Raw genomic sequence first — 62300 nt, forward strand, 5'->3', positions numbered from 1 at the left:
CCTTGGAACCCTAGAGTTCTTGGCCAAAACTACAAGAGAAGAAGAGGGAAGGAGTTTCGGCTAGGTATGGGAGAAGGGAAAATGAAGAGATTTAGATTTTGATCTCATCCCTCACCTTTTATACTAAGTGGAAGTTGAAGAATCTCTTCTCCAAAAATCTACTTATAAGGAATTGTTTCCTATTACTAGTGTGATGCTTTACCACCACCCTAATGGAAACTCTAGCCAATCTTATATAAGAGGTCTTGGGTTCAATCCTGCCCAAGACCATTTTTAAATCTATTTTTTTTTTATTTCTTTTTCTTTTCTTCTAGTTCTTTTTGCCTTTTTGAATAGAGAAAATTTACGGGTGTTACAAATAGTACCCGAGGTACCCTAATGGAGCTTGGAGGCGCCTCGGGTGAAAAGGAGAAGAAGCATGCACGGCAAGGCTGGAGGCGCCTTGGATAGCCTTGGAGGCGCCTTCTTCAAGGCTTATGGAGGGGCCTTCAAAAGGATCAGCGGAGACTTCTGTTGGTGCGGTTAGCACTAACGGTCTGATCCCGATTTTGATGAATGATAAAATAGGTTAAGTTTGTTTTGTTGTTGATCTAACACTCTGACCGAGTGTGCAGGAGAAGTCCAGACAGGTCGACGGGCTGACCGGATGTCTGGCACGAAGGCCAGCTCGGTCGACGGGCCGACCGGGTAGCTGGCACGAAGTCTAAACGAGTCGACGGGTTGACCGGACATTTGGCACGAAGTCCAGCTAGGTCGACAGGCTGACCGGATAGCTGGCACGAAGTCTAGACGGGTCGAAGGGCTGACCGGACGTCTGGCAGGTAAGTGGAGGTAAGTCACTGGAGGGGAGTGACTGTGAGGACGCGTTCCCAGGAAGGGAACTTAGGCGCCGATCTGACTTAGAACCATCTCAGAACTCTAAGTCGAGATCTTGACTAGATTCTGGTCTCGGAGAGTCAGAATCTAATTACTATTTTTCTTATCTATAAAACTGTGCTAACAATCTGTGTTGCAGGGTATAAAACTGTGCTAACAATCTATGTTGCAGGGTATAATTGCCTTGGACTAAAGTTTTTTCTTGCAGGAAGGAGTCTACTGGAAAACTGGGTCCGGGCGCCCGAGAGGTACCCAGGCGCCCGGAGGTCCGGGCACCCGGGAGGTACCCGGGCGCCCGGAGGCAAAATCTCATCCCAACGTCGTTGTGCCACGTGGAGTTTGCTGGTTGGCTCGGCTACGTCACCTCAAGGCGCCCCGAAGGGCTGAGGGCGCCCCGAACCTCCTTTATAAGGAGGGTCAATGCTGAAGCTCCAACAACTACTCAGAATTCAAGATCCACTTCTCTGTGCTCCTGTGACACTGTGAAAAGATCTCTGACTTAGTGTTGTCTTTTATTTTTTATTCTATAGTCGGTATTTTCTTTCTATCAGTTCTTGTACTTTAATCTTGTAATTCTATTTTTGAATTGATAGTGATTGCCCATCGAAAGTACCCTTGTGTGCGGGCCTTAGAGTAGGAGTCACCAAAGACTTCGAACCAAGTAAATCGTTGTGTCTTCTTTGGCTTATCTTTGGTCTTTCCACTGTACTTACTCTCTTCGAAATTTTTAAATCGCTATTCACCCCCCCCCCCCTCTAGCGAAACTTCACGATCCAACAAGTGGTATCAAAACAGGTACCGCTCTGATTTGGTGCAACCACCAATCAAGCAAAAGAGGTGTTTTTTTTAAGAAAAATTAGATATCGTTGATCTTTAAAATAAAACCTTACGCGTTTCATTTTTTTCCCCTCCAAAACTGTTTTTGAAAAATACATTGTCATCTTTTCACCATTGTTTAGTATTGACAAAATATTACATTTTCGAAAATTTGAAATAATATTTTTATTAATATTTTTATTAATATTTTATTATTTTTCTCAAATTTAGTGCAATACTATATTTTTTTCCAGCACTGCTAATCCAAGACCAAGTCTTGGCACCACTTTTTAGTTTTTCATCTCCAGCATTCAATGATTCTTCAAGAAGGACGGAACCCCCACAAACCACCACTATACAATCAAGATTTCAACTACTAGAGGCGATTAATGGAATGCTTCTTAGGAAACTTAGATTTCGATTATGTGCTAATATTGAGAAAACATTCTCAGGACTCGGAACTGAACAAAAATGTAAGTAAAATTATTTGTGATGTTTTACTTAACAATGTTTTATGTAGACTAGAAAAGTACAAGAATGCATATAAGCTGTGGACACAGCTGATCAATTTCACGAGGAGTCGTTGGAGTTGGACGATCAAGTTGAAATCGAATCCAAACTTGAGTCAGATCCAACAGAAAAACCTACTGAATTAGGGGTTGCGCTCAAAGTTAGTAATATTTACCAAAATACCCCTGCTAATAGTAGTTTAAAGAATATACATGTTAATTTGGACATTTCTGAAAATATCTGTGAAAATAGTGTAGCTGACAATAGCCCAGAAGTTTATACAAAGAATGTCTATTTGTTGGATCCAAAGTTAAACCTGAATCTAACACAAAGTTAAATCAAATCCTAAAAATTGAATCTAATTCATCTCAAAAAATTATAGGTTTCCCTATTTGAAAATTTAGATCGGGTGAGATAACTAAGGACTAAATTAAATTAAATTAAATTAAATTAAATTAAACTAAATTAAATTAAATTAACTTTAAATTAAATTAAATTAAATTAAATTAAATTAAAATCAAAATCAAAATTAAAATTAAAATTAAATTAAATTCAAATTAAATTAAATTAAAAGTATTTTAACTTTAAATTACTTTCAAATTAAAAACTAATTTTTTTTTAAAATTAAGTGCTTTTTTTTAAAAAAAATTAACTTAAGATTTTAGAATCCGTTTAACATAAAATTTTAGAATACTTTTAACTTAAAATCTTATCAACTTAAAATTTTATTAACTAAAAATTTCATTTTAAAAGTTAACTTAGAATTTTATTTTAAAATTAATTCATTTATAAAAAAAAAATAAAAATTTATTTTAAAAATTCTTTAAAAATTTATTTTCGAATTTATTTCAAAAAATTCTTTAAAAGTTTATTTTAAAAATTCGTTAAAAATTCATTTTAAAAATTCTTTAAAAATTTATTCTTTAGAAAATTATTCTTTAAAAATTCATTTTAAAAAACTTTGAAAAATTATTTAAAAATTCATTTTAAAAATTCTTTTAAAAATTATTTAAAAATTATTTTAAAAACTATTTAAAAATTATTTAAAATTATTTTCAAAATTATTTTAAAATTATTTTAAAATCTTTTTAAAAATTATTTTAAAAACACTTTTAACAACTTTAGAAACTCTTTTAAATAATTTAAAAATCCTTTTAAAATTTATTTTAAAAACTTTAAAATCCTTTTAAAAACTCTTTTAAAAATCATTTTAAAAATTCTTCTAAACAAATTATTTTAAAATTATTTAAAAAATTATTTAAAAACTCTTTTAAAAATTATTCTTTTAAAAATTATTTAAATTTTATTTTAAAAAATATTTAAAAATTATTTTAAAACCCTTTTAAAAACCATTTTAAATATTCTTTTAAAAATTATTTAAAAATTCTTTTAAAAATATTAAAAAATAAACTCTTTTAAAAATCATTTTAAAAAATTCTTTTAAATATTATTTTTCACTTTAATAAAATTTTGTTAACTTAAAAAAAATAATAATAAATCATTTTTATAGATTATTTTAACTTTAAAAATTATTATTTAGACTTTAAACTTATTTTTAACCTTAAACATTATTTTAACATTAAAATTATTTTTAAACTTAATTTAACTTAACTGAAAATTAAAACTTAATTTTGAAATTACAATTAAATTTTAAAAAGTTTAACTTAAACTTAAAATTAAACTTAAACTTAAATTAACCATTAATATTAATTTAAATCTAAAATCAAAACTGAATTAAAGTATGTTAATTGTCATTAAACATATTATAAAAATTATTTTAAAATCCTTTTAAACACTGTTTTAGAAATCCCTTAAATAATAATAATAATAATAAATTCTTTTAAATTCATTTAAAACTTAGACACCTAACTTAAAAACTTAAATTCCATTAACTTAAACTTTAAACTTAATTATGTAATTAATAAGTAGAACTTAATTGTTTAAGTGTAGCTTTATTTGAGAACTAAAATTGACTCGAATTATACCTTACTTAACTGTGTTTAATAACTTTAATTTCATGCTAACTTCAAACTAAATTAATCCTACTTAAAAGGAAGTAAATAAAAAAAATTAATTATAACTAACACTTTCATTGACCAACTCAATCAATTAATACGAAATTTAAATTATTTTACTAAGTATTAAATTATTAAATCAAGTAAAAATTAATCAATAAACTATTGATAATGGTTAACTGTTATTGAATTAATAAAATCTTATCTTATTTAACCTTAAACTGAAGTTAAGTACCTAAATCTAAAATTAATTATTGATTAATCAAACTCAAATAAATAATTATACCAATGATACAGAGATAATTATGTTTGAAAAGTATGTTTCAAAACTTAACTATTTTACAAAATTAGCTATTTTTTCATAACTTAGTTATTTTGAAAAGGTTCAGAGATATTTTTAAAGTAAAATCTTTAATTATTTAAACTCCCCCAAGTTAATCTAACTTATGCTTGTATTTTTTTATGATTACTTGATCCATGCTTGTATTTGATGAAAGGGGGAGGGTTAGGTGGTTAAGTTAGCTAAAATAATTCGAAAATACAAACTAATTTAAAACCCTATAAATGCTTGTTTTAACTTGCATTTTACACTAACTTAACCAAGTTGTCATTCCATCAAAAAGGGGGAAATTGTTGGTGCGGCTAACACTAACGGTCTAACCCAGGTTTTGATGAATGACAAAATAGGTGAAGTTAGTTTTGCTGTTGATCTAACACTCTGACCGAGTGTGCAGGAGAAGTTCAGATAGGTCGACGGGCTGACCGGATGTCTGGCACGAAGCCCAGCTAGGTCGACGAGTCAACCGGATAGCTGGCACGAAGTCCAAATGGGTCGACGGGTTGATCGAACGTTTGGCACAAAGTCTAGCTAGGTCGACGGACTGACCGGATAGATGGCACGAAGTCTAAACGGGTCGAAGGGCTGACAGGACGTCTGGCAGGAAAGTGGAGGTAAGTCACTAGAGGGGAGTGACTGTGAGGACGCGTTCCCGGGAAGGGAACTTAGGTGCCGATCTGACTTAGAACAATCTCGGAACTCTAAGTCAAGATCTTGACTAGATTCCGGTCTCGGAGAGACGGAATTTAATTACTATTTCTCTTATCTATAAACCTGTGCTAACAATCTGTGTTGCAGGGTATAAAACTGTGCTAACAATCTATGTTGCAGGGTATAATTGCCTCGGACTAAAGTTTTTTCTTGCAGGAAGGAGTCTGCTGGAAAACTGGATCCGGGCGCCCGGGAGGTACCCGGCCGCCCGGAGGCAAAATCTCATCCCAACGTCGCTGTGTCACGTGGAGTTTGCTGGTTGGCTCGGCTACGTCACTTCAGGGTGCCGCGAAGGTCTTAGGGTGCCCCGAACCTCCTTTATAAGGAGGGTCAAGGCTGAAGCTCCAACAACTACTCAGAATTCAAGATCCACTTCTCTGTGCTCCTGCGACGCTGCGAAAAGATCTCCGACTTAGTTCTGTCTTTTATTTTTTATTCTATAATCGGTATTTTCTTTCTATCAGTTCTTGTACTTTAATCTTGTAATTCTATTTTTGAATTGATAGTGATTGCTCATCGAAAGCACCCTTGTGTGCGGGCCTTGGAGTAGAAGTCGCTAAAGGCTCCGAACCATGTAAATTGTTGTGTCTTCTTTGGCTTGTCTTTGGTCTTTCCGCTGTGCTTACTCTCTTCGAAATTTTTAAATCGCTATTCACCCCCCTCTAGCAAAACTTCAAGATCCAACAACTTCTTCTGCGCTTATCCGCGCGGCTGACTCGGCTGCGATGGAGGCACCCTCAAGGGCTTTGAGGTGCCTCCAACAGCTTTTATAAGGGGTATTCAACCAGCAACTTGATTCATCAGATTCCAAGTGATTCATCCTTCGTGTGCTGCTCAAGATACGACCCAGCTAAGCTACGACAAGTCCCCGACAACCCGAAGCTTCGTGATCTTCAATTCTTGTTGTCGGTATAGATATTTTTTAATGTTAAATTGTAATACTCTTATAACATTTTGCGCATAATAGTTGTTGCCCAAAGTAAACGCTCAACGAGCATAGACCATGGAGTAGGAGTCGTCCTAGACTCCGAACCAAGTAAATCTTGGAGTCTTCTGTGTGTTTTGTGTGTTTGATTTAATTTTCACTGTGCATTTATTCGTTACGTTTTCGATTACATCAAGTGAAAGCCACGAGTGCTATTCAACCCCCCACCACCCAACCACCTCTAGCGCTTCTCGATCCAACACACAATAGTACAGTTAATCAGATTCTCACCTCCTTCCACTAGACTTGAAGAAATGACTGGTGATATGGGGAGTAATTAGGGGGTTCCACATGGGTAGGAAAATGTCAATAGTCGCATAGAGGTGATAGTCAAAGTCAACAAGAGGTCACCTAGACTCCGTGCAACCCCGACTCCATGCAACCCTCGAGTTTGATCTAAGTCCCACTCCACGCAACCTCATCTCCATGCCAAGTCCGACTCAGGTCCGACTCTGTGCTGAGTTTGACTCTGCGTTAATCTTGATTCCGGATCACCCCGACTAACTAGAGCGGGGCCTCTGATGGCTGGAAACCAAGGCGCTAGGCTATTGCTTGCTGAAGATACGGTCAATGTTGCCATTATTCCCCGAAGAATGTGGGAAATGTTGTCATTTAATCCAGAAGAGGTGGGCAATGTAGATATTTAATTCAAGAAACATGGATAACGCCAACGTGAATCTTAGAGTAGGTGGAGCATAGCCGTAACTATATAAAAGGTAGCATGATCCTATAGGCGTAGGTACGCACACACATGCATTCACAAACCCTAGACTACTGTTCTTTCCTCCTTTACCGAAGACTTGAGCATCGGAGTTGTTGCACTAGGAGTCATTTTAATAGTCTCCTTCTCATTTTCTCCCTTTCAGGCTCCTGCGAGTCTATTCATAAGTCTTTAATATTACTAGGCGATTGATGACCAAGTCAATACCAATGCACACTCACTGGTGGCTCATTCATCGGTGTTCTCAGACGAGATCACTAGCCTTTAAAGTAACTTCCTTAATTTACCATCGAGGAAAGAAACAAGAGGGAAAAGGAAGAGCAGAAGAAAAATAGAAGAGAGAGAGAATGCAATAAAAATTTACCCTCAGTGTTCCTTGTCAACCCACCCAGGATCCTTTGGATCACAACCCCTGGTCCGCCCTAGGCCAAGGGTCATTCATAGGTGGGATTTCATGGATCTCACCTGTATAATAGGTGGGGTTCATCAAATTATATCAATGAGTGATGTTGTCCATCTTCTGGATTGCACTTTGCGGTCCAGAGGACCCGTGCCCTTGTCAACCTTGCTTCAATCCACACCTATTGTTGATCTGGCCTCGCTCACCCACACTATAGTTCTTAACCTTCCCTTGCTCTTGTTCGATGTTGACCTCAAGACAAAAACCTTATTTCCCCTTTACTTGCTTAGCAATTGCTCGCCTTCATAGAAAGTGGACATCATCATCAAAAATGTTTCGTGTTAATCGAGTTAAGGTCCATCCGTTCATGTTCGAAATATATGGTCTCTCGCCCGAAGATACACCATCCCAAGAAGTCATGACCGAACCATGGATGATCAAATCTAAGCATCACCTAGTGCCCAAATCTAATGGGAACTCATATTGTCATGCTTTTCTCAAGGTTGCCATGGACAACATCTACAAATAGATAATGAAGCTATGGCTATTGACAAAGATGTAGATATTACTAATCCATGTTTTTTAATATACAAGATATCATTTTATATTTCTCATTTTGCATCTAACAATGCCTTCAAATGATTGATTTAACTTCCACTGTCAATAATCTCTTTTTTCCAAAACAAAGAAAAATCGACAAAGTGTAAAATGAACAATCACAGAGCAATAAGTCAGTAATCAGAATGGAGATTTCAATGACAAAGTTTGCAGAAAAATATTGAGATTTTCTTGGGTTTACTATATTTAGCTAGCTACCTCTCATCGGGGAGCTTGTAGGAGTCGCTGGTGATCTCAGACAGCCGCGAGCCGGGGAACAAGGTCTGCGGCAAGAAAGGAAGAAACATTTTAATGGAAAAGCATCAAAGATTGATGAAGAGCTGCCAAGATTGCTTTTTGTATGTTTTCAAATCGCTTGAGATTGAAAGAAAGAAGAAGGAAAGGAAGAAACAACCCACATCGATCTGTTTTTGGACCGCCGTCGGCCTTTTTCTTGGCCGGCGGCGAGCTCTGCACCCCGTCATGGAGTAGAGGTCCTCCTCGATCTCGTCCCTCGTGAGGGAGAAAGAGAACTTGGGCCACTTTTGTCGTTCCGTTCGGAAATGCACCGCCCGCTTCTCCGCCGTCGACGGCGGAAACCTGCTCACGCTCCCCTGTTCCTCGTGAGCCCTCAAGATCATGCGCCTCGTCCTCATCTTCGAAAGCGGCGCCGCCGATTCGTCGGATATTGAGGTGTTCCCGCACGCCACCGGATCCGGCGCTGTCGCCTTGGGAAGAAACGGAACTGTCAGATTCAGACGGTCCGCCGCCTCTTGTAGGTGGAGCATCAGTTTCTCCCTGAGCCCCTGGATCTCGTAGTCGTCATCGTCATCCAGGACGGGGACTCGACGCTCCGCCGGCTCCTCGGTGGGAACCACCGAATCACTCCTGGTCGCCGCTCCCTCCTCCATTCCTCGCGGCGTGATCGCCGCCCTCATAGCCGGTGGGGATTTCGACGGTGTGGGTGGCATTTCTTCGGTGGTGATCACGGGGCTGCTGCCCGATCGACCCGAAAGGCAGGCGGCGTCCTCGTCGGCGCGGCAGGAAGCGGGCACGGCGGATAAAGATACGGCCGGTGAGCGTAAGTGGGAAGGTTTTCAAATGCGAGAGTGAGAATAGAGAGCAAAGTGGATACATTAAAAATGAATCATATATTTCATTATATCATATAAATTTGCTAAAAACAACCCTAGATTCCTATTTTTTAAGAAAAAAATCTCATGATGAAAGTCTAACTTTTCACACATAGCCATTTTAAAAAAAAACAATTGTTATAAAAATCATACTAGAACAAGTTTCACGTCATTGATTAACTAGAATCAATTGTATAGCAATCCAATTACCTGATTCATTGATTGGATAGACCCGTAAGAAGATTGATGATTTGCACCAAATTAGTAAGTCGTAAAATTGTGGGTGATAGAAGATTGTAAAATTGTGATAAATAATTGACAAATTAGCACGTGAACAATTATGGACCAAAGTAGAAAACACATGTTATTGAGTTAGGGCTGTTATTAATTAAGTTGAACTAAATTTTGTATTTTTTTTCAAATTTATTTAATAAAATAATTGAGTTAAATTAATCTGAGTCTAAAGTATATCAAATTATTAAAATGATTATAAAATATTTAATTTGATTTTTTTTAAAAAAATTTAAACTTAATTCATTTAGATAAATGTTATGAAACTCTTAATTTAAACATATTTTATTATTTAAAAATTTTAATTTTACTTGGTTATTGAGTTTAATGCTTCAAGCTTATTTTTTTATTTATTTATAAATTTAATAAATCATTTATTAATAGATATAATTTATAAATATTATTTATAAATATTATTTAATATTATTTATAAATAATCACCATAACATGCTGAGCCATACCGCATCCCCTCCGTGATGGTGATTAAGCTGACAATCTGAAAAAAAAAAAAAAAACCAAAGCACGGCATCAGGTCGGCACGGCGGGCAGCGGGAACAACGGATACAGAAATCGACGGTGAGCGACAGGGGAAAGGTTTTCAAACGTGAAATGCTTGGCAATTAAAACTAATGATATCTTTCATTTACATAACATAAAAACATGGTAAAAAGAACCAACCCTAAATGGATTCTTTTTTTTAAAGAAAAGTCCAATCAGGGTCTATGCTATTGAATAATTAGTCTAAGCAATTTCTTAATTAAAATCCAAAAGATAATAGATTAACACTCAACAACCGTATTGTAAAATGGTTTTGAGTTCACTTTGAAATCCAATAAAGCTCTTCTCTGCTATCAACATAAATTACCTTGCTTTGATAAACCATCCTGAGATGTCAAGGGGTTCATGTTCATCTTTTGCTTGAAGGGAGCGAAGGCTCATGTAGGCAATTTGCAGAATTGAGGGAGAAGAATTCCAGGCCACTTGTAAACAAGATCTTATCAAGCAAGAGGAAGCCATAATTGTTCCAAAGAGCTGTGATCTTAAAAACATAGGTATCTTTAGAAAGCAAGGAAAAAATGAAATAACTCAAGAAACAATACAGAAGCAAGAGGCTGCTGACCTCCAAACCATCTCGAATAATTGGCAAAACACAAATACACAATGACATCAACTTGCAGATTTTTGAAAGGGTAGGGCAGTTCAGGAATCAAAAACACTTCCGTTGAGAATTATAGGATATTTAACTATTTCAAGATGGCTAGAAGCCTCTTTCATTGTCAAAGAGTGGTTTCATTTCAACAAAGCGTGTTTCAGGTGATAGTTCTAATGCAGTTCAACACTTCTACTATGACGATCTCCTGCTTTCTTCAAGAAAAAGGTTCACAAACTAAATTCATACATGCCCTTCTTGTGTGATGACTTGTGTTTTTTGTTCTCAAATAACTAGCAACTTCATCCATGCAATGCAGTTACCAATCTCATGGTTTATTTTCTCCTCTAACTGAAAATATTGGACCAGACTGAAATATCCTGCGATGAGTTTAACAAAATTTGGCTGGAATTCGAGACAGCCTCCATCCATGCATTGAACTTATTTCTCATGACTGGCACTCAAGTTCTGAAACTGACAAAACAAGAAGGGGCTCTCCAAAAGATAGCCAGACTAACATTAATAGTTATCATTGCTCAGAAGTTCTATCCTATTTCAAACTAGGTTTCTGAAACACTTCTAAGATGAGAAGAAGCCTTGTTGTCGTCCTAACAAACAATAGCAAGAAAGTAGTTTAGTACTGGAAGTTTCTCGCTGCACTACTCAAGTTTATCATGCTACATCTACATGATTTGATTTGGCAATTATACAGATATGTGAAGGAAAAAACAAGATCTAGGAGATGCTTCAAAAGAAAAAGCTTCTCCAAACCAAAAAAAACATTTACCACATTACAAATGTTTTTGAATCTTGAAAGCAAAAGTTCATTAACTTACAAGAATAATATTACTAACAAAGGACACCTATTAGCATGTGCAGGTTCAAAGTTTGTATTCTGTTATTGTCTTACACATATTGAACCATTTACTCATAGCAGATCAGTAAAGACCAATCCAGTAGCTACATGAAGGAAACATAAATAGAAGATCATGAATAATACAATCACACAAGCCTCATGCATTCTTAGATGGCAATCCTAGTAACACTGGCAAATTGCATTTTTAAACTCAATGAAACTCCCTAGACAAGTAACCCAAAAGACTTTGAAGAAACCAGAAACAACAAAAAATCTTGTAGAATAAAATCACTGTTTTCTGTTGATAGGATTGGAGAATCAGTGTAAGGCTATGTTAATTCATGTCATACAAAATATGAAGAAAGACACAAAAGCCGCAGCAAAACACAGAAAGGTAGAACCCAAGTGTTGATTTGCATTTTAGAATGTTTGATATTTTATGTATGACTCTCTTTCTGGTTAATTTTTTTCTCTGGAAACTAACGAGTCTACCTAATTCAGAAATATTGCCAGCTTGGTGAAAATTTAAAGCTGGCCATGCCCATTGCAGTTGTTAAAGGAGGATTCATAGCATGTGTTTCTTCAATATTGTTCTCCTCAGTGTGAAGCAGAAAGAACAATCAACTACAGATTTCAGGAGAAAAGTATTTGCAATAAGTTGAGTTGGCAGCAAGAACGAACTAGCAGGAATGAGTCAGAAAGACTGTTAATTTCAACTTTGATTGCAAAAGTTGTAATGAAATGATGCAATGGGGTAAAGGGCATAGGGGCTATGCTTAATATCAACAAAGACAATGACAGTAAGATTGACTATACAGAAGTGTGGAAAATAAACACAAGTGAAAAGGGTAGAGGAAGATGTTGCGAAAGGTAAGGAAAGACTCCGAAATGCTGATGTGAAGGGAAAGAATATTGTGGTCCTGTGATGCATCTGGAATGCTGATATTTGTTGTTGGTGCAGCTGTCGATACTCTAGAGACAAGCAGAAATGTATAGGCTGTGGTTGGTTTTGGAAAAAAGAAAAAAGACTAAGCTGCTGAATGAAACATGGGCTTGAAGAATCATCAATAACTACCGTGCTCTCTAATTTATAAGAACCTAATAAATGATGTACTACACTGCTACTGTGCTTAGCAGGCGTGTTTCAATTATTTCATGAAATTTCAGTAGGACAGGAAATGAAGTAGCTGACAAGTTGGCTAAATTTGCTGTAAGGAATCCCTTGACTGTTACCATAGTGACTCTGTATTAATTTGTTGAATCAAATAGTTAATGATCTAGATGTTCACAGAAAAACAAGATTGTTAAAAGTGTCTTATTGACTTATCTTGATGTTTTATGAGCATGCAGAAACTTATACTGCAGTTGCCACACAATTGCACTAAAAATGCAATATATAAATATACACTTCTACTCTAACATGCATTTGCCGTGAAGTAGAATGCATGTATTGTAGTGTTCGAAACCACTTATTTAATTAAGGAGAGTTACTGCATTAAATTGCAATTTAATTAGAATCCGGATTTATTTAATTAAGGGCAATTTATTAGATTAATTATAATTTAATTAGATTTTAAATTTATTTAATTAAGGATATTTATTGGATTAATTGTAATTGTTCATTTGATTTAATTAAGAATTTATTTACATAAATAGACCTAATTAATTAAGTTAGCCTACAATTAGGAAATTTAGATTAGTGAATTATATTAAGAAAATAGTAGGATACAAATATATAAAGACTTAGTATTTATGTGTAACTTATCCATCTAATCAATATAGAAGAAAATATAAATTTATATGGTGCATACCAAATTAAATAAAAGATTAATAAAAATAATTAAACACTATAACCTACGGATTTTATGCAGATATATACGGAATTTGGGATTTAATATCAACATGATGACTTGGTATGCATATGAAATTATATAACCATGGATATAGGTTTAGTATTAAGTTTTCATAAAAATAATATAAATGACTTAGCATTTATAAATATATAACTTACGAATTTTATATATGTGGATATATATGGAATTATATAACCATGGATATAGGTTTCTATTTAGACTTAGTATTAAGTTTTATAAAAATTATATATAGGACTTTAGCATTTATAAAATCTATCTAGAATGAAAATTTACATGATTTAGTAGATAAGATTTAGAACAAGTCCTAATATCCCCACCTTATATAAAACCTAACATGAAACTCCACCTTGCTCGTTTGATTCCCGCCGGCCCTAAGCCCCCACCCTCATCAAGTTACACCGGTTCCATAGCTCCATGGGAAGACAAGAAGAGAGGGGTAATAGCTAAAGGATCAAAGGCATGTTCCCTACCTTGTTAATGTTTTAGTTGGCTTCTATAGTTTGTGTATTTCGGATAACATGGTTGATGTTATTGTTTGTTGTTTTAACATTCATAAAGTTTCTTCATCTTTTTTTTATGCATATAATGATCTTAAAAATTAGAGATCTCATAGTTACTGTATGGAGAATATTTAGATGAATTAAATCCGAAATTAAAGTCATTTAATTGATGGTGAAAATGTTAGGTTTCCTCATGCTTCATAAAATCAGAACATTTGATTGTTGTTTTAATATTCATGAAGTTTCTTCATTCTTTTGATGCGTATAATGATCTTAAAAATTAGAGAACTCATGGTTACTGGATGGAGAATATTTAGATGAATTAAATATGAAATTGAAGTCATTTAATTGATGGTAAAAATGTTAGGTTCCCTCATGCTTCATAAAATCGGAACATTTGGTTGTTGCTATAACATTCATGAAGTTTCCTCATTCTTTTGATGCGTATAATGACCTTAAAAATTAGATAACTTATGGTTACTGTATAGAGAATATTTAGATGAATTAAATCCGAATTTAGAGTCAATTAATTGCTGGTGAAAATGTTAGGTTCCCTCATATTTCATAAAATCGGAACATTGGTTGTTATATTAACATTCATGAAGTTTCTTCATACTTTTGAAGCGTATAATGACCTTAAAAATTAGAGAACTCATGATTACTATATGGAGAACATTTAGGTGAATTAAATCCGAATTTAATGTATGTAATTGCTGGTGAACACGTTAGGTTCCTTCATACTTCATGAAATTGGAACATTGGTTGTTGTTTTAATATTTCATATAGTTTCTTGATTCTTTTTGTGCATATAATGACTCCTAAAATTATAGAACTCATGGTTACTATATGGAGAACATTTACGTGAATTAAATCTTAATTTAATGTCATTTAATCACTGGTGAACATGTTAGGATTCTTTCCGCTTCATTAAATTGGATCCTTATTTGTAGTTTTAACTTTTTATGTAGTTTCTTCATTTTATTGATGCATACAATGACCCTTAGAATTATGAAACTCATGGTTACTATATAGAGAACATTTTAGGCTATTTTATCAAAATTTAAGGTCCCTTAAATACTATAAAAACATGTGGGGATCTTCATATTCCATGTATTAAGGTCATTGAATGATCTTGTTGGCATGCTAATTGTTTAAGATCACATGTTATAGTTTAAATTTCATTATAAATGTTAGGAAAACACTAACCTTAACAACTCATCCTAGTGATAATGATAACGATAAAGCTTGAATAAGGATACCGTGAGAGAAAAGGTCCCAGAGGGACCCCGTTTACGAGACAAGGCCTATAGGGAGCCCAATATCGGATAAATTGACTGTGATGAAACGATTATGATAATGATTTATGGGAATACTGTGAGGGAGAAGGCCTCAGAGGGACCCTGTTTACGAGCTAAGGCCCCTTAGGGAGTCCAACACCAGATTTCCATAGGCCACGGCCCATTGACAACAGGATTGCTGGAGACCCCGCCAACAATAGGCCAAGACCCAGTAACAGAAAAGTGGTTGATGATGTCCCGCCGCTTGGTACTATGGTTTTACAGCTGAGATTGATCAATCAACCAAATGATAATAGCTAGTCAATGTCAACGATCCAAACTTGCCTTAAAAAGATTTTATGATATGTTTATGTTCATGTTATGCTATGTATATGTTGAGGTTCATTATATGCTATGTTTATGTTCATGTATGCTATAAATATGTTAGGTTCATGATATGCTACGTTTATGTTCATGTCATACTATGTATATGTTAAGGTTCATGATATATTACGTTTATATTCACGCTATGCCATGTACATGGTTGGGTTCATGTTTAGGTTCATGTTATGCCTATATTCATGATTACTCTTATGTTTATGTTTCTGTTTAGGATTATGTTTATGTTATGCTTATGCATATGCCTATGGACATGCTCGTGATCAAGTCTATCATTATGCCTTGTTCATTTACCATGCTTACATTTATGCTTCCATGCTTATGTTGTTGTCTATGTTTTCGTTCATAGTATGTTACTAGATAGGTCCCAAGTTATAGAATGTGATTTTCCCCTAGTACACTAGATTATAAACGTTAACTATTGCATGAATATGGTTTTGAATATGCTGAGCCTTTTAACTCACAAACTTTAATCTTTCTTTTTCAGACAATGGAACAGATGAGACAGGAGACATTGACCAGTGAGCCAGCTCGGAACAATGGAAGTACAGCCCGAAGCCCTTTCAGTTTAATTTCTGCATTATTTTATGTTTTAAGAACCCTCTATGTAATTTCTGAATTGGAAACTCACTATGGTAATACGTGCGAGTGGCGTCCGCAGTTATGGTAAATGATTTTTAAAAAAAGTAAAAAAAAAAAATAGGGACATTACATGAATATTCCCCTATAAGGGGACAGGTTTATGAGAAAAAGTTTGTTTACAGAGATATGCGCTCCTAACAAAATTTACTTTTAACAAGAACAAGATCAAATATTAACCAAAGTGAACATGATCAATCTGAGCATAACCCAGCATTAGCTTTTGGGCTATCTACAAGACTATCTAACAAGTGAGTAAAGATAGGATTTCCAACATTAACAAGTAACCAAAAAACCTCAACACGACTGTAATTTAGAAAGCATCAAGTTGAGGAATTAATCATACTACATGCATTTTTCCTTGAGGATTTCATAGTGATGAAACTTGTTTCTTGAGTCAATCCTAACTTGATAGCCTCTGGAGCTCTCAGCCAGAACTTTCTCATCAAGTTTCTTCAGTCCAAGTGTTTGAGAAACCTCCAAAAGCATGACTAGTTCTCAGCAACAAGATGGCCTTCTTGGCACTAAGCTGTTGACTATCATAGTGCCAATCAAGAAGTATCATGGTAAAAACTATAATAGATTATATAAGCCTACTAACTTTGATAGTTTGGACCTTGATTGGGAACTTGTTGAGTAGTAATGGAGAATTCAGGCAAGTCGAGTTAGTAATGGAGATTATTTCATCCGAACTGGTTGGAATTCAAAGTGGCAGATTTGGCTCAAGTGCTGGTTGACAACTCGAGCAAGGTGAATTGGGATAGCAGGTTATTGGTAATGGAGTAAGCTGGTTGTATGGATTGAATGACTAAGCTAGAAGTTTCAAAGATCTGGAAAAGTAGGAAGATAGTTCAAGGTTGAAATCAGGATTTGGCTGCTGCCCAAAGCCTGCTTTTCTTTACACACGTTAAGGAGCATATACAGTTGCTTCAATCACATGCTTCTCTGGGTGTATTCTAAGTTAATAGCATCCTTGAAAGCATCAGACTTTGCTTTTCGGAACTTTCCCCCTTCTTGAGTCTGGATTTAATCTGGTTTCACCCAGATAAGCTGTTCTATTTGATATGTTTTTGTATCTGGTTTGCTGTCTTCCTTTTATCATCTGACTGGGAATTTTATCCAAGATTCAAATTTGATTGTTTCTTACCCTCATCTGTCACTAAGTTCTGCCCATAAGTATGATGCTTTCAAGGAGGTTGTTCTTGTCATGAGTTCTTTGAAAGATAAGGGTTTTCCTGATCAAATTATTTCTGAGGTCGTTTCTAAACCTAGCAGTTATAAAGGCGAGGGATGCATGAAGGGGTGGCAACAGTTGACACGGCTTATACACTATACGACCTACATTTTTCCAAGTTTGGGTTTGAACTAAATGTGTCCAGGTGGTCTAGTCATAAATGGGTTAACCCGTTTATGACCTATTTATAAATATATAGGTACCTAATTCATTATATTAGTTAATTGTAAATAAATAATCTAATACATATTTTATATAATGCCATATGAATTATAATATAAGCTTGTATAGATTATATTTCAGATTTTTGTATAATTAGAAATAATTAGAATGTTTTTAAAATTTGTCAAAAAAAAATTTAAACAAGTCATACTGAGCCTCATTTATCATCTGACTAACCTGTTTAATTAACCGAGTCATAAAAGGATCAATCCGTCTATAGATAGGTCATGTGTGGGTTCAGAATTTTGACTTATTTATTAATTAGATCAAGGTCGGGTTTGGATGAGACACAATCCATGTTATAGCCCGTCAACCCAAATTGTCACTCCTATCTGTGGCTAAGGTGGCTCCTGAATATGATGGTGAGCATGAGAATGCGTTGATGAACTCTTCCTGGAAATCTTTATAAGGCCATCCTATATGTTGGCTGGTTGTTTATTCATTTCTGCTTCTAAAGATGAGTTGGCTGAGGGTGAGAGACCTTGGAACCCTTCTGTGATTGGTTTATCCTATGGTCACAAAGCCTGAATCATATAGGTCCTTGTGATTTCAAGTTCTATCCATCATGCATCTAGCTATCCTTGTATAAAGAATAAATATTGTGAGGGATGGACTTGCTAAAAGATTATGGCTAGATAATTGGCACATGGAGGGAATACAGCATTTGATTATGGATGTGTAAACCTTTTCAATTCTTCTTCAAGAAAGATACAAAGGGGGCGGCATTGCTGCATGAGAGTGGCTGGGATCCTTGTTTCAGATACAATTCAGCAAGCCTTAGGCTTAATTAGGCATATCCTGATCTCTGGAATAAAATATATTCTCACATGACAAACAATCCTAGCAATAAGTGTTGATCTGGGAGCTCATAGCAAATGGTCTCTTTACTCTAAATCTGCTTACGATTATATCATCAAGTGCTAAGATTGGCTGTTGCTAAACAATAGGCTCACAATTAAAGAGAGGTACTCAAACAGGCATATTAAATGATCCCACATACACTTGTGATGATAACATGAAAGCCTACAACCATGTCATATGATGGGCAATGGAATGTATGAACATCTTTATAGATTACTAAAACATAGCATTGAAAGGAAGTTATTCTTCCCTACCACAGTCTTCCATATTTAATTGGAGAGAAATTGAAGCAAATTCTCTCATGTTTCTAGGGACTGCAGGACAGTTTTCTTCTCATAAATATTCCATGCATAATTTCATCAAGATTCGCTTAACATTTAATCTACAACTAGGTATAATAAATGTCATAATCAGCATTAAGAAGTTAGATAAAATCTTCTCATCTGAGCATAGTCTATAACAGAAAGATTGATCAACCAGTTACAACTGACAGAAGAATAAGAAATAAAAAGGATTGACCATAATATATAGATCAATTAGGAGAAATTTTAACAGCACAAGTACATGTAATTCAAATGACGTTTCAACCTTAATCTAAATAAAACCAACATTTTGGCTGTCAAGACAGACCAATTGGAAAAGACATACCTTGATACACAATCTAGATGCTTTCTACCAGATGAAAGATGACTATAGATGAAGTCCTCAAAACTAGAAAAGAAAAGTCATCAAGTTCAATTGAGTAAAATTTTCAAACACCATCAATAAGCAGCATATGCAATATCTATCAATGAGAAAAAAGAGTCTCGTTGCGTCTAGGAGGTCTGTCAGGAATACTCCCGGGCTTAAACTTTGAAGCCTCATGTCTGGCCAGCTCTGGTGGCACTGGGCTATTGCTTTGAATCAGCATCTGCTTCAGATCATAGAATACATCACTGTCATGTAGAGTCAAAAATGCAGTTGCAGAACCTGTCTTCCCAGCTCGTCCTGTACGACCAATACGATGTGTATACATGTCAATTTGATTTGGCATTTCGTAGTTAATCACATGAGCGACATCAGGAATGTCAATCCCGCGTCCAGCAACATCAGTAGCTACAAGAACATTAAACCTCCTATTCCTAAAGCCCTCAAGGCTGATCTCCCTTTGTTCCTGGGATTTCCCACCATGAAGTGTGGTCACCCTGTAGCCCAATCTGTCCAGGTCCTTGGCTCTTATATCAACAGACTTCTTAGTGTTGCAAAAAACAATGGCTGTCTTGTCCCCAAGGTCATCAAGAAGCTTCTGGAGCATTGTAAGCTTTTCAGACTCCTTCATCATGATCACACGCTGAGTGATGAGATCAGTGGTTTTGCCAGCAGTGCCAATCGTAACAACAACAGGGTTCCTCAAATACTTCCTAGCAAGTCGTTCGACAGCTGGAGGCATTGTCGCACTAAACATGTATGTAGTACGATATATCTTTTTCTCATCAAGTTCCTCATCCTCATTCTCTGGCTTCAAATTGCTAGAAGGCATTTTGTTCAACACTCCAATAACCTGTTCCTCAAAACCCATGTCAATCATCCGATCAGCTTCATCAAGTACCACATAATTGCACTGATTAAGCACAGCAAACCGCCTCTCCAGACAATCAAGAAGACGACCAGGTGTTGCAATCACTACTTCACATCCCTGCCCCAGCTTGAATCCTTGTTCCTCAATATATTGTCCACCTACAATGGATACCACTTTAATTCCTAGATAGTGAGCAAACTTAACAGTTTCATCCTCAATCTGCTGTGCAAGCTCACGTGTAGGAGCCAGGACAACAGCATAAGGCCCCTCAGCTTCATTCTCCTCAGTCAAGGGTGGCAGCCTGGTTATGTAACTAAGCATGGGGAGGACAAAGGCTGCAGTCTTGCCTGACCCAGTCTCTGCAATGCCAATCACATCACGTTGTTGGAGGCCAAGAGGGATGGCAGCCATCTGGATGGGGGAGGGGGTCTTGTAACCCGCCTTTTCAATAGCTTTGAGAAGCTCGGGCCTGAGCTTGCTCTCGCTCCAACTTCGCATAGGCCGCGGGATCCGTGACCCCTTGAAGGAGATATTGAAGTCCTCACGGAAGATACGCCAGTCTCGTTCTGTCATTTCCTCTAGCTTCTTCTCTGTCCAGTGGCGATCGACACGCATATCAAAGGAATCATAGTTTTCGGCAGCTGCTTCTTTCTTCCTCTGGGCAGCAGCCTCCTCAGGAAGCTCTTCAATGCCCTCCTTGCGCCGGATTTCCTCCCTTGTCTCTTTCTCATGGCGTGCGGCCTGCTTCTTCTGCTCCCGACGGTCCATGCCCGCTATGAAGCCGCGCCCAAAAAGAAGCCGCGCCTCATGGGGGTTCTGGTAGAGGGCGTTCATGTCCCTGGAGGTATCCTCGGTGTCCTCCCAGCCGAAGGAGAAGCGGAACTTCTCGCTCGGCTTGATAACCCTCTTCTTCGGTTTCTTGGATCCTAGGTACTGCTCCTTGATAGCATCCAGTTCTTTGGTCTTCTCACGCTCCGCTTGCTTCTCCGAGCGCGCCTGCTCTCGAGCACGGGCCTCGTCCTCGCGCTCCCGGTCTCGGTCGCGAGTGCGTCGATCGCGATCTCGTTCTCGCTCGCGGTCGCGCTCCCGCTCCCGATCCCTATCCCTATCCCTATCCCTATCCCTATCACGATCTCTGTCCCGGACCCGATCCCGTTCCCTGTCTCGGTCCCGGTCCCGGTCGCGGTCTCGATCCCGGTCCCGGTCGCGTTCGTGGTCACGGCGTTGGCTGGAGTCGGAGGGAGGCAAGGGGTCTTCAAGGGGCTTGGGGGCTTCGTTGTGGTTCTGCTGGAGTAGTTCGATGGCGGCGCGGCGCTGCTCGGCCACGGCCTCCTCGCGGCGCTGAAGGGCGAGGCGCTGCCGCTCGGCTTTGGTGATGAAGACAGGCTTGGCGTCGGCAGCGGAGGAGGGAAGCTTGCGGTCGTGTTCGTCGGCGGAGCGCTTCATGGCTTTGGCGGATTCCGGCGAGAGGAAGTAGTCGTAGACTAGTAGCAGGGAAACGAAGGGGATCGCTTGGGTCGGCGCAGGAAGGGAATGGAAATTGAGAGGAGCATTCGAGAAGCTTTTGTATCTTTCTTCGGCCTGTACACGCCCGATAAATTTATAGGATTAATAGATGGGATAGCCAATAGTAGCATCCCCCAACCCTTTCTCTTATTCGAAATGCATTTCCCAAACTACCCTCACCCCCTTCTTTTAGTAGAGCAGCTGTTGCTTTAGTAGAATTCTGTAAAGATATATTGGCATCGAAATCTAAAATCCTATATTATATTAAAATTTTGATATATTAAAAAAACATATCGATATTATATTAAAATTTTAATATATTAAAATTATAAATTTGATATAGTTCATATTTAATTTTCGGTATCAGTACATTACATCAAATATTAAATTATTAAATATCATATTAAAACCTTTACATACAGTATAATATCTATAGAGATTTTTGATATATTAAATTTTTGATATATTCAATATATTTTGATACGATATATATAATATATCAAAAAATTTCATATTTTTCCTATAAATATCAATTGATACTAATCTCTAATGCTACGATCTAAACAAATGTCATATATTAACCCCAGAAGTCCCATAGTATATATAAAGAGGTAAATCAAAAAGCTAAGTAAGTCACCACATGAGAGTGTTGGGAAGCCCAATATGATTGAGTGCTAAAACATATTTCGTAAACATGCACAATAGAGATAAAATAATAATTCCTAATTATTATAGCACACGCACCACACGTATACAAAGATATGTTATTGGATAGTAGAGACGCTAGAGGGGAGGGTGAATAGTATTCGTCGAAAATCGTAAGTTAAAATGAGTTACGCAGCGGAAAAAAAAACAAAGCTAACAAAGCTAAGTTTTACTTTGTTCGAAGCCTGTGACAACTCCTACTCTAAGGCCCGCGATCGTTAATACAAGTATTGAGTACAAGAACTGAAATAATTGTTATCGACAAACAAAAAGGAAATTGAGGGGCTGCTTATTTTGAGGGTTTGGTAAATGGGGAATGGGAAAGGAATGAAAAATAGATTGTTGGTTGGAGGGTTTTATTTTTCCACATTAGTTTCATTCCTTATTTGTGGGTAATCATCCATTCCTCACAAAAACCACTATATTGAAACCATTCCCGTAGAAAAACGCGCGGACTGTCCAAAATCGCCGATATCATCGAGGTTTTCGCTCCTTCATCGTCTCCTTCCTCTCGCCGCTGCCCTTCGCATCTCTGAGGTATGTAGCACGACAACAATCTACCAAGAAAAAGATCCCCCTTTAAGATCTCTTTTTTCATACAGTTTGGTTGCATTATAGATCTATCTTATCGAGCTTTCTTTAGAGCCATGGTGAATTTGGTTCCTTGGTTTTATTTTCTCCTCCATTCGTGCGCTCTGATGGCTATTTTTTTTCTTTCTTTTGGTTTTCCTTCTTCGATTATCGTCTTGAATGTTTGAAAGAAGAATTTGTTAAATGAGATTTCGAGAAAGCCACGACCGTATCTTGTGTGTCATCTGATCTCCTCGCTTGCGTTGCCTTTTTGAAATGAAACTGGCATGGCAACTATTTCTCCACCCCTAGTAAACCCTAGCAAGTTTCTGATATGTCTTTTGATTTAAAGTCTTCTCACTTGGAAAGACTTCTGGTGACAAAGACAAGGTGGAGATGTTGGAGATGGATACCTTAGTCATTGGCAATGGAAGTCAAATCGAGGGCAAACTCTTGGGGGCCTTGCAAAGGAACTTCCTCCAGGTCAAAGTATTCTAGACTAGAACAAGCTCCTGATCAACGATATCAGCCAGAACCACTAGTCCAGAACCATGAGTCCAAAAACTTTATTAGCTAATTCCTATTCCCAAATAGAGTATAACCAAGCAGCATCCTTTATAATGATACTCATTCCTTTTACTAAACCAAGCAGCCCCATTAAATTAATGATACCCATTATCATTCCCCACTAATATCATTCCTATTCCTATTCCTATTCCCTTTACTGAACCAAGCAGCCCCTGAAATCTTTCGTTCTTCAAACTTTGGAGCAGTCTTTCAGTGTTGTCGAAGCCTTTTCGGAGCAGCATGCAAGAATGAAACTTGTAGCAAATAATGTTCTGAAGCTGTTAGTCGAAGGCCCTTATATAAGCTCATTCTGGGCGCATAAAACCCCTCCGAGTGTCTGGACCATTCTGACGTAGTGAACTCTCGTCGAAACTACATCCGCGAAGTTTTATCCACCTTCAGGCGCTTGAACCGTTGACGTGGGCTCGACCAGTCGACTCACTTTAATTCAACTCCTGGATAACTTTTCTAGTGCGCTTGGACTAGCTCCGGGCGCTTAAACCAACTCCAAGCGCCTGGACCGCTCAAGTGTTAGGCCAAGCACTTGCCCAAGCGAGCTGGTCCAAGCACCCGGATCATCTCCAAGCGCGCGGATGCCATCCAAGCGTCCAGACTGCCCTTTTTCACACTTCTCCTTCTTACAAAAAAAAAAAGGGTTAGCCCAGGCAAATAAAAAATATGTTTATCCTGTAAAACAGAGTTAGCACATAGACCCGACCCCGGGCCGGGTCTGGCCCGGACCCGGGCCGTAACCGGGTCAACGAGCCGGTTGCCCGTTGACCCGGTTCGCCGGGTCGAACCGGAACCGGCCCGGCAAGTTGCCGGGCCGGTTCCGGTTCATTGGGTGTAAAAACCAACGGGTTGAACCGGCGGGTTGAACCGGTGGTTCAGCTGTAAATTTTTTTTTTTTTTTTTAAACGGCTTGAACCGCCGGTTAACCGGCGGTTCATAGCCGTTGGAACCGCCGGTTAACCGGCGATTCGTAGCCGTTGGGAGGGTTTTTTAGGTTTTTTTTTCAACGGTTAGGATCATTTGACCGTTTTTTTATCAATGACTATGATTTAGTGTCCGTTACTATCAAAACTATATAAATAGAGAGCTTATTTCATCATTTTTCACACACATCTTCTCTACTCTTAATCTCATTTTCGTATTCTCTTGTAAAATACCGAAAAATAGGCGAATATTAATAAGGGATTTTTCCGAAATTTTTGGTAATTTTTCTGGAATTTTTCGGAGCTTGTATGGACGAGTTTTCGGGGATAAAACGAGGTTCCGGAAAAAAAGCCTATTTAGGTTACCCCATTTAAATGAGGAAAAGTTGAATTTCTAAATTCCTTTTCTTTATTTATTTTGCCTTTTCTTTATTTTCTTTACTTCCTCTCCTCCTCGCCGGAAGCCCCTGCACGCCCGAGCCATTCCCGACGCCGAGCCCTAACCGGCGCTCACGGCGGTTTTCTCTATTTCCTCTTCTCGGTTTCCTCCTCTCCTCTTACATCTTCTCTTTTTTCTGCCCTAGCGCCTCGCCGACGTCGCTCCTCCTCAGCCTAGCGCCGGCAGCCGGCTGCCTTTCCTCTGCCGATCCCTTGCCGCTGCCCTCTTTGGACCGAAGCAGCGTCGGCCACTGAGACTTCCTCTCTTCTCCTCTGGTCCGACGAGCCACCGCCGGACACCTTTGCTCTCGGCCCCATCGCGGTGATCAGTAGCCACTGGACGTCGACACGCAGAGATTACACCGTGCCCTAGTCCTCCATCTCGCTGGCAACCGAGTACCACTGTCGGTGTTCTCCCGTGCCTGAGCTTCATCTCCTCTTCAGAGTAAGGTTGTTCGGTTGAGGTAACAACAAGTGATTTCAGCAGTGATTCGGTAGTGTAAATTTGAGGTTTCCAGCAGCAATCAACCCTTGTTGGCAGTAACAAACCTTCAGTGGATCAGTGATACTTGCTGTGAATTTAGGTAAGGTGTAGGTGGTATAATTTTTACTGAGTTTGGGTTTAATTTGATTAATGAAGGTGTTGGAATTGTGATTTAGGTTTATCGGTTTGGGAGATTGGCAATTTAATCTTGCTCCGACTGTTGATTTACAGTAGCAACGTTTCCAACCAGATTTGGACAAGTTGTAGAGGTAAGTTTGTATATATACTAGATTTCATTCTAGTTGTGGACTTGCTAGGGTGCCCTAATTCTATTTAATCGTGATATGTGGCTTGAGTGGATTTGGGTTTTACCCTAATTTAGCCTTAAGGATTTTATTTAGCTATACATTTGAGTTAGCTAAATAAATTATGTTTATATTGGTTATACAGGACCTTGACGCGAGACGAGTATCTCGGAGTCAGATTGGACCTTTCTATTTTCGGAGGCGGGTACTTTTGACTTATGTCATTTGATATACATAGTAGTGAATTTAACAAGTTGCATTAATTATGTCCTTTATTTCTTTCGGTTAGTCACTACCCATTATCTGATACATGATTGATTGATTGCTTGATTTGCATCCCATGTATACTTTATTTGTTTATACATGCTTATAGGGGGTAGTGATATACCATGCTTCACCATGTTCAGGACCTAGGTTTTTTTTTATACCTTCTGTGTACCTTTGATTCGATATGATCCGTTGACCTAGGGTGCACTTTTCTATATATATGGATTAGGTCAGGATGTTTTTATGGTTATTGCCATGCACCATTTGCATGATTGCATGCTGTGCGATAGTCCGCTCCATTATTGTTGAGCACATCGCCAGTTACATGGATCTGCACACACCACCACTCATGGGTTAGTGGTCGATTCAGGCAGAGTGTGTTGCAGCAGGGACTCTGTTAGGCACCGTTGGTCCACTCATGGGTAGTGAGACACAACGTGTTATCCGGCAGGGATTCCTCCCCGTCACTGTGTACCGGGAGTTGAGAGCATTGCGCTCCCCCATTTATGATTTGGGGTAGGAGGATAGGTGTACTCCGACAGCATCCCGTCCACTCGGTCACTCATCAGGAGTAGTGACGACAGAGTGCACGGTTGTCACAGCCCTACCCACTCGGCTTCACTATTGTGTGAGATGATCGACTGGTGTCAGGGGTGACCAGGACGCATCATTGGCATCATATGCATGATGCATTTATTACTTGTGCTTGTGTTTGCTGCATTTATATGCTGCATATTGTTTGGATACCTATGTTTGACATGCATACAGGATTTCTGTTTGACCTTGTACTCAGGACCTGGTTAGTACAGTATTCTCCTGTTTACTTCAGATGCATTTTTATCTTTCTTATCAGGAGACTGTACGCATGATTAGTGCTAGGTATTGTTTCCCTACTTTGTATATCAATTGTACCTGCTGAGTGTTGGACTCACCCCGCCTCCATTGTTAATATTTTGAGGTTGAGGCTGTCCGGAGCAGTTCCAGTCGCTAGCCCCCCATCTGCACGTAGAGTCAGTTCTCTACTAGTTCGTTATTTGTTTTATTTTGGCCTTTTGCTATATCAGACTTTGTTTTAGTATTATCTTTGGATTTTTCCTATGGATATTGTATGGAGTGATACCTTTTGATGGATTTTAGATATGATGTTGGATTTCATTCTACTACGTGCCTGCCTGGACGGCAGAAGAGGTGAGTTCGTTGGATTTGAGCTTTACGAGTGTAGTGGAGTATGGTGGATTTCGAGTCAGAGTCCTATTGTTATTGATTACTATTATTAATTGCGTGGTTGTGATAGCCAGAGGCTGAATATCTTTATAAACTGCGTGGTGTTTGTTTTTATTTTTGTTATCATTCCAGCCACTTGTGGCTGATGTATATGTGATATGTAGAAAGTTTCATATTGTCCGCCGTACAGGGGAGATGCTGCCGAAATTTCTTCGGACAGAGACTCCTCTGGGGCGTGACAATTTAGTGGTATCAGAGCACAGGTATATGATCTTTTATTTTCGTATTTTTGATGTTTGGGATAACCGGATACCAATTTATTTACTTGGTATCAGAGTGTCGAGGTTGGCGATACTTGTTTGATTTATTTTCGTGTTACGGATTTTTTGAGATTTGGCTGATACCAATTTATTGGTATCAGAGTGGGTTATGACACCTGCTTTAGGTATTCTGGATTTTTGGATTAACCCAAGTTAAACTGGGTAGTTGTTTGAGTGACATGGATTTTTTCCATTACGATTGTGTTTGGATTTCCGTTTCGGATTTATATGGATTTCCGGTGATTTTTATGATCGGAAATTTTGAGGTCAAGTTGGGGACTGGACAGCGACGAAACATCTCCAGACGACATATAGGTATGATGTTTAATTTTATAGTTTATGACAGGTATTAGCATTCTTTATTTAGTACCTGTCTGGTTGCTGTAGCACATATTACTTGTGATGAGTTAGTCATTGAGGATGGTTGACCTTAATAAAGATAAAGGATTATAATCTCTGATGATTTTTCTTATCATACCATCAGTAGTGTTAGCTTCTGTTACTACTCGTAGGAGATGGAGGCACATACCAGCCTCTGCTATTGTTAGCTGGGTAGTGGATGATACTTACATATTCCTGTTGACTTAGCCAGGAGAGTTTTATACTCATATCTTTTGGATATTAGGGTACCAGGTATGATGGAAATTGGTCATTGGGGGTTACCATGTTTGATCATTGTTGAGAATGATTTGAGGTTGAGGGATATTGTGATATAAGATATTATGATATGTTGATTTCTAATGATTTATGAGAGTAAATGTTATGTGGTTGTCTGATGATCAATTACTAGATATTTGTTTTGATGATCTATTAGTGGATAACTATTTTGATGATTTATATTTGGGTTGTCATTGATGGTGACATAGTGAGTGTCATTTATGATATTCACAGGTTTGATGAGTATGGTTGGTGATCAAATTATAAATTGGGTGCTGGAGAGTTTACGGTTGAATGTGCCTATGAGATTTTAATAAATCTGGTTGGTTATGGATAGTTAACAGGATGAAAAAAAAAATTGATATATGTTTCCTCTGATATAGGACTATGTGGATAAATAATGATTGATGTTTTGAATGCTAACTTGCCCTCATGGGGAGTAGAGATTTATTCATCTGATATAGTGTGGGCTGATGTTTTTGAGGATGAAGATGAGAGTGTCTTGATGTTCTTAAATTTTGACTTTTTCTTTTGGGTCGTACACATTTATACACATGATATTATGTGGTTGGATATACCTTAGTTGCTTGTGGAGGATTAAGGTATTCTTGATTAGTTAGTAGATGAATGATTTAGTTTTGTTGGTTGATCAGTAGAGGATTGCCATACTCTATTTTTAGAGGTTTGAACCTTTAGCTTATTTGTGCTTAGTTATGTATCTAGAGCACCTTTGAGTACATGTTTTGTACTGATGTGGGAAGGACTGATTTAGTTAGAAATCATTTTCAGCTTGGATTGGTTTAGAGGATCGATGTATCCTAGTCCGTGAAGACTTTGACTGTGGACTGTATATACCTGGTGGGATAACTTAGAGGGTGCATTGGGATATGTGACCCCACTGGTGTAAGGAAGTGTAGAGCTAATTGCTTAACACTTATGGGATACAATCGTTACTAGTGTAAACTGGGAGAGTACATTTGGATTTATGATGATAAAAAATTTTCCCATTGGATATAGTCTTGGTAGTGTATGACATTGACTTGCAATGTTATACCATGGTGTGTATATTTTTTTTGTCCGATACTAGTTCCTTTGAACCTATAGCAGGGTTGTTACTATGCTTGATACATATGCATGAATTTTGTTTAGATATACGATAACCCATGAGTGTTGGTAGCATAAGGTTGGTCTCTTTGATTGAGCTGGTATGCTGATTTTGCATGTATATCATGATTGTTTTGGGTTGTAGGAGTCCTGTGGTTGACTGTCCATTTGCAAGTAGTATATGTATCCATGTTCTGATATGGTTTGAAGGTTCCTTGTGGATTATAGATATGTAGTTCGGTGTATGTATCTGGAGGTATTATTGAAGATATCTTGTTGATTAAATCCGAGATGTAGTATAAGTACATCGGTGGTGTTTTGATGGAGGTATTTTGTCGATTTAATCTGAGTTGGGATATGTACATATGTGTTTGGTGTGGTATCTGAGGTATCTTTTGATGATGTTTGATATGTGAGTGCACCTGGGTTTAGTATGCTTTATTGGAAGTATATGTTGGTTATACTCTTGGCATAGGTGTATATATGCCATGTGAGGTTGTTTGAGGTGTATTATCGATTATACCTATGTTGATATATGCACACGGGTTCGGTATGCATTGTTGGAGGTAGCACGATGATTTATGCCTATGTTGTGGGTATGTTTGGTGTGTACTAATTGGAGAATTATGTCGATCATACATATGTTGTGTGTGCATGTATGCCAGGTGTATGGTGGGTAGCATCATGATGATTTTACCTATGTTGAATGTAGAATGCTGAGTGCCTACATTATGTTATTGGTTGTATAACCCTGTCAACTAATTCTCCTATTAGTGGGTGACCAACCCACTAGGATGATGATAGAGTTGACTATGGATTTGATTTGTTTACTAGGTTGTTTATACCTTTGGCTGCCCACAGTGATATGTGGTCGAGTGATCTCGTGCAGCCTTTAGTTGGATAGTTAGGTGCCTTGGACACTTATGGATCGTTTGTGGTGGAGTGGAGCTCCCACATATACATATTTTGGATTGCTTGTAGCGGAGCATTGCTCCCATATCTATTGCAGATATATGTTATGGATTATTTGTAGTGGAGTGTTACTCCTACATATTGAGGATTTCTTGTGGTAGAGCGTTGCTCCCCCATATGTGGTATTTTCTGTGATGGAGCGTTGCTCTCACACTGGAGGATCTATGCTTAGGTGATTTTTATCGTTGGTGATCATATTTCAGACTTATTGTCAGAGATCTTATGGATAGGAATGTCTGTGATACAGACATTATGTGTCTTGGTTTTTGCTATATAGGCTTACAGTGCCTTAGATGTTTTCAGAGACTCGATGATCCTGGTATGTCGAGGATGTTTGGATAGGTTTCCATTATCTTTGTGGACGATGTTGTGATCTATTACGGATCCGAGGTGAGTCACGTACACTACCTTTGCATAGATCTAGAGATGATTCGGTGAGAACATCTATATGTGATTATCAGTAGTGCTGGTTTGGATTGTCTTTTGTTATGATGTTTGGGACACACGGTCACTAGTAGGAGTGTACCGTGGTTCCACAGGGATAGAGGTTGTTACCGTTGGGAGCAGCCGAAATCAGTGTAGGAGATCCGCAGTCTTTTGTGACTCGCAGGATATTACAGACCTTTCGTCGAGGGTTTCTTCCGCATAGCTATGCTACTTTCACGCGTGACCATGAAAGGCATGAAGTTTACTTGGACTGAGGATTGCAAGACCAGCTTCTAGGAGCTGAAGCGGAGACTAGTGTCGGCTTTGGTTTTGGTTTTACCTTAAGAGGACGAATTTGTCCTCTACACCGACGCGTCTCTACAGGGTATGGGTGCTGTTCTGAGGTAGCACGGTAGAGCGTTCTTATATGCTTCTCGATAGTTGAGGGAGCCTGAGAAGAAAATACTCAGTTCATGATCTGGAGTTGGCCGTTATTATTTTTGCCCTGAAGATTTGGCGGCAGTACCTGTATGATATTACATTGAGATTCTCACTGACCATGGGAGTCTCAAATATCTGTTCACTCAGAAGGAACTTAATCTTCGACCGAGGACATAGATGGAGTTCCTGAAGGATTATAATTGTACCATTAGCTATCACCGGGGAAAAGCTAATGTGGTTGCCGATGCACTTAGCTAGAGGTCCAGAAGGACTTTAGCTTGCCACCGAGTTGTGGTCACAGATTTGATTCAGGATTTCTCTGAGTTAGACATTGAGGAGCAGGGACAGACAGAGCATGGTATTCTTGTTACCATAGTTGCTCAGTCGTCGATCAGGACGAGAATCCGAGAGACCCAGTTGTTGAGACCTCATAGAGCTCAACGTGAGGCAAAGTGGTCCATATTATCAGACAGAGGATGTCAGAGGCATAAGACTGCCAGAAGTGTTATGCTGACCGGAGTCGGAGACCCTTAGAGTTCTCCATTTGCGACCAGGTATTTCTACGAGTTTCACCCACGAAAGGGGTGAAGAGATTGGCCTCAGAGGTAAGCTAGCTCCGCGATAAATTGGACCTTTCCAGATCTCGGAAAGGATTGGAGCAGTAGCTTATCGGTTGACACTATTACCGTCCTTGGCAGGCGTTCACGCCGTATTCCACGTATCTACGCTGAGGAGATACGTACCCGATCTGATACATGTGTTGATAGAAAATCTCAGTTCTCCTTTCAGCCTGATGTCACTTATGAGGAGATTCTGGTACGGATATTAGACCGGAAGGAGAGTCAATTGCGGAACAAGACTATCCGGCTGGTTAAAGTCGGATGGCAGCATCATTCAGACGAGGATGCTACTTGGGAGCTCGATGATACTATCCGAGCTCGATATCCCCATCTTTTCACTTGAGGTATGTGATTTATTTACCGTTCAGCATTTATACTTTATATCTGTTGTTGATACTTGCTGATGGTAGATAATGAAATTTGGGGACCAAATTTTTATTAGTGGGGGAGAATGTAAAATACCGAAAAATAGGCGAATATTAATAAGGGATTTTTCCGGAATTTTTGGTAATTTTTCTGGAATTTTTCGGAGCTTGTATGGACGAGTTTTCGGGGATAAAACGAGGTTCCGGGAAAAAAAGCCTATTTAGGTTACCCCATTTAAATGAGGAAAAGTTGAATTTCTAAATTCCTTTTCTTTATTTATTTTGCCTTTTCTTTATTTTCTTTACTTCCTCTCCTCCTCGCCGAAAGCCCCTGCACGCCCGAGCCATTCCCGACGCCGAGCCCTAACCGGCGCTCACGGCGGTTTTCTCTATTTCCTCTTCTCGGTTTCCTCCTCTCCTCTTACATCTTCTCTTTTTTCTTCCCTAGCGCCTCGCCGACGTCGCTCCTCCTCAGCCTAGCGCCGGCAGCCGGCTGCCTTTCCTCTGCCGATCCCTTGCCGCTGCCCTCTTTGGACCGAAGCAGCGTCGGCCACTGAGACTTCCTCTCTTCTCCTCTGGTCCGACGAGCCACCGCCGGACACCTTTGCTCTCGGCCCCATCGCGGTGATCAGTAGCCACTGGACGTCGACGCGCAGAGATTACACCGTGCCCTAGTCCTCCATCTCGCTGGCAACCGAGTACCACTGTCGGTGTTCTCCCGTGCCTGAGCTTCATCTCCTCTTCAGAGTAAGGTTATTCGGTTGAGGTAACAACAAGTGATTTCAGCAGTGATTCGGTAGTGTAAATTTGAGGTTTCCAGCAGCAATCAACCCTTGTTGGCAGTAACAAACCTTCAGTGGATCAGTGATACTTGCTGTGAATTTAGGTAAGGTGTAGGTGGTATAATTTTTACTGAGTTTGGGTTTAATTTGATTAATGAAGGTGTTGGAATTGTGATTTAGGTTTATCGGTTTGGGAGATTGGCAATTTAATCTTGCTCCGACTGTTGATTTACAGTAGCAACGTTTCCAACCAGATTTGGACAAGTTGTAGAGGTAAGTTTGTATATATACTAGATTTCATTCTAGTTGTGGACTTGCTAGGGTGCCCTAATTCTATTTAATCGTGATATGTGGCTTGAGTGGATTTGGGTTTTACCCTAATTTAGCCTTAAGGATTTTATTTAGCTATACATTTGAGTTAGCTAAATAAATTATGTTTATATTGGTTATACAGGACCTTGACGCGAGACGAGTATCTCGGAGTCAGATTGGACCTTTCTATTTTCGGAGGCGGGTACTTTTGACTTATGTCATTTGATATACATAGTAGTGAATTTAACAAGCTGCATTAATTATGTCCTTTATTTCTTTCGGTTAGTCACTACCCATTATTTGATACATGATTGATTGATTGCTTGATTTGCATCCCATGTATACTTTATTTGTTTATACATGCTTATAGGGGGTAGTGATATACCATGCTTCACTATGTTCAGGACCTAGGTTTTTTTTTTATACCTTCTGTGTACCTTTGATTCGATATGATCCGTTGACCTAGGGTGCACTTTTCTATATATATGGATTAGGTCAGGATGTTTTTATGGTTATTGCCATGCACCATTTGCATGATTGCATGCTGTGCGATAGTCCGCTCCATTATTGTTAAGCACATCGCCAGTTACATGGATCTGCACACACCACCACTCATGGGTTAGTGGTCAATTCAGGCAGAGTTTGTTGCAGCATGGACTCTGTTAAGCACCGTTGGTCCACTCATGGGTAGTGAGACACAACGTGTTATCCGGCAGGGATTCCTCCCCGTCACTGTGTACCGGGAGTTGAGAGCATTGCGCTCCCCCATTTATGATTTGGGGTAGGAGGATAAGTGTACTCTGACAGCATCCCGTCCACTCGGTCACTCATCAGGAGTAGTGACGACAGAGTGCACGGTTGTCACAGCCCTACCCACTCGGCTTCACTATTGTGTGAGATGATCGACTGGTGTCAGGGGTGACCAGGACGCATCATTGGCATCATATGCATGATGCATTTATTGCTTGTGCTTGTGTTTGCTGCATTTATATGCTGCATATTGTTTGGATACCTATGTTTGACATGCATACAGGATTTCCTTATCCCTCGGACTGTTTGACCTTATACTCAGGACCTGGTTAGTACAGTATTCTCCTGTTTACTTCAGATGCATTTTTATCTTTCTTATCAGGAGACTGTACGCATGATTAGTGCTAGGTATTGTTTCCCTACTTTGTATATCAATTGTACCTGCTGAGTGTTGGACTCACCCCGCCTCCATTGTTAATATTTTGAGGTTGAGGCTGTCCGGAGCAGTTCCAGTCGCTGGCCCCCCATCTGCACGTAGAGTCAGTTCTCTACTAGTTCGTTATTTGTTTTATTTTGGCCTTTTGCTATATCAGACTTTGTTTTAGTATTATCTTTGGATTTTTCCTATGGATATTGTATGGAGTGATACCTTTTGATGGATTTTAGATATGATGTTGGATTTCATTCTACTACGTGCCTGCCTGGACGGCAGAAGAGGTGAGTTCGTTGGATTTGAGCTTTACGAGTGTAGTGGAGTATGGTGGATTTCGAGTCAGAGTCCTATTGTTATTGATTACTATTATTAACTGCGTGGTTGTGATAGCCAGAGGCTGAATATCTTTATAAACTGCGTGGTGTTTGTTTTTATTTTTGTTATCATTTCAGTCGCTTGTGGCTGATGTATATGTGATATGTAGAAAGTTTCATATTGTCCGCCGTACAGGGGAGATGCTGCCGAAATTTCTTCGGACAGAGACTCCTCTGGGGCGTGACAATTTAGTGGTATCAGAGCACAGGTATATGATCTTTTGTTTTCGTATTTTTGATGTTTGGGATAACCTGATACCAATTTATTTACTTGGTATCAGAGTGTCGAGGTTGGCGATACTTGTTTGATTTATTTTCGTGTTACGGATTTTTTGAGATTTGGCTGATACCAATTTATTGGTATCAGAGTGGGTTATGACACCTGCTTTAGGTATTCTGGATTTTTGGATTAACCCAAGTTAAACTGGGTAGTTGTTTGAGTGACATGGATTTTTCCATTACGATTGTGTTTGGATTTCCGTTTCGGATTTATATGGATTTCCGGTGATTTTTATGATCGGAAATTTTGAGGTCAAGTTGGGGACTGGACAGCGACGAAACATCTCCAGACGGCATATAGGTATGATGTTTAATTTTATAGTTTATGACAGGTATTAGCATTCTTTATTTAGTACCTGTCTGGTTGCTGTAGCACATATTACTTGTGATGAGTTAGTCATTGAGGATGGTTGACCTTAATAAAGATAAAGGATTATAATCTCTGATGATTTTTCTTATCATACCATCAGTAGTGTTAGCTTCTGTTACTACTCGTAGGAGATGGAGGCACATACCAGCCTCTGCTATTGTTAGCTGGGTAGTGGATGATACTTACATATTCCTGTTGACTTAGCCAGGAGAGTTTTATACTCATATCTTTTGGATATTAGGGTACCAGGTACGATGGAAATTGGTCATTGGGGGTTACCATGTTTGATCATTGTTGAGAATGATTTGAGGTTGAGGGATATTGTGATATAAGATATTATGATATGTTGATTTCTAATGATTTATGAGAGTAAATGTTATGTGGTTGTCTGATGATCAATTACTAGATATTTGTTTTGATGATCTATTAGTGGATAACTATTTTGATGATTTATATTTGGGTTGTCATTGATGGTAACATAGTGAGTGTCATTTATGATATTCACAGGTTTGATGAGTATGGTTGGTGATCAAATTATAAATTGGGTGCTGGATAGTTTACGGTTGAATGTGCTTATGAGATTTTAATAAATCTGGTTGGTTATGGATAGTTAACAAGATGAAAAAAAAATTTGATATATGTTTCCTCTGATATAGGACTATGTGGATAAATAATGATTGATGTTTTGAATGCTAACTTGCCCTCATGGGGAGTAGAGATTTATTCATCTGATATAGTGTGGGCTGATGTTTTTGAGGATGAAGATGAGAGTGTCTTGATGTTCTTAAATTTTGACTTTTTCTTTTGGGTCGTACACATTTATACACATGATATTATGTGGTTGGATATACCTTAGTTGCTTGTGGAGGATTAAGGTATTCTTGATTAGTTAGTAGATGAATGATTTAGTTTTGTTGGTTGATCAGTAGAGGATTGCCATACTCTATTTTTAGAGGTTTGAACCTTTAGCTTATTTGTGCTTAGTTATGTATCTAGAGCACCTTTGAGTACATGTTTTGTACTGACGTGGGAAGGACTGATTTAGTCAGAAATCATTTTCAGCTTGGATTGGTTTAGAGGATCGATGTATCCTAGTCCGTGAAGACTTTGACTGTGGACTGTATATACCTGGTGGGATAACTTAGAGGGTGCATTGGGATATGTGACCCCACTGGTGTAAGGAAGTGTAGAGCTAATTGCTTAACACTTATGGGATACAATCGTTACTAGTGTAAACTGGGAGAGTACATTTGGATTTATGATGATAAAAATTTTTCCCATTGGATATAGTCTTGGTAGTGTATGACATTGACTTGCAATGTTATACCATGGTGTGTATATCTTTCTTGTCCGATACTAGTTCCTTTGAACCTATAGCAGGGTTGTTACTGGATGATTAGGTTGCTTTATTTTGGGTTGCCTTTGATTGATGTATTCATGCTTGATACATATGCATGAATTTTGTTTAGATATACGATAACCCATGAGTGTTGGTAGCATAAGGTTGGTCTCTTTGATTGAGCTGGTATGCTGATTTTGCATGTATATCATGATTGTTTTGGGTTGTAGGAGTCCTGTGGTAGACTGTCCATTTGCAAGTAGTATATGTATCCATGTTCTGATATGGTTTGAAGGTTCCTTGTGGATCATAGATATGTAGTTGGGTGTATGTATCTGGAGGTATTATTGAAGATATCTTGTTGATTAAATCCGAGATGTAGTATAAGTACATCGGTGGTGTTTTGATGGAGGCATTTTGTCGATTTAATCTGAGTTGGGATATGTACATATGTGTTTGGTGTGGTATCCGAGGTATCTTTTTGATGATGTTTGATATGTGAGTGCACCTGGGTTTAGTATGCTTTATTGGAAGTATATGTTGGTTATACTCTTGGCATAGGTGTATATATGCCATGTGAGGTTGTTTGAGGTGTATTGTCGATTATACCTATGTTGATATATGCACACGGGTTTGATATGCATTGTTGGAGGTATCACGATGATTTATGCCTATGTTGTGGGTATGTTTGGTGTGTACTAATTGGAGAATTATGTCGATCATACATATGTTGTGTGTGCATGTATGCGTGTATGGTGGGTAGCATCATGATGATTTTACCTATGTTGAATGTAGAATCTTGAGTGCCTACATTATGTTATTGGTTGTATAACCTGTCAACTAATTCTCCTATTAGTGGGTGACCAACCCACTAGGATGATGATAGAGTTGACTATGGATTTGATTTGTTTACTAGGTTGTTTATACCTTTGGCTGCCCACAGTGATATGTGGTCGAGTGATCTCGTGCAGCCTTTAGTTGGATAGTTAGGTGCCTTGGACACTTATGGATCGTTTGTGGTGGAGTGGAGCTCCCACATATACATATTTTGGATTGCTTGTAGCGGAGCATTGCTCCCATATCTATTGCAGATATATGTTATGGATTATTTGTAGTGGAGTGTTACTCCTACATATTGAGGATTTCTTGTGGTAGAGCGTTGCTCCCCATATGTGGTATTTCACTGGAGGATCTATGCTTAGGTGATTTTTATCGTTGGTGATCATATTTCAGACTTATTGTCAGAGATCTTATGGATAGGAATGTCTGTGATACAGACATTATGTGTCTTGGTTTTTGCTATATAGGCTTACAGTGCCTTAGATGTTTTCAGAGACTCGATGATCCTGGTATGTCGAGGATGTTTGGATAGGTTTCCATTATCTTTGTGGACGATGTTGTGATCTATTACGGATCCGAGGTGAGTCACGTACACTACCTTTGCATAGATCTAGAGATGATTCGACGAGAACATCTATATGTGATTATCAGTAGTGCTGGTCTGGATTGTCTTTTGTTATGATGTTTGGGACACACGGTCACTAGTAGGAGTGTACCGTGGTTCCACAGGGATAGAGGTTGTTACCGTTGGGAGCAGCCGAAATCAGTGTAGGAGATCCGCAGTCTTTTGTGACTCGCAGGATATTACAGACCTTTCGTCGAGGGTTTCTTCCGCATAGCTATGCTACTTTCACGCGTGACCATGAAAGGCGTGAAGTTTACTTGGACTGAGGATTGCAAGACCAGCTTCTAGGAGCTGAAGCGGAGACTAGTGTCGGCTTTGGTTTTTGGTTTTTACCTTCAGAAGAGGACGAATTTGTCCTCTACACCGACGCGTCTCTACAGGGTATGGGTGCTGTTCTGAGGTAGCACGGTAGAGCGTTCTTATATGCTTCTCGATAGTTGAGGGAGCCTGAGAAGAAAATACTCAGTTCATGATCCGGGTTGGCCGTTATTATTTTTGCCCTGAAGATTTGGCGGCAATACCTGTATGATATTACATTGAGATTCTCACCGACCATGGGAGTCTCAAATATCTGTTCACTCGGAAGGAACTTAATCTTAGGGACATAGATGGAGTTCTGAAGGATTATAATTGTACCATTAGCTATCACCGGGAAAAGCTAATGTGGTTGCCGATGCACTTAGCTAGAGGTCCAGAAGGACTTTAGCTTGCCACCGAGTTGTGGTCACTTGATTCAGGATTTCTCCGAGTTAGACATTGAGGAGCAGGGACAGAGCATGGTATTCTTGTTACCATAGTTGCTCAATCGTCGATCAGAAATCGAGAGACCCAGTTGTTGAGACCTCATAGAGCTCAACGTGAGGCAAAGTGGTCCATATTATCGGACAGGGATGTCGAGGCCCAGAAGTGTTATGTTGACCGGAGTCGGAGACCCTTAGAGTTCTCCATTTGCGACCAGGTATTTCTACGAGTTTCACCCACGAAAGGGGTGAAGAGATTGGCCTCAGAGGTAAGCTAGCTCCGTGATAAATTGGACCTTTCCAGATCTCGGAAAGGATTGGAGCAGTAGCTTATCGGTTGGCACTATTACCGTCCTTGGCAGGCGTTCACGCCGTATTCCACGTATCTACGCTGAGGAGATACGTACCCGATCTGATACATGTGTTGATAGAAAATCTCAGTTCTCCTTTCAGCCTGATGTCACTTATGAGGAGATTCTGGTACGGATATTAGACCGGAAGGAGAGTCAATTGCGGAACAAGACTATCCGGCTGGTTAAAGTCGGATGGCAGCATTATTCAGACGAGAAGGCTACTTGGGAGCTCGATGATACTATCCGAGCTCGATATCCCCATCTTTTCACTTGAGGTATGTGATTTATTTACCGTTCAGCATTTATACTTTATATCTGTTGTTGATACTTGCTGATGGTAGATAATGAAATTTGGGGACCAAATTTTTATTAGTGGGGGAGAATGTAAAATACCAAAAAATAGGCGAATATTAATAAGGGATTTTTCCGGAATTTTTGGTAATTTTTCTGGAATTTTTCGGAGCTTGTATGGACGAGTTTTCGGGGATAAAACGAGGTTCCGGAAAAAAAAGCCAATTTAGGTTACCCCATTTAAATGAGGAAAAGTTGAATTTCTAATTTCCTTTTCTTTATTTATTTTGCCTTTTCTTTATTTTCTTTACTTCCTCTCCTCCTCGCCGGAAGCCCCTGCACGCCCGAGCCATTCCCGACGCCGAGCCCTAACCGGCGCTCACGGCGGTTTTCTCTATTTCCTCTTCTCGGTTTCCTCCTCTCCTCTTACATCTTCTCTTTTTTCTGCCCTAGCGCCTCGCCGACGTCGCTCCTCCTCAGCCTAGCGCCGGCAGCCGGCTGCCTTTCCTCTGCCGATCCCTTGCCGCTGCCCTCTTTGGACCGAAGCAGCGTCGGCCACTGAGACTTCCTCTCTTCTCCTCTGGTCCGACGAGCCACCGCCGGACACCTTTGCTCTCGGCCCCATCGCGGTGATCAGTAGCCACTGGACGTCGACGCGCAGAGATTACACCGTGCCCTAGTCCTCCATCTCGCTGGCAACCGAGTACCACTGTCGGTGTTCTCCCGTGCCTGAGCTTCATCTCCTCTTCAGAGTAAGGTTGTTCGGTTGAGGTAACAACAAGTGATTTCAGCAGTGATTCGGTAGTGTAAATTTGAGGTTTCCAGCAGCAATCAACCCTTGTTGGCAGTAACAAACCTTCAGTGGATCAGTGATACTTGCTGTGAATTTAGGTAAGGTGTAGGTGGTATAATTTTTACTGAGTTTGGGTTTAATTTGATTAATGAAGGTGTTGGAATTGTGATTTAGGTTTATCGGTTTGGGAGATTGGCAATTTAATCTTGCTCCGACTGTTGATTTACAGTAGCAACGTTTCCAACCAGATTTGGACAAGTTGTAGAGGTAAGTTTGTATATATACTAGATTTCATTCTAGTTGTGGACTTGCTAGGGTGCCTTAATTCTATTTAATCGTGATATGTGGCTTGAGTGGATTTGGGTTTTACCCTAATTTAGCCTTAAGGATTTTATTTAGCTATACATTTGAGTTAGCTAAATAAATTATGTTTATATTGGTTATACAGGACCTTGACGCGAGACGAGTATCTCGGAGTCAGATTGGACCTTTCTATTTTCGGAGGCGGGTACTTTAATACATAGTAGTGAATTTAACAAGTTGCATTAATTATGTCCTTTATTTCTTTCGATTAGTCACTACCCATTATCTGATACATGATTGATTGATTGCTTGATTTGCATCCCATGTATACTTTATTTGTTTATACATGCTTATAGGGGGTAGTGATATACCATGCTTCACCATGTTCAGGACCTAGGTTTTTATACCTTCTGTGTACCTTTGATTCGATATGATCCGTTGACCTAGGGTGCACTTTTCTATATATATGGATTAGGTCAGGATGTTTTTATGGTTATTGCCATGCACCATTTGCATGATTGCATGCTGTGCGATAGGTCGCTCCATTATTGTTGAGCACATCGCCAGTTACATGGATCTGCACACACCACCACTCATGGGTTAGTGGTCGATTCAGGCAGAGTGTGTTGCAGCAGGGACTCTGTTAGGCACCGTTGGTCCACTCATGGGTAGTGAGACACAACGTGTTATCCGGCAGGGATTCCTCCCCGTCACTGTGTACCGGGAGTTGAGAGCATTGCGCTCCCCCATTTATGATTTGGGGTAGGAGGATAGGTGTACTCCGACAGCATCCCGTCCACTCGGTCACTCATCAGGAGTAGTGACGACAGAGTGCACGGTTGTCACAGCCCTACCCACTCGGCTTCACTATTGTGTGAGATGATCGACTGGTGTCAGGGGTGACCAGGACGCATCATTGGCATCATATGCATGATGCATTTATTGCTTGTGCTTGTGTTTGCTGCATTTATATGCTGCATATTGTTTGGATACCTATGTTTGACATGCATACAGGATTTCCTTATCCCTCGGACTGTTTGACCTTATACTCAGGACCTGGTTAGTACAGTATTCTCCTGTTTACTTCAGATGCATTTTTATCTTTCTTATCAGGAGACTGTACGCATGATTAGTGCTAGGTGTTGTTTCCCTACTTTGTATATCAATTGTACCTGCTGAGTGTTGGACTCACCCCGCCTCCATTGTTGATATTTTGAGGTTGAGGCTGTCCGGAGCAGTTCCAGTCGCTGGCCCCCCATCTGCACGTAGAGCCAGTTCTCTACTAGTTCGTTATTTGTTTTATTTTGGCCTTTTGCTATATCAGACTTTGTTTTAGTATTATCTTTGGATTTTTCCTATGGATATTGTATGGAGTGATACCTTTTGATGGATTTTAGATATGATGTTGGATTTCATTCTACTACGTGCCTGCCTGGACGGCAGAAGAGGTGAGTTCGTTGGATTTGAGCTTTACGAGTGTAGTGGAGTATGGTGGATTTCGAGTCAGAGTCCTATTGTTATTGATTACTATTATTAACTGCGTGGTTGTGACAGCCAGAGGCTGAATATCTTTATAAACTGCGTGGTGTTTGTTTTTATTTTTGTTATCATTCCATCCGCTTGTGGCTGATGTATATGTGATATGTAGAAAGTTTCATATTGTTCGCCGTACAGGGGAGATGCTGCCGAAATTTCTTCGGACAGAGACTCCTCTGGGGCGTGACATCTCTAATCTCTACACGCTTTCGTTTTCAATTTTCAATTACGATGCAAGGAGGCCGCGGAGGTGCATCATCTCGAGCTCGGAAGGGAAAGCAAATAATGAATCCGCGGGAGGAGGACCCCAACATTCAATCCACCGATGATGAGATCGAGCATCTTCCGAATCCGACACCCGACACACAAGGAAGTACCGATGCAATTACTTCTAAGGTTCGGGAACTTCCTCCTCTAAAGTATTCTATTTTTACTAAACATTTTGAGAATGTCACTCTTCCGTCGGGAGAAATGCGTGCAAAATGTAAGCACTGCAATGCTTCCTACAAATTCCAAGCCGGCGGCGGCTATGGGTCGTTGAAACGACATGTAGAAACGAAGCACCCGACGGAATATGGACTCGACCGTTCTCAAACACAATTATCAAGATTTTCTTCAACTAGCGGTAGTACCGATTCCGGTTTATTTTTATATTCGGATAATAAATTAAAAGAATCATTAGCTAAATTTATTTCCGTAGAACATCTTTCTTTTAGTTTTGGATCTAAATGCACATTTGAAGATTTTTGTAAAGAATCTCTTAATCCATGTGCTAAACGTGTTCCTAGGACTACACTTACTCGTACAATTAAAAAATTAGTAAAACAAGGAAAAAAGAATTTAATTGATGAATTTAGTAAATTAGATAATAAAGTTTCTTTATGTTCCGATATTTGGAGTAATCATTGGCAAACACATTCGTATATGGGTGTGACTTGCCATTAGATCGATAACTCTTGGAACCTCCAAAAAAGATTATTAGCTTATAGAGTTTTTGATGAATCACATAATGCTCATAATATCGCACAATTATTATGTTTAATTTTAGAAAAATATGGTTTAACTCATAAAATATTTTTAATATCATTAGATAATGCTAGTTCTAATACCGCTTGTATAGATGATCTAAAATTTGTTTGTCAACCTATTATTGGAGGTTTATTTTTTCATATTCGTTGTGTATGCCATGTTTTAAATTTATGTGTTCAAGATGGTTTAAAAATTTTAGAAAGTTATATTAAACCAATTAGAATTGCAATTTCTTATTTATGGTCTCATCCATCTATAATGAAACAATGGGGTAGGTTTTGTAAAATTAATGGAATAAGACCTAAAAAATTTCCACGTGATGTACCAACACGTTGGAATTCAACATACCAATTATTACAAGATTCATTTCAATATAAAGAATTATTATGTTCATTTTTTGCACAAAACACTAATACTAATATATATTTATTTTCACAACAATGGAATATTTGTAGTAGTATTTGTGAAATTTTAAAAGTATTTAATGATGCAACCGAACAACTTTCCGGTGTTTATTATCCCACTGCTCAATTAGTTTTAGAAAATTTTTCTAATATAGTATTAGTTTTAAATGAACATATTAATAATGAATCTTTATCTCCTTGCATCTTAGCTATAAAAACTAAATGGGAAAAATATTTTTATTTAATTCCTGAAATTTATTTAATTACATTTGATTTAGATCCTAGATTTAAATTAGAAGTTTTACAAGAAATGTTAAGTTTATATTATGATGCTTTAATTCCAATTAAAGATTCTTCTTCACCTGATCCAGCTAATATTATATATAATGTTAGAATTTATTTATATGATATTTATAATCAATATTATGCAAAATATGGAACACAAATTAATATTTCTGAAATTCAACAAACTACTAGTAGTAATTTAAAACTTACAAAAGCACAACTCTTATTAAAAGAACGAACAAAATGTCCACGGGGATCCTCAAGTTCCACACAGGAACTTGAGAATTATTTTACGACTTCTTTTGATTTTAATGAAGCAGATAGCGAAAACTTCGATATCTTAAAGTGGTGGTCACAGAAGGCTCAAAGCTTTCCCGTTCTCTCCATGATCGCAAAAGAAATTTTAGCTTGTCCAGTGTCAACTGTTGCTGTGGAGTAGACGTTCAGTGCCGGCGGCAACATATTAGATGAACGACGATCAACTTTGTCTCCCGACTCATTGGAAGCCCAAGCATTACTGGACGATTGGACCAGAGCGGAGAAAAGAATCCAAGGAATGCAACTTTCAGATGACGAAGTTGAAGATTTTGATACTGAAGGAACAAATACGATAGGAACAGGAAATGGAAGTGAATGAAAATGTAAAAGGATAAAAATGTAAAAGAACTACGTGGGCTTTGATTCCCCTAAAGGGATACGTAGGCAACTTAAATAAGTGCAAGCCCTTTTTTTAATAAATTTTAATTTCTAATTTTTAATGTTTAATGTTTAATTTTTAATTTTTATTTTTTTTTAACATATTAATCTTAAACAGTGACGAACCGTGATGAACCGTGAATCGAACCGTGAACTGGCGGTTCTGAACCGTGAACCGTAACCGTCTTGGGCGGTTAAGGTTAAGGGTCGACCTGCCTGGAATCGTCGAACCGGCGGTTCCGAACCGTCGAACCGTCGGTTCCGAACCGTGGTCAGGTCTATTAGCACAACATGATAAGATAAGAGTAGTCATTACATCTTGTCTCCTCGAGACTAGGATCTACTTAAGATCTCAACTTAGGTTTCCCAAATGGATCTAAACTAGACCAACATCTACAATTCCCTCAATCGGGAACGCGCCCTCACTAGATCTCTCCTCTAGTTGTTTATCTCTTACTTACCAACTGCAGTCGTTTAACTTGCCTTTGACCCATCAGGTCTTCCCCGGTAGTTGTCAGGTCCAGTGGACCCAACTGGATTTCGGTCGGTTGTTAGGTCACATAGACCCAACCAGACTTCTTACCAGATATCAAGTCCCGCGGACCTATCTGGACTTTACACTAGCTATTGAGTCCCGCGGACTTAGCTAGATTTCAGCCTGGTATCAGGTTCTCCAGATCCGTCAACTCTTACACACTTGGTAAAGCAATTGAACCATAAAACACTCTAACTTTAATCCACTCGTCATTCATCAAAACCTGAGTTATATCATTAGTGCAATGCACCGACAATCTCCTCCTTTTTGATGTAATGACAAACTGGGTAAAAGTTAGAAAAAAATAATATTAAAAGACAACATACAAAATGCAAACAAATGATCTAATTGTTTGTTCTTTTTCTATATTAAACCTTATCCTTCCCTTTAGCATTCATTAAAAAAAAACTAAAGTAAAAGAAAGATAGGTATAATAAGTAATATCGTATTTTAATGCATAAATATAATAACTTGTATATGTCAGACTTAGGAAGAAGTTTGAACATAAGTTCATTTGCAAATATGTTTAAGATCATTTTTTAAATAAAATTTTTGACAAAGTTATTTTCCAAGTATGACTTTCTTCATAATTCTTGAGTAAACTTTTTACAAAAAAAAAATTAAGTTAACTTTTTCAAAATAAGGATCAAAGTTCTTAAGTAAAATTTTTCAAAAATATCAAAATAAACTTTTTAAAAAATTTCTAAATAAAATTTTTCATAAACTTCTAAATATGCCTTTAAAAAAATTCTAAGTAAATATTTGTGAAAAAATTCTAATAAATATTTTCAAAGTAATTTAAAAAAAAATTAAGAAAGATTTTCAATGTAAATTTGAAAAAAAAAAGAACTTTAAAGTAATTTTGTAGAAAAATTTAAGAAAGATTTTCAAAGTGGAAGAAAAATTTTCTTAAAAAATGCTTTAAAAAAATTTAGGTAAGAAATAATTTTCCAAGTTAAAAATGATTTGATTTTTTAAAAAAATTTCTCAAAGCAAATAATTTTTCCAAGATTATTGAAGGTAAGTTGCAAATTTTGAAAAATGTTTTTTAAATAAATGATTCAAAGAAATTCAAAAAAATTTCAAAATAGTTGAACCCTTTCTTCCCCTTAAGTTAACACTTCCCCTTAAGTCATACTAAGGTTTGAGTATATTAAATTTTACAAAACATTTTCAAGACCCTTCCTCTCTCTTAATCTAGCACATTCTGATTATTTTTGTTAGCTGTAAGAAGTTCTACCTAAATGTTTAGATGATTTAGTATTAGTAAAATTTATGTTTAGCAAGTATATTTGTAACGACACGGCTGAAGGGTCGTCGGTCGACGACATAAGGGGCCGCCAGTTGGGCCGCCCAAGGGACCATCAGGGGCCGCCAGTTGGGCCGCCAAATGGGCCGCTAGTTGGGCCGCCCAAGGGGTCGAGGGGCCAGGTCTTTACAATATTATTTACACAAGTATTTCTATATAATTATTTATTTAAGTTTGATTAATTTAAATAAGATTATTTAAATTAATCATTAATAAAAAATTAACTTTGGATGTAATTAAGTTAAAATTATATTTCAAGTTAAATGATTTGTTACTAACTCAATAATAATTAGTCAATATATTAACTTTTACTTAACTCAATTAGTAATTTAATACATATTTGATTAAAACAATTTAAATTTTGTATTAATGGATTGAATTAATTGACTAATGAAAATATTAATTTTATTTTATTTCGATTTATTTAAGTTAATTGATTGAATTAATTTTTGTCACACCCAGGTAGCCCCTGTCCAAAAAAAATTTAACATCTCCCTTGTACCGATGATAATCTGAGGCATTACTACAAGCCCTCCAGGCTACACTAACCTCGGCCAACACGACCGGAATAATAACAATAAAAATACTAAACAAACCACGCAGTTTATATCAAAATAACCTCCGGCTGTCACCACAATACAAAAGAAAGCAAAAATAACATCTAAACTTACCTCTTCTGCCGATCGGCAGGCGCGTAGCAAAACATGAGAAATACAAATCCACTAAGCAAGCAAAAATCCAACCAATATAATACTTAAAGGCAAATCACATAAAATTCAGAGTGCAAAACCAATACAAGTCTGAAACATGGCTCTAAGCAAATAACTAGAAACCAAAAGACCAAATCGAAAGTTCTTGCGGCAAGGAGATTAGCAACTGGAACCTCCTAACGGTATCAACCTGAAATAAAAATATAAAGCAACAGTGTGAGTTCAACAACTCAGCGGATATCAGATAGACATGCATAATAAGATATAATTAACAGTAATAATCATGCGGTATAATTTTCTGAACAATAAAAGGAAATGCAAACTGAAAAGGACTGAAGAAAATTATACTCACCAGGACCTCCTATTTGAATGTAAAGGGTCGTCAAACCAGATACAAAATGTCACCTGTATGCATGTCAAACATATGCAACACAAATAAATGCATCATCCAAAATGCAACAATCACAAACAATAGATGCAATCTATGCATATGATGTAAAAATGACATGTGTCACCCCTGATGCCAGTCAGCCATCTACACGTGATGGTGAGATCGAGTGAGTAGGGCTATGACAAATGTGCACTCTGTCATCACTGCTCCTAAGTGACCGAGTGGACAGGATACTATCGGAGTATACCTATCCTCCTACCCCAAATAGAGTGAGGGAGCTCAATGCTCTCATCTCCCTGTATCATAGTCAAGGGGAGGGATCCCTGCCCGCTACACGCTGCAGTCATCGCTACCCAGAAGTGGACCAACAGAGCCCTGACAAAGCAAAATGCTACACACCCTGTCTGATATACCACTAACACATGAGTGGTTGTGTGTGCAGATCATGTAACTGGTGATATGCTCAATAATAATGGAGCCAACAATCGCACAACATGTAATCATGCAAGATGGTGTGTGACACTAAACATTTAGATACTGACAGTATACACATTCATATAAAATGCACTAAAAGGAAATAAATCATACGATGATCTAGGTATCAAAAACCTAAGTACACAAATCAGATATGACAAACAACAAGACTACCACACAGTAGGCAATGTAAGTCACTATTTCTATGAACAGAAATACACATGGTGGCAGTCAAAGAAAATATAAGTAGGAATCATAACAGATAGGAATATAGGCAGACAACAAGAACCAGATAGTGGCATATCAAAGCAGATGCAAACATAATCATTAACACTAGAAATAAACTATTATGTATATCTAAAATGACTATATGAAGAGATAAGTCAGAAGTACCCGCCTTTAACTATAGATCCCGCTGAACAATCTAACGTCGAGACACTCATCTCGAATCAAAGTCCTACAAATCAAACGTATAATTTAGCTACTCCAACATGTATCTAATAGCTAAACCAAATTCCTAATTTAATTAGGAAACTCTAATTATCTTCACTCAATCCATCCATTATCTCTTAACACCTTAATTTATTAAGCATCATGAATCATTTACCAAATCCAAAGTATGAATAAAATCAACTCTAAACTCACCCAATTCCAGTGCACTGCTAGCATCATTTAATTAATTAAGTGAGTTGTCAGTAACTCATTTAATTAATGGACATTCAATATCTTAAACACAGGGAGACTAACACACTCATGATAAGAAGGAGCTCATATAGTAATATGGGATTGGTGCGATAGTGCAATAATAACTCTTTAGTGGAATGAGATATTATTGATGAACTTGAGTTGGGTGTTCGGGGCGAACACGGGAAACTCAAGCTCATCGGAAGACCAAAACTAATTCCTCCTCTCGGTCCCTACTATAGTCTCTTATTTATAAAGTCTTATATCCACCCAAACCCAACTTCTTACCCACCTTAAGGTGGTCGGCCAAACCAAGGTTAGATGGGTTCAAGTTATAGTCGGCCCTAGCTTGGAGCCCAAGCAAGGGTGGCCCGCCACATTGAATTCAAAAGGAAGTTTTATTTTGTAAAATCTTTCCTTTTATAGAGATCCATTAAAAGGATTTAAAAGGATGATTTTAATATAAAACTTTCCTTTTTTAGATCGGTCATAAAAGGAAATAAAAGGAAGTTTTTATTTTGTTGGAAACTTTCCTTTTATGTTGGTTTTAAAAGAGAGTTTTAAATTTTGAAATATTTCCTTTTATAGCTTTCTACAAAGGAATAAAAGAGAGATTTGAAATCTTTCCTTATTTGTAGTTATCTATAATGTGAAAGAAAGATTTTAATTTTTTGATAAAACTTTCCTTTCTTGAAACCATGTTTTATTTTAAATATTATCTTTTATAGATATCTATAAAAGGATTTAAAAGAGAGAGATTTTAATTTATAAAACATTCCTTTTAGAACTATCCACAAAAGATATTTTTAAAAGAGAGATTTTAATTTTTGTTTAAAATATTTCCTTGCTTGGAGAACAAGCATGTGGTCGGTCATGACAAGAAAAAAAGGAAGTTTTAATTTTTTGTTTTAAAACTTTCCTTTTTAGTCATTGGTAAGGAATATAAGGAAGTTTTAATTATATGTAAAACTTTTCTTATTTGCCAAGACCAAGGAATATAAAAGAGAGGGTAGAGGTGCCTCACCTAAAAATAATACATCTTCTATTCCTCTCATCTCTTCCTTGGTGGTGGCCAGCCCTTACTCTTTCTCTCTTCTCCTTTGTTTTCCTCTTGGTGGCCGGCGACATATTGGTGTGGAGATCCATCGATGGTCAGTTGCTTGAAGGAGAAGAAGAAGAGAAGGAGGTTCTCTTGTCTAGCATCCCTTGGAGGAAAGTTGGTGGCCGAACTTCATCATCTCTTGGAGAAAGTTGGTGGCCGAAACTTGAAAGGAAGAAGAAGGCTTGGGTGGATTCTCATCTTAGTAGATCGTCGCTCACACGACGTCCAAGATAAGAAGAGGAATACAATAGAAGATCAAGAGGTCTATAAGTTACAAGAGGTATAACTAGTTATTAGTTTTTGTATCATAACTAGTTCATCTTTTGTATAGATCTTGAAAAACCAACCACAAGAGGTTATCGTTTTTGTTATTGATTTTTGTTTCGATTTCATGTTTCGATAATGTGTTTCTATTGAGGTCTCTATTGTTAAACCTTGTTTACTGTGAGAAGTTTAAATATTCGATTTCTTTAAAAGACTTTGTCTAGGCAGTGGTGGATGATCCCATACCCAAGAAGGCCTAGTGTCTTACTACATTTGACCTGGAAGTCAATCCTTGAAATAGATATTTGATCAACTTCTGCAATATGGTTTAACTTAGGAAGATCACATCGGTTGAACTTGAAGTAAGAATGTTAAGTTTCGTTCTCAATTCAAGTTTAACTTCTAAAGGGAAAATTTGGATTAATAATGTCAAGCATCGTTTGCAATCCAAATTTAACTTTAGAAGAACACATGGGTAGCTAGGATAGTTCTATGCTTGTACAAATTTTTGTACAGGGGAACTAGGATGGTATTCTGAGTAGCAACCAACAATGTTAATACAAGTTATTTTTACTTAGTTCGGAGCCTTCGACGACTCCTACTCTAAGGCCCACACTCGTTGAGTGCTTTCATTTGACAATCCACTAATAGTTCGAAATGGTTATAAATTTCAAGTACAAGAACTACAAAACAGTGTTACTGACAACAAAAGAAAAGGATCTTGATCGCCAGTTGTCAGAGGAGCTTTACAAAGGCATAGGAACTTTTTCTGAGCACCATGCAGAAGAGAAAGTCATAACAGTTGTTGTTTTTAAGCTCCTGGTTGAAGACTTTTAAATAGGTCAATTTCAGGTGATTGGAACCCCTCCGGGCGCCTGGACCACGTGGCTCGGTCAATCGACGCACTCCACATCAGCTTGTGGATAATTTTTCGAGTCCGTGGGCCTAGACAGACTCTGGGCACTCATACCGCAAGGGTGCCCACGACACCTGCCTGGGCGCAACTGCTTCAGGTGCCCGGACCAGCTCCAGGCGCCCGGACTCCTTTTCTTCAGTAGTTTCTGTTGGAGTGTATACTAAAAGCCTAGCTTTTGTAAACATTTATTTTTGAAATAAAAGAATCACATTGGTCAATATCTGCATTTATTTGTTAAATGTAATTGTTCAATTAATTTATATAGTAGATAACATGTAGTGTGGTGTCACACTCAGAAGATCATGTTATCGGTTCTTTATAAATTATAAATAGTTGCTCGCGACTAAGATGGAAAGGAACAAACTATTAGAATAGTTATAGTGTAATTAAGTATTAATTTATCTTGACTAATAAATTACACTGATACACTCTAAGTGTATTGAGTAGTACCATTTTAGGTAAGTTCTTTTTGTACTGACTTAATAAAAGAACTAGACCTTAGTTATTATGGAAGTGTGTGCTCTTAATCCTAATATAATAACAAGCACATATATTTAATATTTATTTCTTTGACTTATCAAAGGGTGAGGTTTAGCTCGATAAATCAATATGCCCGATAAGTTGGGAAATGATATTACTTATAGTGTGTGTTGTTGATTATTGAAGAAATCTGTGTCCTAGTTATCTAGGTTGAGAATGTCCCCAAGAGAAGCTCATAAGGATTGTCATGTTAAACCCTGCAGGTGGACTTAGTCCGACATGACAATGAAGTTGAGTGGTACTACTCTTGGAGCTAGGTATTAATTAAGTGAGTTGTCAGTAACTTACTTAATTAGTGGACATTCGTTATCTTAAACACAGGGAGACTAACACACTCATGATAAGAAGGAGCCCATAATGTAATTTGGGATTGGTGCGGTAGTACGATAATAACTCTCTAGTAGAATGAGTTATTATCAATGAACTTGAGTTGTGTGTTCTGGGCGAACACAAGATACTCAAGCTCATCGGAAGGCCAAAACCAATTTCTCCTCTAAGTCCCTGTCGTAGCCTCATTAAAGTCTCAAGTCCATCTAAATATAAGCCCATCTTGGTGTCCAAGAAGGGGGTCGGTCCAATGCTTGGTGACCAAGCAAGCCACATCCTCTTCTATGGGGGCCGACCCTATTGTTTGGTGACCAAACAAGTAGGGGTCGCCCACATTAATCAAATAAGGAGGGTTGTTTTGAATTTTTAAAATCTTTTCTTTGTAGAAAACTATAAGTTTTAAAAGAGAGATTTTAATTTTAAAAACTTTCCTTATTTGAATTAGGTCACATGGTTTAATAGAGAGTTTTAAAAGTTTTAAAACTTTCCTTTTTAACCATCCTCATGGTTTTAGAAAAAAGGAAGAGAAGTTTTAAAAATTAAAAATTTTCTATTCATGTTAAAAAAAGGAAACTTTTGAAGAGAAGTTTTAAATTTTAAAACATAGTTTTAATTTTTTAAAACTTTCCTTTTTAACATCTAGTTTAGGAAAGAGAGCTTGTAAAATTTTATAAGAGGATTTCATCTTGTAAAATTTTATAAATTTTTTTTTTTATTTCTTCCTATAAGTGGATGACCACCTTTGCTTGGTGCCCAAACAAGGGGCCGTCCAAGATTAAATCAATCCAACCATTGATTTGGTGATTGATTCAATCAAGAGGAAAGAAAAGGAAAATAAAAAGAGAAAAGGAAAAACAAGAGGAAGATTTTAATTTTTTGTAAAAATTCTTCCCTTATTTGCCTTGGGCAAGTAATATAAAAGAAGGGGTGAGGAGACCTCATGTGATACAACTCTTATTCTCTTTCTTGGAGATCTTGGTGTGGCCGACCCCTTCTCCTTCTCCTTTCCCTTTGCTCTCTTCTCCTTGGTGGTGGTGGTGGTCGGATTTTAGAGGAAGAAGAAGATAACTTTTGGGTGGTGTTCATCTTGGAGGATCGTCGCCCACACGACGTCCAAGGCGAGGCGAGGAATATGGCAGAAGATCTCGAGGTCGTTAGTTTACAAAGAGAAGGTATAATTAGCAATTGTTTTCCGCATCATGCTAGTTATTTCTTTTTGTAAGAATTCCAAACACAAGAGGCATTAGATCTAGTTTTTCGAGTTTGTGTGTTCTTCTTTTTCGAATTTGTGATTCGATTATTCTTTTTGGTTAACCTAGAGTTATTTAAGGAAATTAAATATTAGCTTTCCTTAAAAGGCTTTGTCTAGGCGGTGGTGGTTGCTCCTATATCCAAGAAGGTCATGTGCCTCGCCATGCAGTCCTGGAAGCCAATTTTGAAAATTAATATTTAATGGAATTAATAACATAGGTGGATTTGAATCAATAGTGTTAAGTTCCGCTTGCGATTCAAATCTAAATCATTAAGAACATATAAGTTAAATTTGGAATCAATGATGTTAAGTTCTGCCTGCGATTCCTAATTTAACTTCTAAAGAACACAATAGGTTATTTAAGGAAAGGTTCGACACTTATACAAATTTTTTTGTACAGTGGAACCGGTACGATTTCCTAAGACTAACCAACAATTGGTATCGGAGCTAGGGTTTACCTCTATGTGTTTTGGTTTTTAAATTAATTATGCACATGTCATACATAATTTAGGCAGGATAATAGTAGGATGTGCTAACTTTGTTGTTGCGGGCTCCAACTATTATGACATATAGATATTGTGTGTGATTGGACCCTTGGACATGTCAAGGACATTATTTTGTGTGCATGATTGTATGTATCAAATACAGTAGGAGCTGTATTATTTTTAGAATTTTATTTTTGTTCGATCTAGTATACATGTACATTCCTTTATGGAATATAGGATCGATATATGTAAAATTCTATATTTGTCGCAGATCGTATCTTAGCGAGGCGTGGTGCTTTTGGAGGACCAGAGACGCAGTGGAATAAGAAGCAAGATAGATGCGACAACTCGACCCGATGGCGGTGGCTAAAGATGGCAGCAGCTAGGGTTGGAGCATACTGAAGACAGTGATGGAAAAAGGTCATAATAGTTAGAAAATTAATTTCCAAATTTATTGCTTTTATTTATTGTGATGTTTATGTGCATGTGATGTATGCTAGCATAGGTTAAAATCCTCATTTTAAATAACTAAGTGGAAGAGGGATTTTAAAAAAATCTCATGGTCTCCATTACTGGTTTGTAAGTGATATAACAAGCTTGCGTGTTGGCTCTGAGTGTCTCCCTCCACAACGGATGGGTTTGTTGCAGATCACTAGATCAAACTTCCTTTATGGATGGTTATAGGAAATTATTTAGGAGCGTGTGATCTTCTCTAACTGAAGGGGCGCAATCCTATTTAATGGACTAAGTATCAAGTAATGGTATACACTTAGACGCATTCAATAGTATCCTCCCCAACGGAGTCACTGCTATTGTTTTGTGTGGTCAAAGAAAAACCAACTATTAATTTTATTTATCATAAAGTTAGGATGACAAGATAATAAAATTAATGGGTTACTCCCTCCTCTTACAAATATTGAATTTGTATACGTCCACACTAACGTGGCATGCAATATTCACGGTGATTTGAGGTATTGGTTAATTTAAAATAGTATTGTTTGAGGAATCAATATTATTTTAAATTTAGAGTCTTGACCAAAGTTTATTTTATGATTCTTAGGATGACTTTCAACCCATTGGCCATTATACTGAAAGAGAACAAACTTACTGGTCCCAACTATATAGATTGGAAAAGGAACCTGGACATTGTTCTTATTGCCGAGAGCTATAAGTTTGTACTGACTGAGGTTTGCCCTGATGCACCTAACGGTGACTCTACCCCAGAGGAGATTGAGTATCATAGGAAATGGGTAAAAGCAGATGAGATGACGCGGTGTTACATTTTGGCTTCAATGTCAAATGTATTGCAACATCAGCATCAAGATTTACCAACAGCTTATGATATAATGAACAATCTCAAAGAACTCTTTGGGCACCAGAGTCGGACTACCACTACAAGAAAATTGAGATTTTACAACACTTAAAAGACAACGCTTTTTTTAAAAAGCGTTGTCTTTATTTTTTTAACAACGCTTTTAGTGAAAAGCGTTATCTATCTCTTTATTTTCTGACTAATAGACAACGTTTTCTTAAAAATCGTTGTCTATTAGTGATTTTTGAGGGTCAAAGATAACGCTTTTTGAAAAAGCGTTGTCTTTTGTCAAGTTATCATCTCAATCTGGGATGTTATGAACCATTGGATCAAGTAAAGAGTAATAAAACCCTTAGTTTCACTCGACACCTACCTATAATCTAGACCGTTGATCCAGATCTAAAATAATATGGACCGTTGATCCAGATCTGAAATAATCTGGACCTTTACTTCATCAAGAATGAGATCAAGCCACCCATCCTTCTCATCATTAAATCTGACCCCACATCTCCTCTCCTCACAAACGGACGACCCAGATGAAAGGGAAAACCTTCCCTTTATCTTCTCTCATGCAAAAGCACAGTAGTTGCTCGGGCTTTACTCATCCTCGCGTTTTCCTTTCTCCCCCGACGCCCCTTTCTCTCTTCCGTGATTTCTCCAGCGACGACGGACAACGACGAGTGTCGGTGGCTGCGAGCGACGGTAAAGACATCTCAGATTGTGCTCAACTCATTGGAGGGGTTCTCTGGCGTTTTCCCCCTTCCATGGCTACCGTGTTGCTCTCGCCAACGCGGGTTGCAAGGGCTAGGGTTCCACAGCAAGCGGCGGCAGGACGAGCTTCGATCTTCATCCCATCGAAGTTGGTTCTTCACCTCCAGGCGTTTCTCCGACTTCTCTGTCTTTCTGGGGTTCGGACGGGCAGAGGAAGAAGAAGGCGACAGCGAGGTCCATCTCCCTTTTCATGTTGACAATTGCAAATTTTGCTCCTCATCGAATTGTCATAACATCAAAGAAGAGGCCAAGAAAGTTGACCATTCACGGAAGTGATGGGAGGACTATGCATTTTTACTAAAGGGACATGAAGATTTGCGACAGGATGAATTTGTCATGCAGGTAAATAGGTTTGCAAGGTTTTTCTTCCTGGTTCACAATTCATAAAACCTACTTATGAGTAAAAGAAATTAAAAAAAAAATGAGATTGGCATACCTACAAAGGTCAAATTTGAAAAAACTGAGTATAACACTCAATCTGAGATGTCAGAAATTTAGGCTTAATTATTGATATTTTCTAGCAATACCGGTTCATTAACTAGAATCATCATTATGTTTTCCTTGTTGTGTTCTAATTCTTTGTAGTTATTTGGTTTGGTGAACACACTTCTAATTACATAGCCTTTGACATAAAACAGAACACAACTAATAAACTTAAACAAGTACGCTTGTTTTGGCTGCATAAGCCATACTCCAGGAAAAACAGGAGAGAACAATGTGATTGCTACTTGTCCCACTGTCACTTGGTAGTTTTTTGATATAAATGTATTTGATTATGATGGTCCATTAGTGAGTAGCTGCTTCATGACGATCCTATTTTATCGGTTGGTAGGTCATTAGGTTTGTCATCTTTCGTTTGATTTGTTTTTCTCTAAACTATTTGTTTCTTCGGTCTGTATATGTTCTCATGTAGTTTATTTGAATAATTCTTTTGATTGGTGTTAAAGGTGTAGTGTTAAACTTGTGATTTGATATGGAGATTGAGCGGTGTGTTCTTCACCTCCAGGCGGTGTATATGTTCTCATGTACTGCTTTGATGTTATGACAATTCGATGCGGTGTGTTCTTCACCTCCAGGCGTTTGTCTTGTTCTTTCAATTTCGTTAAGTTCTAGTCTTCATTTGAATGCAATTAGATTAGGTTAGATTATATTTCTTTAATGCTTTAGGGTGCGTTAAATGCTTTGCTTTACTTTATTTCATGTTACCTTTCATTTTCTACGAATGTAATTTAGGTTAGGCTAGCTTTCCTTTATATAGGTTTTTGTTGATACAATTTCTTTAGTTTAATTCCATGTAATGCTTGTTTGTTTAGTGATTTATGTTCCAATGATGTTTGTTCTTTATTTGAATGCAATTAATTTAGGTTTTGTTACAAGCTCTAGTTTTTGTTTCACTAGATGTTTATTTGATGTGTTTTTACTTTCCATGCTCTAGGTTAGATTGGATCAAAAATCCAGACTACGAACAAGTGAGTTTCCTACTTTCCCTTGCAAATTGTTGTCATGCATATATAGTTTGTCATTGGATGATTATCTCATCTGTAATAATTCTTTTAAGAATTCAGTCTACGCAAATTCTTGTTATCTGGAATCTGTTAGTTCTTTTATTTTTCTAGAAGTTGTGTAAGCATACTGAATTGATTTATATTTTGAATCTTATTTTTTCTCCTATTTCATATTTCATGTCTATTATCTGATACTTGAATTATCTTTGTTCATAATTCTTTTCTTTTCCCACAGAATGGATTTGCATCATTGCTAGAGTTAGTTTTGGGTGACAGAACTTTGACTGAGTCTGTATCTTAACATTGTGAATCTATAAACAACTACATAGAACAGATACTAGTTATCCCAGTCAGACCTTGCCATGTGGACTAAAGCAACAATCTTACATGTCATCTGCAAGGTATTTACTTTCCCTATATTTGCCTTTATGTTTAGTTGATAATTTTATTCCAGTTGACTCTGTTCTGATGCATCAATTTCTTAACTTTTTTGAAATAAGGTTTTGACTTCTTGGATGATAGAAGTTGAGATTGTGAAAATTTCACATGTCGTTTGCTTATTCCTGTTGACTTTCATTAAATTTTGAGATTTTAGAAATTTTACATGTAGTGTATTTTCAGATATTTTGAATGATGAATGGAGGTATTCTGAAACTCCAGTTAAACAGCTCGGATATGGATGATTATAGGAGCAGCAACTACATGCTATGTGGCACTGCATCCAAACATCAAGGGTGTGATTAGAAAGTACTTCGACGAAGAACTATTAAGAAGACTTTGGGATTGAAACGAGAAGATGATTAAAGCCAATGAGTAAAAAACATTCAAGTCAAGAGGATAAATAGCATCTATCAAGATTCTTTAAGTGTTAGGATGTATACTAAAAGCCTAGCTTTTGGTATAAACATTTATCTAGAAATAAGAATCACATTCATCAAATGTCTACATTTATGATAAATGTAGTTGTTCAATTAATTTATATTGTAGATAACATGGTGCGTGGTGTCACACACAGAGGATCATGTTATCAGTACCTTATAAATTATAAACAGTAGCTCACGACCAAGATGGAAAGGAACAAACCATTGGAAGGTCGTAGTGTAATTAGGTATTAGTTTATCTTAACTATATAATTACACTAGTACACTTAGAGTGTATTGAGAAGGACCATTAGAGGTCGTTTCTTTTATACTGACTTTATAAAGGAACAAAGACCTCAGTTATTATGGAAGTGTGTGCTCTTAATCCTAATATAATAACAAGCACATATATTTGATATTTATTTTTTTAATTTATCAATGGGTGAGATTTAGTTCGATAAATCAATAAGCGATAAGTTGGAAATGATATCACTTATAGTGTGTGTTGTTGATTATAGAAGGCGTGTCCTAGTGATCTAGGTTGATAATGTCCCAAGAGGAGCTCATAAGGATTGTCATGTTAAACCGGTGGACTTGACAACGAGGTTGAGTGGTACTACTCTTGGACTAAGATATTAATTAAGTGAGTTGTCAGTAACTCATTTAATTAGTGGACATTCGACATCTTAAACAGGGAGACATAATAAGAAGGAGCCCAAATGTAATTTGAGATTGGTGCGGTAGTTCATAATAGTTCTTTAGTGGAATGAATTATTATTGATGAAATTAAGTTGTGTTCAGGGCGAACACGGGATGCTTAATTTCATCGGAAGAAACCAATTCCTCCTCTCGGTCCCTATCGTAGCCTTTTGGATATAGAGATTTATACCCACCACATACCCACCTTCTTACCCATCCAATGGGTCGACCAAGCTAGCTTGAAACCCAAGTTAGGGCCGGCCAAGACCAGCTTAGGTGGTCAGCCACTAGAATATTAAAAAGGATTTTTATTAAAATTATTTCTTATGTGGATATCATGTTTTAAAAGAGTTTAAAAATTAAAAATTTCCTTTTATAGCTTTCTACAAAGAAGAGAAGAGATTAATCTCTTTCCTTATTTGTAGATTAAAAGGATGGTTTTAATTTTTGATAAAAACTTTCCTTATTTGTAAATCATCTACATGTTTAAAAGAGAGTTTAAAATTTGAAATCTTTCCTTATTTGTTGATTAAAAGGTGGATTTTAAATTTTAAGAAAACTTTCATTTTTAACCATGTTCATGATTTAAAAGAGAGTTTAAAAATTAAATATTCTCTTTTATAATTTTCTACAAGAGATTAAGAAAAGATTTGATATCTTTCCTTATTTGTAGATTAAAAGAGATTTTAATTTTTAGAGATAACTTTCTTTTTATCCACATGTTTAAAAAAAATATTTTAATTTATAAAATTTCCTTTTTACTAACCATGAAGGGATTAAAATTATTGGAGAAATTTTTATAAATTTCTGGAGACAAATTAGGAAGTTTTAATTAATTAAAATTCTCCTTGTTTATAGCTTGTGGTGGCCGGCCATATGAATTGAGAAAATAAAATTTATTTTTAATTAATTAAAATTTCATTTTCATGGCAAAAGAATTAAGGAAGTTTTTATTAAAATTTCCTTATTTGCCAAGACCAGGGATTATAAAAAAGGGGATAGAAGAGGCTTCATGGTGAACGACTCTATTTTATTTTCTCCCTCTTTTCTTCCTTGGTGTGGCCGACCCTTTTCTTTTTCTCTCTTTCTCTTGTGTGGCCAAAATCCTTTATCTCTTGGAGCTTGGAGGAGGTGGCCGGATCTAGCTTGAGGAAGAAGGAGAGAAAGCTTGCATCCCTTGGAGCTTGGTTGGTGAAAAAAAGTTCTTCATCCTTTAGAAGATATGCTTGGCCTAAACTTAAAGGAAGGAAGAAGAAGGTGCCTTGGTGGTTCTCGTCTCGGAAGATCGTTGCCCACACAACGTCCGGGATTATAAGAGGAATACGGTAGAAGACCTAGAGGTTTTTGTTTGCAAAAGAAAAGGTATACTAGTATTTAATTTCTGCATCATACTAGTTTTATTTCTTTGTAAAAATACCAAATACAAGAGGCATGCGATTCTAGTATTTCGAATTAGTTTTCGATGTTATGTTCTTTTATTTTTCTTTTCCTTGTGATTTGATTGTTCCTTTTGGTTGACCTAAAGTTATTTAAGGAAATTAAATATTAGCTTTCCTTAAAAGGCTTTGTCTAGGCGTTGGTGGTTGTTCCCATATCCAAGAAGGTCATGCGCCTCGCCATGCAGTCCTGGAAGCCAATTTTGGAAATTAATATTTAATGGAATTAATAACCTAGGTGATTTGGATTGAACGTGTTAAGTTTCGCAGGAGATCCAAGTCTAAACCTAAAAGAACAAATAAATTAAACTTAGGATCAAACGTGTAAAGTTCCGCAGGCGATCCAAGTTTAATTTAAAAGAACACATGGTATAGGAAAGGTTCAGACCTTTGTACAAAATTTTTGTACAGTGGAACCGTTAGGTTTTCCGAGTAGCAACCAACAGAGCACTAGGTCCAGAGTGTATGTTAATCTATATAATTATGGATGAGAAAGGAAGTAAGGGCGTAACTTTGGAGCAGCTAAGATCAACTATTATGACTTATACTTATAGAGAGTAGTGTAGCGACATTTAGCATCTTTTAATGAATGTCTTAAAAATATACAAGAGTTGTATTTAGTTTTATTAGGATTTTATTTTTTGATCTAGTTACATGTACATTCCTTTTATGGAATATAGGATCGATGGATGTAAATTTTATTTTATGTTCGATCTAATTTACATGTACATTCCTTCGAGGAATATCGGATCGAAAAATGTAAAAATTCTATTTATGTCGCGGATCGAATCTTGCAAGGTGTGGAACCTTTTGAGGACCAGAGGCGCAACGAAACAAGGAGCAAGATGGATGCGACAACTAGACCCGGTGGCGGTGGCCAAAGATGGCAGCAGTTAGGGTTGGTGACACACGGAGGACAGCAATAGATAAAAGTCATAATAGTTGAAAATTAGTTTTTCTATTTATTGTTTTTTATGTTGTGCTGTGTGTGCTTGTTAGTATGCATGTTAAGTAGGCTAGCATAGTCAAAATTCCTCACTTTAAATAACTAAGTGGGAGAGAGATTTATTTTTTAATAAATTCCACGGTCTCCATTACTGGTTTATAAGTGATGCAACAAGCTTGCGCGTTGGCTCTGAGTGCCTTCCTCCATATCGGATGAGCTTGTTTATGGATCACTAGATTAAACTTCCATTTTGGATGACTATAGGAAGTTAATTAAGAGCGTGTGATCTTCCCCATCGGAAGGGGCACAATCTTATTAATGGACTTAGTGTCAAGTAATGGTATACACTTAGGCACGTCTAATAGTATCCTCCCCATCGGAGTCACTACTATTATTTGTGTGACCGAAGAAAATCAACTATTAATTTGTCAAATAAATAGGTTGACAAGATAATAAAATTAAAAACTCCTCTTACAAATGTTTGATTTTGTATACGTCCACACTATCGTGGCATACAAAATTCATAGTGTTTGAGGTAATTTTATTTTGTCATAAAGATTTATTGACATGATAATTAATGGGTAAAACCCTTCTCTTACAAATATTTAAATTTTGTATACGTCCACACTATCATGGCATGCAAAATTCACGGTCTTTGAGGTGTTGGTGAATTTAAATAATATTGTTTGAGGAATTAATGTTATTTTAAATTCAAAAGTTTTGACCAAATATTTGATCAAAGACAGATCAACTATTAATTTTATTCATCATAAAGTAAAGTTGACGAGATAATAAAATTAATGGATAAAATCTCCTCTTTGATTTTGTATACATCCACACTATCTTGGCATACAAAATTCATGGGGATTTTAAGGAATTGATCTTGACCAAATATTTTTGTGATTCTTAGGATTTAAAATGTTTGTCAATTCCCTAGTTGTTATACTATAGAAAATACTTAGTAGTCCCAATTGTAATGATTGGAAATAGGACTTGGACATTAAGGTAGACTGCCTTCTTAGAACAAAGAACAATATAGGTGTATTTAATTCATTAGTTGAAACATGTTTAATAGTGTTATCTACTAGTAACTGTGAATTAGATGACGTTAATCATCCGCATGATTCATTCGCAGGTTCGAAACCGACAACTAAATGAAAGTAAAAACACCGTCAATGCTACTAAAGTGGCGGTTATTGCAGTTGGAGATGTTTATCCTTTGATAAGAATAAAATATGGATTTTAAGTAATTGTCTTTACCAAGTTTAGAAAGAACTAGTTTTCGGTTTCTAAACTATTCAAAGAACTTGATATTCACCTCTTTTAAAGTTGTTAAGAAAGAGGGAAGTTATCTGCAATTTGTTCAATTTATAAATCCAA

The 62300-nt window shown here is 37.6% G+C and overlaps 2 protein-coding genes and 1 long non-coding RNA gene across 7 annotated transcripts; 1 reads left to right on the forward strand and 2 right to left on the reverse strand.

The window, feature by feature from the left end:
- Positions 1-8102: 8102 nt before the first annotated feature.
- LOC121990153 lies at positions 8103-9053 on the reverse strand. Its single transcript, XM_042544361.1, has 2 exons — positions 8388-9053; positions 8103-8252 (listed from the first exon to the last, which is right to left on the reverse strand). The coding sequence occupies exons 1-2, from the start codon at positions 8937-8939 to the stop codon at positions 8184-8186; spliced, it is 621 nt and encodes a 206-aa protein (XP_042400295.1). The 5' UTR covers positions 8940-9053; the 3' UTR covers positions 8103-8183.
- A 1256-nt stretch (positions 9054-10309) lies between these two features.
- On the reverse strand, positions 10310-21570 carry LOC121992424 (DEAD-box ATP-dependent RNA helicase 21-like). 3 transcript variants are annotated; one of them, XM_042546794.1, is made up of 3 exons: positions 19053-21570; positions 10513-11150; positions 10310-10424 (listed from the first exon to the last, which is right to left on the reverse strand). In XM_042546794.1, exon 1 carries the CDS (start codon positions 21406-21408, stop codon positions 19192-19194), a length of 2217 nt encoding a protein of 738 aa, XP_042402728.1. In that variant the 5' UTR covers positions 21409-21570; the 3' UTR covers positions 10310-10424; positions 10513-11150; positions 19053-19191. The 3 variants fall into 3 exon arrangements, with proteins under 3 accessions (XP_042402728.1, XP_042402727.1, XP_042402726.1); XM_042546793.1 differs by having other exon boundaries at positions 10310-10431; positions 19053-21561; XM_042546792.1 differs by having other exon boundaries at positions 10310-11150; positions 19053-21561.
- A 34227-nt stretch (positions 21571-55797) lies between these two features.
- LOC121992426 lies at positions 55798-57700 on the forward strand. Of its 3 annotated transcripts, none has more exons than XR_006114904.1 (3): positions 55798-55816; positions 56422-56531; positions 56910-57205. It is a non-coding gene; the product is annotated as an uncharacterized LOC121992426 (long non-coding RNA). The 3 variants fall into 3 exon arrangements; XR_006114903.1 differs by lacking the exon at positions 55798-55816 and adding an exon at positions 57640-57700 and having other exon boundaries at positions 55824-56531; positions 56910-56943; XR_006114902.1 differs by lacking the exon at positions 55798-55816 and adding an exon at positions 57215-57524 and having other exon boundaries at positions 55824-56531; positions 56910-56943.
- Positions 57701-62300: the final 4600 nt, after the last annotated feature.

The sequence above is a fragment of the Zingiber officinale genome, chromosome 6B (assembly GCF_018446385.1).
Source record: "Zingiber officinale cultivar Zhangliang chromosome 6B, Zo_v1.1, whole genome shotgun sequence".
Taxonomy (NCBI): Eukaryota; Viridiplantae; Streptophyta; class Magnoliopsida; order Zingiberales; family Zingiberaceae; genus Zingiber; species Zingiber officinale.

What these genes read in the sequence shown, in the direction of transcription:
- LOC121992424 (XM_042546794.1), bottom strand. Translation starts at nt 21,408, where the DNA reads ATGAAGCGCTCCGCCGACGAACACGACCGCAAGCTTCCCTCCTCCGCT.
- LOC121990153 (XM_042544361.1), bottom strand. Translation starts at nt 8,939, where the DNA reads ATGCCACCCACACCGTCGAAATCCCCACCGGCTATGAGGGCGGCGATC. An exon ending in CGGTCCAAAAACAGATCGAT is followed by an intron (nt 8,253 to 8,387) that starts GTGGGTTGTTTC and finishes TTCTTGCCGCAG; the next exon opens with ACCTTGTTCCCCGGCTCGCG.